General features: G+C 39.4%; 3 protein-coding genes across 9 annotated transcripts; 1 reads left to right on the forward strand and 2 right to left on the reverse strand.

Annotated features, from left to right (window-relative positions):
• Positions 1–5800: 5800 nt before the first annotated feature.
• On the forward strand, positions 5801–9136 carry MS3_00010910 (uncharacterized protein; the record flags this gene model as incomplete). Of its 3 annotated transcripts, none has more annotated exons than XM_051219323.1 (7): positions 5801–5917; positions 5954–6145; positions 6184–6258; positions 6304–6508; positions 6547–6716; positions 6754–6837; positions 8961–9136. In XM_051219323.1, coding segments are annotated over 7 exons (885 nt in total), but the record flags the coding sequence as incomplete, so codon positions are not given. The 3 variants fall into 3 exon arrangements, with proteins under 3 accessions (XP_051066347.1, XP_051066346.1, XP_035587522.2); XM_051219322.1 differs by lacking the exon at positions 8961–9136 and adding an exon at positions 7500–7785; XM_035733295.2 differs by having other exon boundaries at positions 5810–5917; positions 8902–9136.
• A 556-nt stretch (positions 9137–9692) lies between these two features.
• On the reverse strand, positions 9693–17273 carry ZMAT2_1 (zinc finger, matrin-type 2; the record flags this gene model as incomplete). Of its 3 annotated transcripts, XM_051215812.1 has the most annotated exons (6): positions 17141–17273; positions 16803–17108; positions 10447–10491; positions 10262–10411; positions 10015–10223; positions 9693–9983 (listed from the first exon to the last, which is right to left on the reverse strand). In XM_051215812.1, exons 3-6 carry the CDS (start codon positions 10456–10458, stop codon positions 9773–9775), a joined length of 582 nt encoding a protein of 193 aa, XP_051066348.1. In that variant the 5' UTR covers positions 10459–10491; positions 16803–17108; positions 17141–17273. The 3 variants fall into 3 exon arrangements, with proteins under 3 accessions (XP_051066348.1, XP_051066349.1, XP_012799288.2); XM_051215813.1 differs by having other exon boundaries at positions 10262–10491; positions 16940–17108; XM_012943834.2 differs by having other exon boundaries at positions 9773–9983; positions 10447–17104.
• Positions 17274–45909: 28636 nt separating this feature from the next.
• Positions 45910–54207, reverse strand: ZC3H3_1 (Zinc finger CCCH domain-containing protein 3; the record flags this gene model as incomplete). Of its 3 annotated transcripts, XM_051215814.1 has the most annotated exons (5): positions 54039–54207; positions 53512–54001; positions 53341–53478; positions 47315–47516; positions 45910–46485 (listed from the first exon to the last, which is right to left on the reverse strand). In XM_051215814.1, exons 2-5 carry the CDS (start codon positions 53553–53555, stop codon positions 46225–46227), a joined length of 645 nt encoding a protein of 214 aa, XP_051066350.1. In that variant the 5' UTR covers positions 53556–54001; positions 54039–54207. The 3 variants fall into 3 exon arrangements, with proteins under 3 accessions (XP_051066350.1, XP_051066351.1, XP_012801535.2); XM_012946081.3 differs by having other exon boundaries at positions 46225–46485; positions 53512–54207; XM_051215815.1 differs by lacking the exon at positions 47315–47516 and having other exon boundaries at positions 53512–54207.
• Positions 54208–63794: the final 9587 nt, after the last annotated feature.

The following is a 63794-nucleotide window of genomic DNA, read 5'->3' on the forward strand; positions in this document are numbered from 1 at the left end:
GTGGATGAATAAAGAACTGTATAAATGGACGTCGTTCAAAAAGAAGCTGGGAGTATAGGATTGCGTGAAGTATTAATATATAGTACTGAAAACAGTATTCTGATACACAAATGGCCATCTCCCTTTTTGTCGAAGCATAATAAACTAGCAACAATATCATTGGTTCGTGACATCACCGTAAGTTAAAAAATTGTTTCGCCCTACAAAAATGGGTGGATCGAAGTTATCTCCCCACCAAAATGTTGGTTGGTCAGTAGCGCTACCCTCCCTCCTTTTGTGATGATACGCTCTCTCACGTTCGTGCTTTATATAATAGTAATAATATATTTCTACATGTGCAGGTACACACCGTTTTTACAGGCATGATCTATAAATTACAACATTTGTTGGTTTGCAAAATGCTTCACAACTTATTAAGTTTATAGTTGTTATAAAGTGAAATCGTAGAGCGATTGCTGTAAGCTATGACCTTGAGAGGACGCGTGCGTCAAGTTTGCTCCAAACGTCAGAAGTTTCATAGCTGTGCTCTCAGAGCAAAATTCTGAAGGAGAAAAAAAGAGAAACAGAAGAGCAGCAAGGCACTTGGATATGAACGCCAAACGTTGCTTAACATTGTGTAGTAGAACGGACAGAGGTATAATAAATTAGAATAAATTCATATTATGTCTTGTTAGAGTGAAGTGAAGTCAGAGGCTCCATATTAGAGAATGTACTAATAAAGAACAATGAGTTGTGATGTTTAACAAGTTGGAGTAAGCTCACATGAAGGAAAGGAAGTCAAGGTTGGTACAAGGGAAGCGGTTTATTAGAAGGGTATGTATATAGAGGGTGTAGTGTTAAGAATACTAGTGACTGTATCTTTTATTGTCTTTTTTCTTTTCTTTTTTTTTGTCCATCCGATGTCAGCCACGCAATCCTAGTGTAAAAGTCCGAGTCAGCATGTTATAGGTTGTCTTAGTAGAATAGCTAATCCAGCATAATATTGGAAACATGAGTCTGAGTGGTGAGCGTTGGAAGACAATCTATATCTCAGATTGACTGTCTTATTCTCAATTATAAAGAGCCTGGTACATACAAAATGCTCTGTCCCCACAAACACGGATGGATTGAAGTTATCGCCCTCACCATCAATACTGCTTTATTTTAAGCTCCTTGTTGTAATACGCTGTCTCTACTAGCCCCATGTTACAAGTAAATCAGATGTCTAAAGATTTTGTATTGTGGGTTAGAAATCCATTTAGTATATCACACTGCTATGAAGATAACTAATAGTAAAGACAATATTTTGAGAAATATTTAGAGAATGTTATTTATTTTTGAGAGACAGTACACCAGAAAGACGCAGTTTGATGAAAATAAGTGGGGTAATTTTATGGTAGATGATTCCAATATATAGTCATTATCGTTTCATCACTTAGGTAATCTGTCACATACTGGGAACCAGGTGTAATTTAAAACCATAAGACATTACAAGCCTATCTGGTGTGCACTTATATTGAGATGTGTCTCGTCAGCGAATATCACTGAAGGTATAGTAAAACTGCTTAATTTCTTTACAGAAATTGAAAAACACTTTCAATTTCTCACTTTAACTGGTCAGGAGAGCTCCCAAACATCAGAGTTTTCCAGTGCACAAGTTATCCGTGAACGGACTTATACGGTTGAGAAGAATCCCTCGAACTTTTTGACAATGCTTCAGACAGTATATTTGCCGAAGGATCTCCCTCCTCTTAGACTAGTACAATGACTCATAAAGCCTATCGGCGACACCGCTTCTGTTAGTTTTAAAATTTTTGCACTACTTCTATTGGATTCAAACGTCAGCGTTTGAAGGTGGAGACAACGAAGACACTGAGTTATGTCTTAACAAAATACACGACCGAATTAATAAAAATCAGAGCCAGGGATGACCTCGCAACGACGAAGTGCGTTGAAAATCCGAGCCAACGGAATCACGGCAACGATCATTATGCCATCCACCAACAAGCTAAAGATTACACATAATGTATTTTTTGGACGTTTTGTGGGAAGCTTTAATCATACATAGATATTGAAACAATGATTTATTTACAAACGATATATAAAAAGACATATCTAAAAAATCCACCTTTTTTCTTTACACAGGGAAATTTTAAGGTGCAATCAACTCGGAAGACTAGGAAAAAGGCCTATACAATGTCTTACATCCAGTAGTCGTCCAGATCTTCTGGGAACCAAGAAGTTCTTCCAATGCGCGTCATTTTCAGACGCTTGCCTGACGTTTTGTCGTAGTCTTTAAGTATCCAGGATTGCTTCACAGCAGCGGAATTTCTTTTTGCAAGCAGCTCTCGGCCAGTCGAAGATTATTTTATCTTTAACTTCGTTTTCATTAATCGTGTAGTACTTGGTTTTGGCTACGGAGAACAATATAGGGTTCTTTATGTGCAGCTTCATAGAGTGGGCATAGTGAGTTGCGACCTAGTAAGACGGTTTCACTGAGGCTTGGGGAGTCATGAACGATAACATCAACTGAGTGCGATCGGGTGGGAGCAGGTCTGACTGAACGCTTTGCGTTTGTAGGTGTGTTCATGTATGAGTGATGGTCCACATTCATTGAAGGAGATTAAGGATCAACGAACTCTCCTGGAAGTCAGAGTGTCCCTCCGTAAATGAGTTGTACTTTGGTGTATACAACGTCAGTTTTTACTGCATTGTGAATACCGAGTAATATGCGTGGAAGAGCGTTAGTCAACTGTAATATGTTTGCAGCTGCGAGTGAAGATTTTAACTGACTGTGAAAGCGTTTTGCCAATCAGTTTTCTTATGGGTGTTAGGTGTTGGTTCAATATTGTATGGATGCTGGTGGTGTGATGTAACAACGAGAAGACCAGACTCCAACTGTCGTCCATAGTGTGAAGTGAGGGTTGAAGGGGAGACGACATTTTCTACTCATCGTTCGACGAAGGCGCGAGCCACTGTTGCAGCATTCATCATATGAGACGATCCACAAACGTTAGGGACAGGAATATTCGTTTGATTCCGATAAGCACCCTACCAAATCGAAATGAAAGTGGTCGACACGAGCGCCAGTCGCTGCGGAAGAAAATGCGTGGCATTTGTCGTGTCTAAACACCTAAAATTTCTAGCAACCCAAACAGGAGTGTGGCCATTCCATCACGTCTATATTTATAACAGGCCGAAAAAACCTCCCGCTAAGAGCTTGATGGCCGCTTGAACACATGAATGAGTAAGCTTGTACAACGTATTAAAGACGTTGCGTCGATAATGTTCCACTATCTATTCTGATCCGTTTGATTCGTACTTTCAGTGCCGTCGAAAACAACTCGTGCTGAAGATTGGTGTTTTCATTTAGACAAGGTGTCTACTACTACACTGTTCACTCTAGAAACATGTCGTATATCAGGAGTAAGTTGCGAACTTCACTGGAATTGTAGAAACTCTCGAGGAGAATACTTGTCTGAAGATGAGCTAAGAGAAAAATTAGATAGTTTATGGTCTGTGAACTGCGTGAACCTTCGGTCACACAAGGTGTTCGAAGTGCCGTACGACACAACTAGTATTTTCATTTCTACATAATGAACTTAGAAGGTGAAGGTAATGTATTGATTTTTGAAAAGGCCTGAGTAAACGTTCGGCGTCCAGCATAAATAACATTTTGCTTATGGTAGTACGACGAAGTTTCCAATCAAGACTTAATGTGAGAGGGTTTTTGTACATACAATATGCTTCTTCATAGTATGTTGATTCGCAGAACATTAGTGTACACAGTTTCTACTACAGTGTGTTTAGAGTGGTAGAATATATGATGATTGTTTGTGTAAGTCAACACGAAATGTCATAATTATAGTAGGAAATCAGCTAGTGAATTTACAGATATCGCCTTGAATAAACTTAAATTTATATAGCGCGTATTTAGAGTAGCTATTGGTTCAATACGATATAAACACTAGAAAAAACTATGCTAAATACAAGGCATTGAAAGTTTACTTTTCGGATTTCTTAAAACTCTGGGCTGATTCACTAAAGGTCCAAAACGAATCCAAGGTAAATCCATAGAATTGACTGGACGAATGATTGTTAATTTCTGGTATTCGTGTTTTCTGTTTGACTATGGGTTTGGGTGATCAGCAATGATATAGGAGTAGTTGTAACAACTTGGGTTGATTAGTTAAGAGTTGTCCTGAAACATCTTAGTGTCTGTTAAAACGATAAACCTCAAGCATTCATTGACCTCCTTATTTTTTATACGCATGATACTTCCTATTATCTTACATCGAATTTTGGAAAAAACTTTGTGTGTTTGAATAGGTAACCTCCTGCTCCACTATGTGCTATCCCACGATCCAAATAAACACCTATCTACTACTAGTCTGGTTTCTTCTATCACGAGAACGAGGGATAACCGCTGGCCCAAAATAGTCACATCAGAACGATAAAAAGACAGTAAGATGTATTGAGAATCGCTGACCTGTCCAGTCTTACTTAGACTAAGTGCATACATCACGTGTCGATAAAAGTTCATATTACCTTGCAGCTATAATAACAGGTGGTTGGTATTCCCACTGACATATCATACAGGAGCATTTGTAAGCAACTAGTAATTTTTGAAGTACCATGGTAGCTGATTATAATCGGTTTTTGGTATAGATAGATGTGGTGAGTCAAATTTAAGTACAAATCAATATTGAGATAAGAAAGTGAATGTTCGCTGTGATTGACAGACTCATTTAATAAGAACTAGCTTCCAAATACATAGAGAAAGCTAATGATTGGAGTTGACTGAGTTAATTAAAGTATAGATCACCACTGCAGATCACCAAAGTGATCAGTTTATATAATTTTGGTTAACTATGGTTGGGTGGGAGTGGTGCGATCTCTTAGCTCATGTCAAAGTTACTCCTTGCGGTTAATACTTAACCTCGGTTATTCTATTGTAATAGTCAGGTGAACCGAATTTCTAGGTGACTGGTGAGTATAAATAGCCTCCACAAAAAACAGCTTATGTTGATGGAAACAGGTCGCAGAAGTAGAAAGAGAAGCCATTATCACATCGTCTGTCCATGGCGTGTAGTTCACTAAATCGTATACGTCATTATTTAACCCGAATTATGTTTGATGGACTGTCTAACTTTAGTGATATGTCGACTGACGTAGAAGAGGTTCAACGTGATTTTTTAAATGTTCGGTAACGTTTCACTGCATTTCGGGTCTCTCAGCCGGATCAAAACAAGAAATATTAAATCCCTTCACTACACACAGTATTCTATCGCATGTTCAGGTTCCAAAAATGTCATGCCGGTTAGATAAACAAATCAAGAGAGACCATTGAGAGATTCATTGGAAACCCCGAATTATTCATCACAGTTATCAAGACAGTGCAGAATGATCAGACGTATACCTGCTAAAAAGTACAGGATATAATGTAACATATGTGAAATATTTTCATATCATATCACAGTTTCGACAATCAGGATTTTCAAACTTCCCACTGTAGTAGGTTGGATTTATTAATTTAAGTGAACCTCCACTTTTCACCCAGCCATCCAAATATTCTTTTCATCTTTCTCTTTTCCAGATTCTCTGACATACAGTCCTTTACCAGTCCATCAGACACACAACCCATCTTCAGATTAGATAAACATTTAAACTTGGATGCCACCGTGATGTATGATGAATTTGAAAAAAGAAACTTAATAATCTTCTCAGGCTTTGCTTACTTACTGTTTGGACAGGCATTTTCCAGCTTTGAAATAAGACGTTTGTTCCTTAAATTCTCCCGAAGTTTGTTTCTTCACTCTGATTATCAAGGTTGTCGTACTATAAACAATGCGAAGTTCTAACTGAGATTACAATGTACCGGTGTCTTTCCGGTAGAGCATCGTCACTCATTCTGTTTGTCCTGAACGGACTTTCCATAGTAACACTCGTATCTTAAACCTTAGCTGATTTTTAGCTGTTTGGGATTGCTTTAATATCCCTTGGGATTGTATGTATCGTTGACCATGGAAATATGTCTGAAGTTGTTGGAACCTCACTCTATTCGTCTGGAGTGTACATAGTCATCTTCTTAGGACTTGTTATTACAATCGTAGCTCTATGTGGTTACATCGCAGCTGATAGAGAAAATATCTGCCTGATTGTGTCAGTAGGATTTGCATATAATCAAATTTCGAACATTTGTAGTATATATTCATTTTATGCTTACTCGCATTACTCTTGTTGATATCAGGAATAATAGTTTTGTCCTTTAGAAGTTCAGTGAGTGAACTTTAAAACTTTACAGTCACGTATTTTACAATTTAGCTTGGTGAATCGGCTAGAAGTGTGATGGTAGATTCGTTAAGGAATCACTATGGACGATATGGGATTATAACTGATGCATGGGACTTGGTACAGAGGCACCTACGTTGCTGTGGAGTGGATAACATTGGATGGGGTGTGTATAACGGATCGTGGTGGGACATGATTGTAAACTCGGATTTATACGAAACGAACACTAAATTGTCAGGTATATAAAGACTACTTCGTGATTGACATATGATAAAGAATCAAGTTTGTTTTACTTGTTTGTTCCAGAATCTTGTTGTGTCAAGAAACTTGATGGGTTGACTGGTTGGCCAACTGAAGTATACAGGGATAGGAGACGCTGCCAGACGTGGCAGTACGGACCACCAAATAAAAGCAGTGGACCTCACAACGACGCTATTTACTATGCAGTAATTTTTTTATAGTTAGTATGTTAATTTTGTTTAGGGATGCTTTGAAAGTTTGAAAAGTTATATCAATAATTATGCTAAGGCTGTTGGCCTCTTGGCACTGATCGCGTGCATTATCTTGGTAAGTTAAATTTTCTCTTAAATCAATCTGTGTACAACCGAAGTATTAGTTATGGAGTTGTAATTATAAATCAGGTGCCGATTAGATAGTAAGACTTAAATACACCAACCCAGTAAAAATTTGATAAAATACGCACGTATTTGCACCTTACGGAAATTGTATGGACACTAGTTCAGCGATTATATGACTGAAAATTAACGAAAATGACGATCCAAACGATGGTGGACAATATATAAGTCAAGGAACTGGTGAGAACCAAATACTAGTAAACACTGCCAAAATTTTTTAACGGGCCTTCATGTGAAGTTTTTTGACTAAAATATTCTTAAATCCATTAAGTATCTAGACAGCCAGCTCGAAATACCAATCGCAAAAAAGCACTTTAGTCGTATAGGTTGACTAATCTCAAGACTTTTGGAGATTTATCGGATGAGTAATCGCCAATCCAAATAAAGTTCCAAACATCACATCTGACAGTAAAGGAATTTTTGTATTTTTAAAATCGCAAGCTACCGTATATGACCATGAACTAGCTAACTCGAGGAAAGAACAAACTCAAAAACTAGATATGCTGTTACTTCTACAGATTTAATTACGAACTCATTATCCTAGGTATACTCTAAGACATGTATATATGCTGAAATTTTACATTCCTTTCATAGAAAATAAACTCTTCGGTTATCGTTGAAGTCTTTTGCATTCGACAAATGGCGGATTTCACCTGTTAGCTCACTGGTCGGACATAGTCTTTGTGTTCACAATACCACAACTTACTAATATTTTCTAAATGTACTGTCTCATTTCTTTGAAATCACCAAACATAAACCTTGGTACATTTCACCGGGAATGTCGAAAGCAATCAAAGTCTACCCCAATTCTTGTACTTTTATCAAGTAATTCTAAACACATAAGTTTGATTCTAATAGGAAAATTGCTGTTGTAACCGAATTAATTTTTACTTTTTCTCAACTAACAAACTCCTATCTCGTAATATTTGAAGTGCCACAGAAAATTACACTAGTTGCAACCAAACAAGTAAACATTTCTGTGCTTAGCTCAGAGCACAGTTTATGAATTGACGTTATTAGTACTACCCAGATTCTAAGTTCTTAAACGCTGATTAAATCAAAATAAGTCAACTGTAGTAATCGTCAGATTTCTTATGAATGGTTTATGACTATTAAAGTCACGGACATCGATGACCAAAATCTATTCAATAAAAAATTATGACTGAGATGGAAGGTTGTTATAATCTGAAAAACTAGTATTTACATAAACATGCATATATCATATTATATAAATGTATTGAACTGATTTCGACTAAATTCACATTATAACCGATCTGCAAAATAACATATTTCTTAATCGATATAATAACTGGTAAGATTTGATGTGCAGAAAAGTCTAAGATCAAACGTCTGTATGACCACTATCACTTTTACCAAAATTTGGAAAAATGGTTATACCGGGCTATTTTTCAGTCTAAACGTTCTATCACTTTACGAACTCATTTGATTGTAAGTGAATGGTAATCGCATGAAACAAAACATTTCAAAAGGCTCTAAGAATGGGACTAGCACACTTTAGAGTCGTTATTTGTTGTTAGTTCCATAGTACTTTAGTTTACGGACAAGCAAAGGTGCTTGGATGTTAGATGGAAATTTGTAACTCATATGTGAAGGAGTCCTAGTAACTCATTTCTATCTAAAGTTTGTGCTGGTGGTGTTAATTGGAAAGATAGTGAGAGCTTCACAAAGAACCACTCAGCTCATAGAGCGCAACTCCGTCGAAAATTGCTTGGTTATACCCTTTGATTTAAATTGATATGTGCCAGCGATTTTAGGTTAAACAGGTTGTCTCTGAGCAAATAAATTATTCTATTGAAACTGACTTTGTGGCGTAGATATTACCTCCGTGTGTCATCCTTTTGTCAATCTATATTATTTTGTACTAATTCAATAATAATGTAGTAGTTTTTGGCGTTGCTTACGACCTATCATCTTAGATACGGTTTTCGCAACCAATGTATATAATAAAAATTTCTGATTGAATTCCAAAATCCAGATAAGCGCTTTGATCTGTGCATTATTTTTGTTCCGTGATGCTAAACTCAATGCTCAAAGAAAACAAAGAACAAAAAACTGGAGGAATCAGACACAATATAAGTAGATCAATTATATGGTTGACTGGAATACGTTGAAGCAACAGTGAAGCTGTGATTATATATTGCTGGGAAGGATAATAATCATATATAATTTATTTTATTACTAAAAAGTAAAGTATATTTATTTTCTAAAAATTACCCTTTTTATCTATTATATCTTCCAAAAATTAACCTCCGAAAATTTGTGAGAACTCCACTTGGTTCAATGAGACCATAATATAAAACAAGGGAAGGAGATGAACTTTTGTCCATTTATGAGAACTGGGGTATGGAGATTGTAGTAATTTTACTAGTTGAATTCATGAGTCGATCTAAGCTAGACCACCATTGAAAACTTGGTAGCACTGGACGGCCACTTTTTCCTGGCAGTGCACATCTATTATCTTGCATGAGGGACTAGAACCCACGACCTTCGATCTCGCGTGCGAACAATTAACCTTTAGACCACTGAGCCGGAAGCCAATGACGTTAGTGTCTAGCTCCAATCGATCTATGATCGTGGGCAGTCATCCATCCACTATAAATTTAGCTAAAACTAGAAATGATTCCGTTCAAAATAACACTTCGTAAGGTTCATAAGACAACATCTTTGAAAGCGGTTCGACTGCAGTAAAGTGTGTCGCAAGCTTTAAGATGTCCGGATCCATAACGATGTTATAAATCCTGAGGAAAAAGTTAAACAAAAAAACCATTTAGAAGTATAAAATTTATCGTTCACTTAAATATAATACACAATTACAGGAACTGATTATTTACAAATGTGTACAACGGTCACTTTGATCTCTTACCAAAACCACCAAATCCCATAGCTGCTGCGACGTCGGAATCTTCAAACTGTTCATCATTTCTACGCTTTTTCTCTTTGCGTTTTTCTTGTTTATAAGCCCTAAATTTCTCTTCTTCCTCGGCAATTTGTTTCATTCTTTCATCTAAACTGTACTCTTCCGCCTTTTCTTCGGATTTTTGCTTGTGAAGCTGAAACCTATGGCAGAGTTATAATACCACAGTAATACCTTTCTTTAACTTCTTCTAAAGTTGACCTCTTAATCCTCATTGACATTCCCATATTCCTTTGATGTTTTTTACCGTTTATATGGTCCAAATAGTTAATTGAATCTTTCACAACACAGTCACAAACTTCACAGTAGTAGCCTGCTTGTGAAGATCCTGGTCCGGTTTTTGCAATAACTTGAGATTTGTTCAGGTTAGATTCCAGGTCAATCTGTATGATATAATTTTTATAGTTTTAGGAAGACCTACTGTATAATCACGAGCTTTTAAGTACTCCTTTTTCATAGTTTCCTTTTCTTTTCGAGCATTTCGCATAGCTTCTAACTCATTGCTAAGTTTATCACTCGCCAATTTCTCAAAATGAGCTTTGTCCCATTTTCTCCTGTGGTCAACAGGATTCTAAAAAGGAAGTCTTTTCCACTCATCATACTTACGGTACCGGCCATTTTAACAACAAAATACTTGACTATCGAAATGCTCTGAAAGGAAAGCTTCATTTAATAAATGCCGAGATTGGAATTGATAGTTTCAAATAAATATATTTTTGTGATAACCCAATGATTAGAGAAATGTATCTTTGAAGTTTCGTGACTTGAAGTAAGTCAAATTGTGAGCATGACTTACATCTAAGAACATGAAAATTTTAGGGTAGCACTTAACTCCATTGATCGACAAGGTTTTATGACAGTGTCATACCAAATTACATTAACCGAGTACAGGCTTTCTACTTGAACACAAGTGGTCATAAACATTTCTTTAAAGGCAACGCTCTCATCTTGTGACTTTGCAGGAATAAATATATCGGGAGACTAACTTGTCGAGTTGGAATATACAGATGATAGTCCAATTCGGTGAAGACGCTGAGATAATATAGAGTCTTCTGACCGTCTTGAACAACCGTGCTAACATTTACGGTATACGTTTCACTCCACCCAAATGTCGCTTCAGGACGTATTTATTTATCTAAACACATAAAGATTGATACAAGGAAGCACCCTGTACCTATATTCACACTAGGTAGTGAGCAGTTAAAATTAGTCAAGAAGTTCGTGTATCTAGATAGCTGTGTAAGTCCTGGTGGTGGCGCCAGTGATGAGATTAATTCACGTATGATCAAAGCCAGAGCATTTTATGCCAACCTCGGCCATCTTTGTTGCCTCCATAATGCTAATATCTGTAGAAGGTCGAATCTACAATACGTCGGTGAGAGTAGTCTTGTTCTATGTTTATAAAACCTGATCTCTTCAAGTTGAGCATGTCAAGCGACTCTCTTCGGTCGATCATGGTTTCTCTGAAGGGTTACTATCGTTTAATGGAAACACCATGCTAATAATGTGGAGGTTCGGGAACATGTGTTCAGCAACAGTGACGATAATTCAATTAGTGTCACCATATTGAAATACCGACTGCAGTGGCTTGTACATGAGGTAGGGATGTAGTCCCAGCAAATTCCACATTGTGAATTGTTTTCCGTCGCTGAATAATTTGAAAAGCAGAGAGGTAGTGTATGACATGGTGTCGTGATCATTTTAACATGCGTCAGTCTAATTGTTAATGACTTCGTAGACTGATGCCATGGTTTGGTCGTCCCTGGCTTTTTACCAGCCTACTAAAACACCAGAAAACATTGCCCTCGTGGTAAGCGGTAGTTGACACATGTAATACAGGTCCCAGCCACCTCAGCTGATGAAGATTCACAATAAAACCAACCAATTTCTCATTCCTAGCGAGTTCTCTACTCCTAACCTAGGCAATCTTTACTCTCTAGTCCAAATATATAAGACCGATTCTTCGAGTACTCTCAGTTATTGTAACTAGACGGTCTGTGTTCTTACTTGTAAACTGGAATGATCAGAGATCAAAACCAGTCGGATGGGATTACTCACAGTCCACAGATTCTAGCTAAGATCTCAGTTAATCAAACTGCTAAAACTGGACTACCATCCGTAAAAGTCTCAGGGCTTAGTCCATCAGACCCGGCTGATCTCCCTATCTTTTGATTACTTAATCTTTTCAAACTCACTGAGTAGGACGACTTACATCAGTTTGCGATTCAGGTTACTTGAAGATAGTGGGTAACTGAAGTGTGATCGAAGGCTAGTTGAACTGTCCCCTAAGGTGTTCTCCACATTGATCCAATCTCATGGATTGAGAGTGAGTAATATTCCTGTCTTTTCCCGAGGTAGTTTCACTAATAGCCACATTTTTAATACCGGTTTCCTCGATAACTGAGTAGTTGTCTGTTGCTACTTGTGGCCGCAGATTTTCCGTCTCTTTTGCTTTTGTTACCCACCATTGTTCACGATCACTGTGTAGGCTTTTAGTCAGCCTACGTCTGGGCTGTCTCAGCCCCTCATTGTGTTCGGAGCCAGATAGGATGAGATTCTTAGCATCTATCGGTTCTGTAGACGTCGCTGAAATCGGCTGGTTGTCCCTAACATTTTTGTTTAAGTTTCTGGTAGTTATCACTGCCGCTTCCACAGCATTTCGTTTATCGTATCAAGCTATCTCGTGGTGGATATGATTTTGACGGTTGACTAGCAGTTGTCCCTGAAATATATTCTTGAATTTTCCAGGACTAAGTAGAACGCTTAGGAGTTTTCCTGCTGCCACTGTTTTACGTTCAGTAATACCCTCAAGTGTCCTGGTACGGTCAAGGGTGTGGAAAGTCCGCTCTCCCTCTCGAAATACTCTCACATGGCCATGCGTATACAGCCACTGCCGGGGAAATCTTATTCGCTAAATACAAGTGGGCCGCACAATGACAGTGAGGTTATGAAGAGACAGAGGAGGGTGGATATACCAATAAGACCACAAGTTAATAGGAATCGGTAAGTGAAAGTGAAATAATAATAATAACAACGGAAGCAGTTCAATTAGAAGAAATACAACCAGAAAGAATTCTTTCAACTAGAAAGTTACGTTCACATTTATGAGGAAAGCAATAGAGAGTTACAGCAGAATCGTTACTGCCTTCTATTCTGAGCCATGTCTGATAACGTCTGAAGCCACTGTGTTGCATCATCTCTGGGGCAACCACAGCAGAAATTTACATAGGTAAATGGGATGTTCGGACAATGTGGGAGATTGGGAGGACCAACTAAGTAGCTGTGGAAAGGAGGAGATAAAATTTGGTGGTCCTTAGAATCAGTGAAACCCATTGGATCCAAAATTGGACAGAAAAGATTAGATTCGGGAGATGTGCTGTTGTACTCTGTTCACGAAGAAAATGCTTGCCACACACAAGACGTTGCTCTGATTTCGTCCAAAGAAGCGCGAAAAGTACATGTAGGATGGGAATCTCATGGATTCAGGCTCATCAAAGCATCTTCGAAAGTAAAGCAGGGGATCACACTCGATGTCATCCACTGCTATGCACCCACCAATGATAGCAATGAAGACAATAAAGGACAGTTTTATGGGAGGCTGTAGTTGATCGTAGAGAAGTGCGCAGGAGAAGACCTAACGCTCCTAATGGGAGGCCAAAACGCCAGAGTCGGAATGGACAACACAGGGTATGAAGATATCAAGGGACTACAAAGGCTTGGAGAAAGGAACGAGAATGGCGACAGATTTGCAAATATATGTACGTTCGACAAAATGCTAATAGTTGATACCATATTCTCCAACAGACGCATACACAAAGCCACATGGGTCTCACCGGATGGCACTACAGAGAACCGTATCGATCGTGTTTGCACCACCAAAACAATCGGAAGATCAGTGAGATGCGTAAGAACAAAGAGAGGAGCTGACAAAGTTTCAGATCACCAACTAAGGGTGGCCAGGATAAAACTCACACTAAAGAAGCACTAGATAACTAGAGAAACAGAATTAGGACGGTTTCTTATAGTCTCCCTTCGAGATACTAAAAACTCGACAAATTCAAAATAACTCACAGCTACAACTTCCATATCCTACATGACCTACACAACGAAGAGGAAACTACCACATAGAACAACTGGAAATACGTTACAGAAGCAATAACTTCAGCGTCTCAAGAGGTCTTGCGTCCCAAGAAGCATCGTTGGACAGAAGCTAACAAGAGAGTAGAGAGGAACATTAGAGCTGATAAGCAGAAATATTTGGGAAACATAGCAATAGCAGAGGAAAATGATGCAAAAGTAGGAAATATGAGACAACTATATGATGCAACAAGAAAACTAGCGGGGAAATATTGTGAACCAGAGAAGCCAGTCAAGGACAAAGAAGGCAAGTCAATCACTGAGATTCAAGAACAGAGGAACAGATGGGTAGAACATTTCGAGGGACTCTTGAATTGGCCAGCAGAGTGTTGCTGAACAGGATGGAAGACTCAGTAGATGCCCAACTTCCAGATTAACAGACCGGATTTCGTAACGATCGGTTGTTCATAGGCTGAATCACGAAAATACGGATCATCGTTAAACAATTCATTGAATGGAACTCGCCACCACACATCAACTTCCTTGAATATGAGAGAGCATTTAACGGTGTGGGTAGGAGGACCTTATGGAAACTTCCTCGACACCTTGGTGTACCTGGGCAAATCGTCAAAATCATCCGGGATTCACACGATGGACTACGCTGCAATGTCGTGCATGGATAACAACTGACAAATGCATTCCGAGTGGAGACCGGTGTCATACGAGGCTACTTACTCTCGTCTTTCCTTTTTCTTCTGGCGGTCGACTGAATTATATCATATATCAGGTTTAGCACAGAATACAATGGAGAGATTGGATGCGGCTAGACGATTCGGATTTCGCAGATGAACTATCTTTTCTACTTTATACACACAACAACAAATGCAAGTGAAGACACCCTTTGTAGCAGCAGCCACCGCAGTAATATACCTAAGCATACTACTAGGGAAAATCCAGAATCCAAATTACAACGCAGTGAGCACCAAGCAAATCAATCTTGATGTAGAAGCTCTGAAAAAGTTGTGGAGTCTATTGTACCTGGGTAATATCATTGATAAGCAAGGGGGATTTGATGTAAATACGAAGGAATTGAATGAAAAATCAAGGGCAACATTCCTACAATCGAGGGACATTTAAAACTCAAAACAAATGTCAGCCAACGTCAAAATCAGGACCTCCAATACGAGCATCAAGAGTTCTATCGTGAAGAAAACAACAACCTGCTGTAATAGATAAGAAAACCAGGTTCAAGCTGAAGAGGGAATTAGAATGAGGCATATCATAAAACTGCACCATAAGGCAATCCAAAACTTGGAATTCAGAAGGTAAAAGAAGAGAAATCAGACCAAGGAACACATTGCATGGAGTATCGCAGACAGATATCAGAAGAATGGATAGCAACTGGAAAGGACTGTCTAGGACATAGTCCGATGGAGAATCCTAGTGGGCGGCGAACACCCCTCTTCATGAGAGGTAACAGGCGTAAATAAGTAGAATGAGATGTGACATTTTCAGGGTTAACCTTTTATAAGATCTGCCTTCCATTATGAGAAAGCAGCATTGTTGCAGATGCTAAATGTCTGAGATAAACAATTTTCTGCCTCTACATCCCTCTACGACTTAACCATCTAACTTTAAGTTGCCGTTTCTGTCTTTGTGTTCTTCAACTGACCTCCTTGGCGTATGACCTAAAGGAACGTGTTTCAGTCAATACGGCTTGGTTGAATCATCACGACGGGTAAGCACGACCAACACGCCAAGACAGCAGCTACTTAAAAACAAATGTTTATAAACATTAGGTGACGTCTTAAGGTACATGGAGAGAGGGCCTGAAATAGTGACTAAGAGATAGGGCCGAAAATACTAAGTTGTGGTCAACACCCCTTAAATAAGTTGTGTGGAAGATAGTCGCACCTTTTGGACTGCAATGTTAATTTTCACGTATATGAGTATCTCTTTGAGACTTAATGGACACCTACGAAAAAAGACAGATGCTTTCGGGTTACAATTCGAGGATAGCAAGGTCGAAAAATTTCTGGGTAAGAATTATCTACATACTCAAAGAAATACAAAGAGGGTGTGTCAGACCCTTTCAGGCCAGATACAATACATTCGTTAGAGGAAATCTAGCTCTTTGTATAACTGGTTAACATTTCAATTTACCAAAAGTGTGTGTTCTGAAATTTTTAAAGATATCAAGGAGTTAACTCATTCATCTACTACTAACCTGGATACTTGTTTCTCTGTAGAAACTTGATAGTTGGATTATATACTTCAGTCTAAAAACATCTAATTTGTCGAAAGTTAAGTATCCTCGCTGATCCAGTTTCACGGTTTGAAGTGAATACATAAATATTATTTGTCATTACGTTTTTGGCAAAATATTCAAAAATCTGTGTTTGACAGTGTAAGCTCGTTATCCTGTTTACAAGAAACTAGTTTAATGTGGACGATATCTCGTCACTCTTTAATTAAACATTCATATGTAATATTTTCACGTTGATAAGTGAAAATCTTAACTGTTTTAACCAACGGAAAATTTCACTTTTATTTACTATACGATCTACTGACTTGAACCATGACGAAGCTGATTTTCAACAAATATATTTGTTCAGGAATGTATGGAGACATAAAACGAGTGAACACATAACTGTTTACCATGTCAGCGTAGCGAAAATTACCGACACACCACAACATCTGCAGTTCCATAACCCGCCTAACTATCATTTCTAGTAAGTGCTTATTCATCTATGAAACAGTTTAGACTATAACATCCCTACAGTGCGTCGTTTTACCAGGCTCTGAAACCCACATTTCTACAAGTAACCTATTATATTAAGAGATACATAAAGCGAAAACGACTAATTCTCACTAAAAATTCATACTGGTTCTTTCTCTCCTGATTTTTTTTCATGCAGTCACTATTTGTGTTACTGTTTCGGTGTGGTTCTTTTGTTATTTGGTCCTCAGGTTTACCATCAATAATTAGTGACAGGAAAATTGTATAACTCAGCATACGTACCTAGACTTTCGTTGAGATATGTGAGAAACACGTCAGAGTTTCAAATATTTCAAATACGTATATCAGCGAGATCAAACTTTCATTAGAGTTACGTAGTAATCAGTAGTTTTAATTTTCCGCAACATGTCTTACTGATACGAATCAATCACCAAACAGTTGGAATAACTGTCTGTGAAAAATAAGCATGCACTACTGACTTACCTGAGAGTGTCACTATGAACGTACTGCTGCAAAATAATCACGACTAACACTATACGAACACTGTTACGCAAGCGTCAAATCCTTACCAACGTAGAACTGTCCGAATTCAAATGGTTCAAATGGTTGTGGACGGAATAGAAGAAGCTTTCGCTTAACAGGCTTCCGTGTCTAGTAGCAGGGGATCACCAAATCCTCCAGGCAGGAACCTAGGTATGTTAACAATAAAAGAGGAAAAGAGATTGGTAAATCATAATGTGATGCTGTTCTTGGTCCTTAAGAATAGGTCAAGTTGCCTCTTGAAGGACTCCTGAGAAGTCGCTTGGACTAGCTCGGCTGGCAGCGAATTCCAGCTTTTGACAACTCTTAAGGAGTAGAAATTGTGTCTACGTTCCGTCTTGCTATGTTGTGTTTCCAGTTTCTGGGTGTTACCCCTTAGGTTGTTATTCGAACTAAGCTTAAGTAGGTGTTTAAGAGGATGTCCAGAAGTGTTAAGAATACTATAAGCCATTAATAAATCACCTCTAAGACGCCTATATTCTAGTGGGTAAAGGTCTAGTGAACGGAGGCGTTCTTCGTAAGGCTTAGATTTGAGTCCTCGAACTGATTTCGTGGCTCGCCGCTGGATACGCTCCAAAGTGACCTTGTCCTTTTGGAGTGAGGGGGGGAGTACTATGTTTCCGTACTCTAAATGGGGACGGATGAAACTATTGAAGATTGTGTGGAAAGTTCTTCCGTCAAACTGGCCAAAAATGTGCCTCAACGTTACCAGTGCAAGGTTTGCTCGGAAGACATTTTTGTCACAGTTGGCGTAAGACTTCAAATCATGGGGCACCAGGACTCCTAAATCTTTTTCGACTTGGGATACTACTAGAGAGGAGTTTCCTAAGTTGTAACTGTAGTTTGCAACATGTCGCAGATGGACTACTTTACACTTTGAAGTGTTAAAGGTAAGTCCGTTATCGTCTGCCCAACTTTGAAGTCGAGTCAGATCCTCCTGAAGTGCCTGTGTATCGTCTTGGTTGCGTATCTCTCTCCAAAGTTTCACGTCGTCGGCAAAAAGTAATAAATCTGACGTTACCTGTTGAGGAAGATCATTTATGTAGATCAAGAAGAGAAGAGGCCCTAGTACTGAGCCCTGGGGGACCCCACTAGGACATTCCATAGCCTGAGATAAAGTGAAATTAACCCTAACCTTAAAGTGTCGATTTTTTAGGTATGAAGTAAGCCAATCGATTAGGGGTGGTTTGATACCTAGTCGTCTGAGCTTATTGATAAGACACAAGTGGTTAACCTTATCAAAAGCTTTTGAGAAATCAAGGTAAATGACATCAAACTTTCCCTTGCAATCTAGGATGCTTGTCCATCTGTCCACCGCAGTCAGCAGGTTGGTTATACAAGAGTAACCCTTCCTGAAACCATGCTGTTGGGGCGAGAAGAAATTTAAGGACAGTAGATAGTCGTATACACCATCACATATCAGGGACTCCATGAGCTTTGAAGGTAATGACAGAAGAGCCACCGGCCGATAACTTGAAGTTTCGCTGCGTCGACCACCTTTGAAAATTGGTGTGATGTGAGCCAACTTCCAATTTTCCGGTAATTTGCCTCGGCTAAGCGAGTGAGAAAACATCACGCTAAGCGGCGTTGCCAGGATTGAGTCTGCCTCCCTCAGTATGGCAGGATGAACCGTATCCGGGCCAGGAGAAGTGTCTAGTCTCATGTGCTGCAATTTCCGGAACACCAAGTCGGCGCTTAGGTCCACTTCAGAAAGTCCTGTGGAATTGCAGATGAAACTGTCGTCAGTAAAGTTGATGTCAGCCGGTTGAAATGTTTGAGAGTAATGTGCCGCCAGAAGGTCAGCGGTGTCGCCATCGTTGTTGGTCGGGCCGTTAAGACCTACCAGTTGAGAAACTCCTGTTTTGGCTTGACGAAGAGAGGCTGCATAACGGAATAAGCTTCTAGGGTTAGAGGCGAATTTGTCCATAAGCTTTGTTTGGTACTGAAGCCTGTCTTCTCTTATAGCCTTCGTGCATATGTTCCTGATATGTTTATATTGCCTATACGCTCCATCGTTATTAGTTCGTTTGTATTCCGCCCAGCAGTGCCTTTTGCGGCTTAGCAGGCGAAGGGTACGGTTCTTGATTACTGTAGGTGGCTTGCAGCTTTTGGGAACTGTTTGAGGAACTGAATGGTCTGTAGCACATAAGAGCGTGTGCAGTAAGAAGTCCCAATGACCATCCACATCGAGTTGAGGGTGAACATCCCAAACCACCTGTTGTAGATAGTCATGTAGAGCTGGGATATTCAGCCGTTTAAAATTCCAACGCAAATTATTGTTGGGATACCTTAGCTTAGTTTTGATGACAAAACTGAAGGCTATGACGGCATGATCGCTCTTTCCCAGAGGAGCCAGGATTGAGAGGTTGTCGACTAGGAATTCTTCGTTAGTGAATACACAGTCTAAGCGCGATGGTGTCTGACTGTTTCTCCAACGAGTTGCCGACCTCACGTTTTCATATAAGCCCAAGTCATCGATGAGGTTGTAGAACCGAGCTTCAATTGAGTTGTCGCCTCCAGTGTACGTGTGTTCCGCGAAGTTGACTCTAGGGAGATTAAAGTCCCCTAGAATCAGGATGTGTGTGAAACCGAGACGGATAGAGCGGGATAGTCCTTCCAGCATACGACTATCGTACTCGATGTCAGCAGTTGGCTTTCTGTAAATGACTCCGACTAGACACCTCAAAGTACTAGACAATCTTACAGAGCACCATATGGATTCCTCAAGATTGTTAAACTCGAGGTTGTGAACTTGGTGCACCTCCAAGCAAGAGCTTATGTATATGGCTACTCCGCCCCCAATTCCTGTTTTTCTGTCGTTGCGGAACAAAGTCATCCCAGGTAATGCTAACTCTTGGTCCGAGAACTGAGAAGATATCCAGGTTTCAGATAATCCTATCAGATGGGCCTTATTAGCGTTGCTAAGTTCACGTAGTTCATCCAGTTTGTTTGGTAGACTCGCGGCGTTCATATATAAGCAGTTTATGCTTTCAATTTGGAACGCGTGAGCTTCGTCCTGTTTTTCTGTATGAACCTTATGTGAATGGACAGGTAGCCCACCTATATGAGGTTTGCCGAGGTGGTAGGCCCTGTCCTTTACACGTTTTTTTATCATTTAGACAGTCCACAAGTGGAATGGTCAACTCCAACTTGCCTTTGTTCTTGGTCCTAGCTTCGTATGACCTATCCGGGTGCATGTGGATTCCAGGTGGCAATCGACGTCTATTAGCACGAAATGCTTCCAGAACTGCAGCCGCCATGTGGGAAGATGGGAAGGTTATCTTCATTAGACGGGGTCTGGGGTCACTGTCCTTCTTGGCTAGTCTCGTCACATGCTGAGTCAGTATGTGTTTGAGCCTCAAGGACTGTTTGATGAATTTCCATTCCCTGATGTCAGAATTTGATTGATTAGGGTCTGCATTTTCCGGTATACCTTGCACAATTATGTTTCTTCCGCGGAAAAACTTCTCGCGAGATTTTTTAGGGATGTTTCGTATGATATTGCGCTCAGAGTACGGTATGTCGGGCAATATTCTTACGTTACCATCTGATTTCAGCAAGTGACTTGCTAGCAAGACGTCCTCTACGTCGGTAGCATTCTTAAATGTTACTCGGAGAAGCCTCGGGTGATTTAGATGCTTAGAATCCTTTCCTCGAGTGAGCCGGGTGACCGTTAAAGGCTCTATTCTAGGAAGTTCAAGCTTCTTGTTCAATTCACCCCAGAGCATCCTGTCGTTTTTGTCCTGCAGACTGAGAGGAAGGTCAGGATTGTCAACGAGGTTCATGATAATGAGAGAATCGTCACGAACTGTTGTTAATTTACCAGGTTTCACGATGGGTTCAGGTTTAATAACTTGTGTATTCTCTATTTATTTATTCAAATATTATTGGGATAAAAAACCAAACGCGCCTTAAAATTTCTCCTTTGAAAGCTGTGGATGTGGATGACTTGAAGAAAGTTAGGTTCTTCAACCATGTAGGAGTTCTAAGATATATCGAACATATATGTAGTGCCAGTGAAATGTGACTAAGCCGTAGTCAAATCATCCGTTAGCTAGGCTTATGAATGATGAACAGTTATGTGATCCTTGTCAACACCAGGGACAAACAACGCACAACAGTTAATTGCACACCATGGACTGACCCATTCATCAGTGGTTGTCCTCTGTCACTTGTACCTACTCTTGCTAATATATTTCTGTTATAACGTCGTTTGTTCTGTATGTTTGTCAACGTGGCCACAGCACCTGGATAAGACGAAAAGTTGTTCCATTAAGAGTACTGACTGTGGGGCGTGTCTGTTACATTTGTTGGCCCCTAATGACTCGAAACAGATCATCTTCGATGGTGATCTATACTGGAGAACAAGACATAGAATAATACACTCTATTATTATAATCCCGATTATTGAGTTCTATACTTATTCTTTTCCATTTCTATGGTCTTTTGAGTTCGTCAATTACCGTGAACATATTCTTCTTTATGTTACTGTTGATTGGTATTTAAGCTTAACGGATTAGTTCAATCGATATCTGTCACAAATCAACTAGGATTGTAATCGGGTATCATAGTTCTATAACATTCATTCGCGACATGTGAATTTTTCTGTGTAATATGCCTGCTAAAATATCAAATATTCGTATGTATAGCCATAGAGCAGCGCAATTACATATATTTCAGTATCTTATGTAAGCAAGACACGATCCGCCATTAATTATAAATCCGTCTTCCTGTTTATTTACTCTGAACTAATTTCGGTCATAACCAATCCGCTAGAACTTTTTACTTGACCACTGCTTACTTAATATTCTATTTCTGAGTTCCATGATAAAACAAAGGAAACGAGTACCACAAATTTACAGTGTTTTAACTATAAAACTCCTACAACCTTAGTTTTTGTCTAGATAGTTTGTCAGACAATGTTATGTATTTGCCCAAATTATCTCTGAATATACACAGATTCGGTCGACAACATCATGCTAAATCAAGAACTAAATCAGAAAAATCGCGTATATACTCCACATTCAAACCATTACCTGCTTACTTACTTACTCACGCCTGTTACTCCTAATGGAGCATAGGCCTCCAGCACTCTCCAGCCCACTCTGTCCTGAGCCTTCCCTTCCAGTCCTATCCTATTTTTGTTCATTTTCCTCATGTCTATCCCTATTTCCCGGCATAATGTATTCTTTGGTCTTCCTCTTTTCTTTTGGCCCTGAGGATTCCACGTGAGGGCTTGCCTTGTGACGCAGTTGGGTGCTTTCCTCAATGTGGTGCCTATCCACTTCCAGCGCTTCTTCCTAATTTCTTCCTCCGCTGGGATCTGGTTTGTTCTCTCCCACAGTACGTTGTTGCTTATAGTGTCCGGCCATCGGACCCGAAATATTTTGCGTAGACAACTGTTAATAAACACCTATATCTTCTGGATGATGGCTTTCGTAGTTCTCCAGGTTTCTGCCCCATACAGTAGAACTGTCTTGACATTTGTATTGAAAATCCTGACCTTTGTGTTGGTTGACAGTTGTTTTGAGTTCCAGATGTTCCTGAGTTGTAAATATGCTGTTCTTGCTTTTCCGATCCGTGCTTTCACATCTGCATACGATCCACCACCGTGTTCATCCATGATGATGCACAAATACGTAACAGTTCTTACATCTTCCAAATCTTCTCCGTCAATTGTGACTGGATTGGTGAATGCTGTGTTGTATCGGAGAATCTTGCTTTTCCCTTTGTTTATGTTGAGACCTACTGCTTCTGAGGCTGCTGTTACATTTAAACTAATAATTCTTTCCACTTATTATCATTTTGTTTTTTTTGCTTTTATAAAACTGTATTAACAATGTAATTATAAAAATACCTATATCAATCTGTTATCTTAAAAATTTGTATGGTAAATTATCTTTATGCCTTATCAATATTCATACTCATAGAATTGTTTGATAATTAATTTATTCGTCTATTGTTGATTATGATTTAATAATATGCTTATTTCGTGTTTTAGATCAATGATATTTCAATGGTTGTATGAGTCAACAAGTAATTTACAAGATATTAAGTTATACGATAGCAACTAGACTGGTTTTTCTTAAAGACTTATAAATAACAGGGAACATAAAATGAAGTCATTAATTGGTGATGCCATTAGTACTACTACTAGTTGTAATAACAACAGCGGGAATAATGGTAAAATTGAATAGAAAAACACATAAAGTATCAAAGTGAGTTAGGCTTGTTTATTATATCAGTAAGTGAACAATCAAGGGTGTTGGTGAAGGCTATAAATAAAACAAAAAAAAGTAGGATGAAAAACAAAACTAGTTAAAATAAGGGCAGAGGGATGAAAACCAAAGCTGAAAATGTAAGAGTCTAATAAGTGACTGAAAGCAATAGTGGATAATTTCCTTTTTTCTCTCTAACTAAATATAACCATTTTATATATGTAAATATACATTAACATTGATCACCCCTTACATTGATTGTCTTCCCTCTCTCTTTCCTTTCCCACTTCGAAGTAAAGAAAGAAAGTCAGGAAAAAACCTACTTCCTTATGGAATTCTTTCATTCTCGTTGCCGTTTTATTTGTTTTTATTTCACGGTTAATTTATGAGTTCTAGGTCAAATAGTCAAGTAGTCAGTTGGTATTGTCTTCCACAAACTGCTTCTTCTATAATTGTAAAATGATAATAAAGTAATTTTGATTTGACTTTTAAAGTAAAATACTTATCATTCCTAGTGAACTAAAGACTAAATTAATAAGTTGATTTAAAAATACTAGCACTTCTTTTGCATATTGTTTATCCTGTCAGATAATTATATTTATAATATGAAGAGAATGAGTAGATTAGTCACACTGTCCATAACAAAAATTAACTAATACAGATTATATATATATTTCTTTTCCATAGACTTACTCAAAGTTTACAACTTTTTCAGTGATTTCTTCTTTACTGAAATAACCATCAAAACACATTGTTATATGACACGCGTAATAAGGTCAATAGGGCATGATATTGTCATAAAAGATTTTCGACTTTTATTATCCTTAATTTATTTATTTATTTATTCCATCGTTTTATTTGTATATAAACAAACTAGTCTCATGATTATATGCAGCTGTTTGAGTCAGGGAATAATAATAATAACAATAACAGCAATAAAAAGGCACATCCGATCGATTTCATTGTGTATTTGTAGGAAAATAAGTAGTTTGAATATGTATTGGAATAATTATTAGGAATTGTTCGTTTGTTTTAGTTTAAATGATTTGTAGTGATTCATTGAATTCTAAGGTTACTTCTTCAACTCTAATGAACATCACCCTACTTTTATTCATTTCGTCTTCATATACATCCATGATTCATTTTGATTTTCCTGTGCATCTTTAAGTCTTAGATCATCATGCAACCTACTTTTGATTCATGAAATCTTCAAGCACTTTATGGTGTAACTTCTTTTTATCCCTCTATAGACTATTTAGTAGATTGTTATAAATAGTTTTGTTGCACCTTTAATAAATGATATCATCGGATAGAAATATTTCTTGGCTGAATTATATGTGTTCAGTTCTTTTTATTATTTTCAGTCAAAGTCATTGAAAATCGAAGAGTAATAGACAAACTATGGTTTGCTTCAAATTTTCATTTCTTGGAAGTGAGCAAAACTCAGGCGAGTCTCAAAACTGCAATAAATTATTTCGTGATTTGTTAATGATCCCTAATAAAATTTCCTAATCGCCCTCAAAAAGACTAGTCATAAATCCTGGTTTCCGCCATATTATGGTCAAAGTCATTCGTATTTATTCTTCATAGATCAATCTACTGAAAAAAGACACGTCGCGTGTATAAGCGAGGATATTGAGGAAACTATATACAGCTATTTAATTGTTCCTCCAAATCTCCCACATTGTCCGAACATCCCATTTACCTATGTAAATTTCTGCTGTGGTTGCCCCAGAGATGATGCAACACAGTGGCTTCAGACGTTATCAGACATGGCTCAGAATAGAAGGCAGTAACGATTCTGCTGTAACTCTCTATTGCTTTCCTCATAAATGTGAACGTAACTTTCTAGTTGAAAGAATTCTTTCTGGTTGTATTTCTTCTAATTGAACTGCTTCCGTTGTTATTATTATTATTTCACTTTCACTTACCGATTCCTATTAACTTGTGGTCTTATTGGTATATCCACCCTCCTCTGTCTCTTCATAACCTCACTGTCATTGTGCGGCCCACTTGTATTTAGCGAATAAGATTTCCCCGGCAGTGGCTGTATACGCATGGCCATGTGAGAGTATTTCGAGAGGGAGAGCGGACTTTCCACACCCTTGACCGTACCAGGACACTTGAGGGTATTACTGAACGTAAAACAGTGGCAGCAGGAAAACTCCTAAGCGTTCTACTTAGTCCTGGAAAATTCAAGAATATATTTCAGGGACAACTGCTAGTCAACCGTCAAAATCATATCCACCACGAGATAGCTTGATACGATAAACGAAATGCTGTGGAAGCGGCAGTGATAACTACCAGAAACTTAAACAAAAATGTTAGGGACAACCAGCCGATTTCAGCGACGTCTACAGAACCGATAGATGCTAAGAATCTCATCCTATCTGGCTCCGAACACAATGAGGGGCTGAGACAGCCCAGACGTAGGCTGACTAAAAGCCTACACAGTGATCGTGAACAATGGTGGGTAACAAAAGCAAAAGAGACGGAAAATCTGCGGCCACAAGTAGCAACAGACAACTACTCAGTTATCGAGGAAACCGGTATTAAAAATGTGGCTATTAGTGAAACTACCTCGGGAAAAGACAGGAATATTACTCACTCTCAATCCATGAGATTGGATCAATGTGGAGAACACCTTAGGGGACAGTTCAACTAGCCTTCGATCACACTTCAGTTACCCACTATCTTCAAGTAACCTGAATCGCAAACTGATGTAAGTCGTCCTACTCAGTGAGTTTGAAAAGATTAAGTAATCAAAAGATAGGGAGATCAGCCGGGTCTGATGGACTAAGCCCTGAGACTTTTACGGATGGTAGTCCAGTTTTAGCAGTTTGATTAACTGAGATCTTAGCTAGAATCTGTGGACTGTGAGTAATCCCATCCGACTGGTTTTGATCTCTGATCATTCCAGTTTACAAGTAAGAACACAGACCGTCTAGTTACAATAACTGAGAGTACTCGAAGAATCGGTCTTATATATTTGGACTAGAGAGTAAAGATTGCCTAGGTTAGGAGTAGAGAACTCGCTAGGAATGAGAAATTGGTTGGTTTTATTGTGAATCTTCATCAGCTGAGGTGGCTGGGACCTGTATTACATGTGTCAACTACCGCTTACCACGAGGGCGATGTTTTCTGGTGTTTTAGTAGGCTGGTAAAAAGCCAGGGACGACCAAACCATGGCATCAGTCTACGAAGTCATTAACAATTAGACTGACGCATGTTAAAATGATCACGACACCATGTCATACACTACCTCTCTGCTTTTCAAATTATTCAGCGACGGAAAACAATTCACAATGTGGAATTTGCTGGGACTACATCCCTACCTCATGTACAAGCCACTGCAGTCGGTATTTCAATATGGTGACACTAATTGAATTATCGTCACTGTTGCTGAACACATGTTCCCGAACCTCCACATTATTAGCATGGTGTTTCCATTAAACGATAGTAACCCTTCAGAGAAACCATGATCGACCGAAGAGAGTCGCTTGACATGCTCAACTTGAAGAGATCAGGTTTTATAAACATAGAACAAGACTACTCTCACCGACGTATTGTAGATTCGACCTTCTACAGATATTAGCATTATGGAGGCAACAAAGATGGCCGAGGTTGGCATAAAATGCTCTGGCTTTGATCATACGTGAATTAATCTCATCACTGGCGCCACCACCAGGACTTACACAGCTATCTAGATACACGAACTTCTTGACTAATTTTAACTGCTCACTACCTAGTGTGAATATAGGTACAGGGTGCTTCCTTGTATCAATCTTTATGTGTTTAGATAAATAAATACGTCCTGAAGCGACATTTGGGTGGAGTGAAACGTATACCGTAAATGTTAGCACGGTTGTTCAAGACGGTCAGAAGACTCTATATTATCTCAGCGTCTTCACCGAATTGGACTATCATCTGTATATTCCAACTCGACAAGTTAGTCTCCCGATATATTTATTCCTGCAAAGTCACAAGATGAGAGCGTTGCCTTTAAAGAAATGTTTATGACCACTTGTGTTCAAGTAGAAAGCCTGTACTCGGTTAATGTAATTTGGTATGACACTGTCATAAAACCTTGTCGATCAATGGAGTTAAGTGCTACCCTAAAATTTTCATGTTCTTAGATGTAAGTCATGCTCACAATTTGACTTACTTCAAGTCACGAAACTTCAAAGATACATTTCTCTAATCATTGGGTTATCACAAAAATATATTTATTTGAAACTATCAATTCCAATCTCGGCATTTATTAAATGAAGCTTTCCTTTCAGAGCATTTCGATAGTCAAGTATTTTGTTGTTAAAATGGCCGGTACCGTAAGTATGATGAGTGGAAAAGACTTCCTTTTTAGAATCCTGTTGACCACAGAAGAAAATGGGACAAAGCTCATTTTGATAAATTTGCGACGGAGAAGGCGGGATGAATGAATTGAATTAGCGTTTTACAGCCAGTCAAATGTCACTAAGCATTAGCCAAATCATCTGTCAACTGTGTTAATGAATATTGAACAGATCATCGATCCCTGCCAAGTTCAGGTACAATAAGCGCGCATTAGTTAATCGTACGTCATGGACTGGCCAGTGCGGTGCTGGCCTTGCTCTCTTTTATATCTACTTTAACTAATATATTTCTATAATAACGTCCTCTGTGTTGTACAGTCCTCAAAGCATCTGTGGTACCTTGATACGTCAATGGGGTAGTCCATGTAAGGTGCTGAACACGAGGTGTGACTTCGACGTTAGCTGGTTCATCACACCATTCTTGTCTAATACAAAATGCCTCCAATCATTCGACATAAATCATCTACGCTGGTGACCTACGTTGAGAATGGTCGGACGGCATGGCTCGGTCTTGCAAGTGTGGTCAATCTACACAACCTGCTTTTACTCATATTAAATATAGTGTTCTATCTCCGGCCTGGATGTGTTCGCCACCATACATACACGCATTGCACGAGATGGCACCAATGGCGTAATGAGAAAGACTGGATCCAATAGTATTATTTAATAATAATCCAGGCCAAAATCCAACGTAATGTAGGAAGGCTCAAAAAGACGTTATAACACTATTATAGTCTTGAATCAAAGGCCGTGGCCAATAAAGCAGAACAGACAGCGTTTTATATTATTAACCAACGCGGTAGAATATTCGTATATAAGTATCCAAGCAGTCATAATCGTTTTTTAACAAGTGATACAGAAAACAATAGATATTGGATAAAAATGTGGTTACATATAAAGTGTGACAAATTAGAGAAAAAATGCGGTTTTTATTTTGTGGTTACAAAAATCACTGAATATACGTCACCTTACTATCCTCATCTGAACAAACATCCAACTGTGCAAGATTCAACTCCATAGCGACGCCAATATGATAACTGCAAGTATTCAAATTAATGTGCTAACTAGGAATCCCCGAAATTGTGTAATATACAACAAGTAGAACTAGATGAGCACAAATGAACTTATTATATTTGTAATTAGTAATCAGCGGGCAACCAAGTGCGAAAGAAACATTTTTTGTACAAATACAACAGGATGTCATTCACAGGTTACTATTATTCGATCACAGATGCCTTCGAAACATTGCCCGTGTATTTTGGGACCATAGGCTAAATAATTCCTGGGTTAGGAGTAGAGTACTGTGTAAGAACGTAAATAGATTGATGAGGTAATAAGTATTTGTCAAGTGAAACTTTTAGTGATGGAAATGCAATAGATCTGGTTCTCTGTCTGTTTAAAATTTTGAACTGTTTAGTTTACCTGCTCATATCAATAATAAAAATATACACGCCCTAAATTTTACTCATATTAGGCGTTTATTTTCATATTGTATTAACGTCGTCAGTTGACTGAAGATAAACAATGTTAAGTTGTATGTTTCACCGGTAGAACCACCTTACTACTTTTGTTGAGTCAACAATGATCACAAGACAGGTATGGCCACTGAACGTTCACTGAGGAAATGCTCTTGATGGATCCATGATTTGCAGACTGCTTTAATAATATTCTTCATTGTTAATGTAATGTACGCAAGTAAAATACACATAAGTTGATTTCGTAATTATTTCAACGTGCACACACTGCTGGGAACACGATTATTAGAAGGAAAACTGAGCATAAAGTATTTATCCTCCATCATTTATGAATTATTTACCATTCAACATACTATTCTTTGTTACACACTTTTGTATCTGATTATTATGAATATGATTAAATATTTTAAATGCTTGAACAATCACCTTTCAGCTACTTGTTTTGCGAAGACTGTTTTACAAAAACTTACCGGCGTTTATCGGTAATAAATATTCCGTATCATCATAATAAATGTGATATAACTATTGATGATCGTGATAAACATGAATTCAGTAGGAAAGTGTAATATTTCTAGGGAATTTGTTATTGAAAAACTATAAAAGTTTATGAAGCTATTTAACCGTCAAATTCCCGGAAGTTATGCACATGCTATCAAAAACGAGAAATTTTTGGGTGAATTTGTCCTTAAAATAGTTTGAAAAGGTAACATTCAAATTCAGATCTTATCATTCTGGAAACTAACTAATGATCTCAACAGACTGTGCGTCATCAGTAAAAACTAAGAAAATAATACATTTTCATGAGTAAACAATACAAGATATTAAATAAGTGTTCACTATAACCATTATTAAAATATAATTTTTCCTGAACAAAGTGACAAGTATAGTAGGACAATGAAGACACAAACTTCAGTGAAGGGATGCTTTTTTATTGAAGTTATTATCACGTTGTACAATCTTGTTATTATATGAAAATATGTTTCTAGTATTAGTTACACGAGTACAAATTAATAAACAATAAACGTGAAGAGATATAGAAAGCCAATAAACTTGGGTAACATAATGTAAGTGTAAAATATTGTGTCTGCAAAAGAAGCCCAACAAAATTAATAGGTCTGCAATGTACTCTAAAGTGAATGTGTATTCAGCATGTTAAGTGCCTTACAGTGAGATAAATACATCTCTCATTCCTTTATGACTCGCTACGTGTAGTCACATTTATATTCAATAACTATCTCAATCCTATCCATCAGTGGAGATATTCAAACAGCCAAAAATATTTTTGTGACCCTAAATCTGACTCCAGTTAGATCGTTTCTGATTGTTATCGAAATATATATGCAGCCAATCCTCACATATAATTATAGACCGAATTCGAGCTAGTGAATAACGTAATTAAATGATTCAAACACGAGAATGGATTACGAATATGTGCATTAAATATGACTGTAGCGTGGCGTCGAGTCGCGGTAGACTATGAACACCGCTACAGAGAAACACGTGCCAAAGAAATCAGAAGGCGAAGGTTGAATGTAACCAGATTTATTCGGTTGGTGGTCTCGTGGTATCGAACGAATACCGAGATCGTGCCAAGAAATGGTACAAGCGAGAGCAGGAGAATGGAGTACGTGCGAACAGTACCAAAAACCGCGGAACAATGATGGAAGGTAATGGAAGCACAAAAATGGCTGCAATTAGCACAGCTAAACAAAAGCACATTAAAACAAGCACTGGTACAGTTGGTTATAACAATAATTGTCTTCATTAAACCAGTCATGTTCTCGTGATAAAAGTGAGTCACTACAGGAGCTCCCAGCTAGAAAGGGTTTGCACTTTCGATAAACAGCGGTTTAAATCGTGGGACTGATCGACTGACGAGCGATCGTAGGACGTAAGAATTGGCGAACAGGAAAGCGATCATTGATCCTCGAGTTGCCAACGAAATTCTTTTTCGGAGAACGGTACCAGGGGCGATGTGCTGTATTTGTTACTCGAGTTGGCATACCACACCAGAGTGGTTTGTATCCAGAATCTGAAGATTGCGTTCGTAGGAATGCGAACCAGAAACGCTGCAGACGTAGGACGAAACCACGTTGAACCGAGGAACCGGAAGCGACCATAACGACCAAGTTCGAGACCAAGCGAATGCCGAACATTCGAAACGAAAATATCGACTGAGTGCGTTGACAAGAGCGTGGGTGATCAGACCAGCTTTTGCCATAGTTGACTGAAGTCGACGGAACCAAACGGGGATGGTCGAAGGGGTGGGTTCAGGAAACAAAATGAAAATCAAAACGAGAAGGGTGTAGCATGCGTGTAGTATAGGAATAATCCTACACCTTATCGGTTGTTCACTGTGCGACTAGTCGCGGAAACGTACGGGCAACCGTACTCGGCGACCGGAACGTGAGACGGTGGTCTCGTTCGTATTTCTTGGACCTGCAATCTCATCTGAAGTCAAGGGCGGCGTGGTCTGCTGATCTGGACGTGAGACTGTCGTCTCGTCCGTAGACGGTGCAGGTGACGCGTGCTGTTGACTGGGACGTGAGAATGAGGTCTCAGGTGCATCTAGCGTGGGATCTGAAGATGGCTTGAGGATCTCGCCAGTAGGTTTGATGGGTCTGGCATTGAATCTCAGGTTATCGGATAAGGCACTGTCATCGACGTGTGCTGGTTTGAGACAATCAATGCTGACGATCTCGATGCGGCCGCGTCGATCAACCTTGAAGGTCCTTTCGTGATGAGCGATCACATGAAGAATTCCCCGGGCTGACGCAATGTCGGGCCGCATACAAGTTCAGCGGCGGAACATTGGATATCTGCCTTCAAGCTCGTTCTGATGCCTAAGAGGACGAGCGGTAAGGTTTCGTACCAGTTAACGTTTTCGTGTGCTCGAAGAGCACTTTTAAGTTGACGGTGAAACCTTTCAACTAAACCATTAGAAGCTGGATGGTAGGCGGTAGTGCGTATGCGTTCCGTACCAAGCAGCCGAGTAAGTGAGGAGAATAGTGCGGACTCAAATTGTTGTCCTCGGTCAGTCGTGACAGTCGAGGGACAACCATATGGAGTTATCCATCGTTCTACGAAGCGGTGAGCAACTCTCTCCTCCGTGATAGACGTGATTTGTATAGCTTTGGGCCATCTGGTGAAACGGTTGATGCACGTGAGTATATGATCATACTGGTGCGATGGTGGCAGTGGTCCTACAATGTCTAAGTGAACGTGATCGAAGCGAGCATCAGGCGTAGCGAATGTGCCAAGGGGGCGGCTACGTGCCTGTGTACTTTTGATCGTTGATATTGTAAGCATTGCTTCGCCCACATACGAACATCTTTATTCATGGACGGCCAGACGTATCGTGCAGCGATGAGACGTAATGTAGCTGCGATACCTGGATGAGACAATCCATGCAGGGCATCGAATACGAGACGGCGATAAGCAGAGGGTACGGTGGGTCGAGGAAAACCGGTAGAAGTATCGCATAGGATGGTGTGAGAAGTCGTGGCTAGAGGTACTTCCTGATACTGAAGGGACGTAGAGTGTGATGCTTTTGTGCAACTGAGATCGTCTGCTTGGGCGGCGGCCATAGCAGGAAGATCGAGCACCGGCAGAGTAACTGCATTCGTTTGGATTCGTGATAGAGCATCGGCAACACAGTTCGACTTGCCTTTGATGTGACGAGGGTCTGCCGTGAACTGGGAGATATAGTCCAAATGTCTGCACTCTCGTACTGAGTAGCGGTCAGACTTGGTTTGCAAAGCATACGTTAAGGGCTTATGGTCGGTGAATAAGATGAATTGACGTCTTTCTACTGCGTGCTGGAAATGTTTGATAGCGCAGTAGGCTGCTAGCAGCTCGCGACCAAAAGCGCTATATCTCGTCTCCGTGGGAGTAAGGCGTCGTGAGAAAAACTCGAGGGGTTGTCAACTGCCGGAGGTGTTTTGTTGCATGACGGCTCCTATAGCGACATCGGATGCATCAACCGCTATACTAAGCGTGGCTGATGGATCGGGATGGGCGAGAAGAGTGGCTTGCGCAAGAGCTGTTTTGATCTCTGTGAATGCAGTACGTGCAGAATCATTCATTTCTAATATGCGCGGGTTGCCGCGAAGTAAGTCGGTTAGTGGTCGTAACCGTTCTGCCGCGTGTGGGATGAAACGACGGTAGAAGTTAATCAAACCGAGAAACGCCTTCAGTTCCTTGAGTGAGGACGGCACGTTATACTCCTTCATTGCCTGCACTTTGTCCTCGCAAGGTAGAATACCCTCTTGCTTGATAATGTGACCCAGAAATATTATTTCTCGTTTACCCAACTCGCACTTGTCTGGGTTAACTACTATTCCATTATCCGAAAGGCGTTGGAATAATAGCGTAAGATGTTGATAATGTTCATCTACGTTTGATGATGCGATTAGCAGGTCATCAATATAGACGTGAACAAAATCTAGGTCTCGTACAATGCTATCGATAAACCTTTGAAAAGTTTGAGCAGCATTCCGTAACCCAAAAGGCATTCGTAGGAACTCAAACAAACCGAAAGGAGTCGTGAGAGCAGTTTTTCAATATCTTCATGAGCGACTGGGAGCTGATGATATGCTCGTACCAGATCGATCTTCGAAAAGATAGTCGTGCCCTTGAGCGATGCCGTGATGCCGTATATGTGGGGGATGGGGTAGCTATCAAAGCGCGTGACTACGTTTAGAGCTCGGTAGTCGCCGCATGGTCTCCAACTAACCCCATCTTTTTTTGCGCACCATGTGAAGAGGAGAGGCCCATGGACTGTGAGAAGGACGAATAATACCAGTAGCTAGTAAATTGTCAAACTCACGTTTAGCGAAAGCTAATTTGTCCGGTGCCAGTCGGCGAGGTCGTGCCGTGACAGGCGGTCCGCGGGTGACTATGTGGTGTACCACACGATTGGTCACCGATGGAACCTCCTCGAGTGGTTTAGTGAGTACGGGGAATCTCTCGAATAAAGCGTGGAATTTATCGTCACGCGAGTGAAAAGTGTCGAGGATTCGGTACTCATTCATGGGGGCTTAGCAGCCCATGAATTTACTGTTCGACGAAGTATCGATTAGCTGCAGCCTACGTGAATCGACAAGCAGTTCACAGTGCTGTAGGAAGTCGATGCCTAGTATGGCTGTGGAAACATCAGCAATGATGAAAGTCCAAAGATACCGTCGTCGGTTGCCCAGGTTGACCGCGAGTTGTCGTGTACCGTAGATAGGAATGACTGAGCCATTCGTAGCGCGTGGTCGAAGCACTGTGGCTTGTGACTTGCTGCTACCTCGTGGTATGACAGAAACTTGGGCCCCAGTGTCTGCTAGGAACCTGGCGTTTGTGCGATAATCGTGCACATCGAATAAGTGGCCAACCTGGGGAGAAAGGCCGGCGGGTACGGCGGATTTTACTCGCCGGCGTTGGCGTTTCCCGCCTTGTATGAGCATGGTGCTCGACAACGGCGAGCGCTAGACCCGAAGGACCTATGGAACCAGCACCAACTGTCACTCGCTTCCGAAGTCGCCCTTCGGCGTGGTTTTGAGGATGCCCTTTTAGGGCGAGTGGTGACGGGTTTGCGAGAACTTGAGCAAGCCCGGGGGACGTAGGGTTGAGGTTCGTTACAACGGTCTGGAAAATTAAGACGTGTGTGAATACACCCGTCCCTGTCGTCATGAGCTGGGGAGTGACCGGCGTCCATGTCTACTTTAGGACGTGCCGTTGAAGCAACTACATAGCCGTCCCTGTTATTAGTCCTCGCTAAAAGTTTCTGCTATGAGGGCTACCTGGTTAAGCGGTGCGTCCTCAAGCGGTGGATGTGAGCTGGTAATGACTCGGGCCACAATTCCTTAACTACTTCCGAGTCAGATGCTGTTGGTCCTTCAAGAGATTGCAGGCGCGTGAGGTGGTGGCTTGGTTTAGCATCACCCGGAGGGTGACGCGCTAACAATGTCCTCAATCGTTCCTCCCTCGATAGGAGGAAGTGTCGGAGGATTGCCTCTTTGAGGCGATCATAAACGTTAGGCACGTTGGAATTGAGGACGACCTCACATACAGCAACTAAATGGTCTTCAGGTAGTGATTCGAGAGCGAAGGCGTACTTTTGCCCTTGGCTCGTAATGCGACGAGTCTCGAACTGAGACTCTAATGCACCAAACCAAACCCCTGGGTCGTGGGGAATGAATGATACAGGTCGAAAGTGAATGGCCTGTGCGTCTGAGTCAATGACATTAATACTATTCTTGTCGCTATCCGTCATGTCGAGTATATTATATATTAAAAAATAATATGGAAATATAAGGCAGACGTGGATAAATAAACGATAGACTCACCGAATTGGCTTCTTTGGAAGATTTGACCAGAGGTTGGAGCGTGTTCCAAAATTTGGCTAACCAGTTGTAGCGTAGCGTCGAGTCGCGGTAGACTATGAACACCGCTACAGAGAAACACGTGCCAAAGAAATCAGAAGGCGAAGGTTGAATGTAACCAGATTTATTCGGTTGGTGGTCTCGTGGTATCGAACGAATACCGAGATCGTGCCAAGAAATGGTACAAGCGAGAGCAGGAGAATGGAGTACGTGCGAACAGTACCAAAAACCGCGGAACAATGATGGAAGGTAATGGAAGCACAAAAATGGCTGCAATTAGCACAGCTAAACAAAAGCACATTAAAACAAGCACTGGTACAGTTGGTTATAACAATAATTGTCTTCATTAAACCAGTCATGTTCTCGTGATAAAAGTGAGTCACTACACGACCATCAATCCAGACATGAGATAGAAGAAAGAGAAGAGAAGAGAGTGAGGTAAACAGACTCGCGGAAGAGAAATTCGGTAATAAGGAGCACTATAATTACTAAACGAACTAGAAATCCCTGAAATAGCGCAATTTAAGCCAGACAGAATTGGGTGAGCACAAACAAACGTATTGTATTTAGAATTCGAAATCAGACAAACCGCGTACAAAGACATCATTCATTCATGCAAACACTACAACCGACAGAGCTGAAATTGGAATCTAAGTTCCTGTAATCGACTAACCGTCTTCTCCTTAGGTTAATTGTATGTCTGTCACTGTTTATTGAGTACAGACTCTGTATGATCTAAAATATGCTCATTAGTAGTATATTTATAGTTAAACAAAAATACGTTATAGATATGATGAGTGATATAAGAGATGCACACACACATACTTATATAAAAACAGTCAAGGTTGATAAATGAATGATTAACAAGGTTAAGATTCGACTCAAAACGAATGAATAAATTGGTCTGTCCGAAAGCTAGAATAATCTGTGTGGGCTTGACATAGCAACCGACACTACAATAAACACGATTGTTTATTTGCATCAATTGTGAATAGACAACAATAATCAACTGGTTGTTACCCGCGTTATACTTTTTGGTGTTTAAATATATACTACCTACTTCGTTCCGTTTCCTGCTGTTGGTGACAACTAGTGATTGAAGAGTATAATTGTCTAGTTCAGATACGCCTAGTATTATGCAAACCATGACCGTAGTGTATGTAGCAGCTGAATTGAGAAAACTACGTATAGATCACGCACACATTGATGCCAGTCTTACAGAATGGCTTACAAGTGCATCAGATAAATGGGGTTCATCAGCACAATGTGTTACTGATTATTCAGTCAACCAAAATAGTAAATTGTTATCATGTGATTGTTGTTGGATAACACGATCGTATTGATTAGCATTTATTTTTGCGGCATGCAGTGTGTGTCTAGTTTAGCTAAATTAAATTCAAGTTTCATATTCAGTTCACCTGAAGCATATTAACGTACTTAATACATTTGTATAATTCCTAGTAATTCTAAGTTGTTTATTTTAGTCTTTATTTTTGAAAATTGTTACAGAATAAAGGAATTTCAGTACTGAAATTGATCTTAAATTAGAAGAAATTCTTGACTAAAATAATAGAAATGATATGGAGCTTCTTTACTTCATAATAATTACTTCACATAATTTGTTGTACATATTTTCATGAATAAGCAACTAACAATGTTTTTAAAATAACTAAAAGTGAACGGAAGATTTATAATAGACACTTTGACTCCATATGCTAAATTTGAACTAGAAACTCAAAACGCGAAGATATTTAAGTGACAAACATATGAAGGTCAATGATCTAAATTACTGTGGTAATTAGGAGTATTTGAATTATAGTACAAAATAAGAATCCTAGAAATAACCCAATTTAACCAAGAAGTACTAGATGAGCACGAACGAACGTATTGTATTTGGAATTTGATATCAAGCAGTCAACAAGTACAAAGGAATTATTTATTCATACTAACACTACAATTACTCAAGATTATTTAGGGAAAATTTTCAATTGTAAAAACACTCCAGTTTGTCTGATACATATCAATGAACTATAAATAGAGGCTGACTGAAATGATTAAATATCTTCATACTAACGCTAATGCGAAATACATAATAACAGATAATCATGAAGATGAGAAAAAATTAAGCTGTTTCGGCTTACTGTAAAACTCAAAAACATCCAAAACATAGGAGTTAATAATATATTTCTGAATATGCTATTGCTTTCAGACCAAAGTATTCAAATACATTCTAGTTGGAATTGTATCTAAAGAACATTTACATTGCAAAACTTAATAAGAAGTACAATACACAACAACGTCACACAATAACCATAAGTAAATAAGATATTTTACTAGCTCTAATTAGAAAACTTTTGTGAAGAAAGTACGTTAACGTTATAGGGAAGCGTGTTGTGGACCTCTACGAGAACCTAATCAAGGTATAATGATACGCAAAGCAAATAATAATATACCAAAACAAATATTAATAATTGGCTGTCGCCAATAAGAAAATGGTAGAAAAATAACACTAAGAACAAAGTTGTATAGTAGGTGATACGATGGTAACAACAGTTGCTTAATGAATGTTACATGGAAGTTGCTCCTATATTGACCATTACAAATAGAGTTCACTCGATTATCAAATATTCCTTCTGCAAAATTAGTACCGATGGCGTGCAACGAAGTTAAATCCAATGGCTTTAATAGGAAATATATATGGCTAGTATTTTCACCTAGTAGAGACTAGCTCAAAATGATAGTACGACACGATTATACTCTTCAATCACAAGCCGTGGCTAACATATCAGAAAATAGAACGACGTAGTGTGGTATTTGCATGAATTATTGATTCGTTTGTACTTGATGACTGCCTAATGTCGAATTCTAAATACAATGCGTTCATCTTTGCTCATCTAGTACTTCTTGGTTGAATCGTGCTTTTTCTGAGATTCCTGGTTTATATAATAATTCAAATACTTTTAATTATCACATTGGCGTCGCGATAGAGCTCGTGATGGAAAAATTGGACATGCATTCAGATTTTGATGCTTTTAATATGACATGGAAAGGTTCAAAATCTGGACTATGACCAAGGAAGATGTTGAGGATGTTAATATTCTGGCTAGTTTCCTTACATTCATCGGAAAAGAAGCCTACAGCTTGTTAAAAACTTTGACATTCTCAGAAAAACTTATTTTACTTTCTTATGTAACTCTCAAGGAATTATTACTAGACCATGTTAAGTGTACAGATTTCGAACGCTGTAATGGAGCAAAATCCCCTGGAATGATTCGTCAGGATATCCAGAATACCACTACATTACTACGTCATCCCAATCCAATGGGTACTCAAGGTTATGCAGATAACAATTCATTGAGGAGTCGTGATGCAGGTCACGAAGATGAGCACAAGTTTGGTAGATGTTTGTCCTGTGGTGAATTTCACTCATGTAATTCATGCGTACTTCGTGATGCTAAATGCTTTAAATGTGGTGAGATTAGACACATACATGCAGTTTGTAATACTGCTGTTCATTTCACTGTAAGTAATGCTAAACTTTGTAGTTCCTATTCTATTAAGTTGAATTTTTCGAATGAATCATAGTCTAGTCACATTCATGGTATTATTTTACCAGATGTACGATTTTCTCATGAATCACGTATTTCTAATGAAATTATTTACAAATATGTGGAAGATATATCGAGTAAAGAAATCCTGATCAGAACTCTGCTATTTTTCAGATGTGGTTTGTCCCAATGATTCATTTACTTCTAGTGAAATCCTAATTAAATGTGAGGAACTAGTTCTAAATGAGTTGAAATCTGATCACAGTCCTTGTAGTATCGCATCAGATGTTATTTGTAATTTTCTAAATGAAATTCTTAATAAATTTAAGGAAAATATTTCAGAAGAATCGAATCCTGATGTCATCAAATGTTATTTGTCTTCACAATGGATTTATCTCTAGTGATATTCCTATTGAATGTGACAAATATGTTCCGAATGAGTCGAATTACAGACACATTTCTAATGTTATTGTATCTGATGTTGGGTATTCTCACAACCAATTTATGTCGAGTAGAATCCGTAGTCAGTGTTATGATGAATCAGAGTGAATAGCAAGTTTTCCTGAAGCATTCAGAGAACCGGTTTGCCCAGATATGAAGTTTGCACAGGCAAAATATTCGAGTCGAGTCCAAGATTATCCTAATAAGTATGAGGCAAATGCATATTTTCCATTTGATTGTTTTGCGGGTGAATCAAGCCTAGATAAGTCACATGTGTTAATTACAGATGTCAATGCATATTTATCTGATAACTCGAACAATGACCTTGTGTATTCTAACGTGAAAAGCAAAAGGAATATGAATCGTATTTTTTTATGCAAGTCAGTCACATGATGGAACGCCTCAAATTATATGTTAGAGTGTATCCCCGAATACTCATATATAATGGTCGAAGTGTGAGATTTAAGATTATAAAAATTTGTCATAACATTGTGACGTAGGGATTCAACATTATTTCGTGGAAGAGGATAGAATGGCAAGCCCCTGAACGCCCTGGTACGGCCGAGAGTGGGGAGAGTCCGCTCTCCCTCTCGAAATACTCTCACACGGCCACGCGTATACAGCCTCTGCCAGAGAAGTCCTACTCATTGCCTTCTCACACCACGGGTGTTGTTTACGAAAATGAGAGGACGAAAAGCGAATGTCCAGCGCTTTAACCGGATTCCAAACCAATGGTGCACATGGGCTCCAGTATCCTGCGGGAACAAATGGCGTATGAACCAATCGTTGGTCACCGGCTACCATGGGATTGCATCTCCTTACGATGCCCCACTGCCTTGTGGGTTAGACCTTTAGGTCAAAGGCTCGGGTGTGGCCCCCTAAGATAACCACCTGCTTCGGTTTGGGCACCCGGGCAGTATCACAGCCCACACACAAATGATGAACTCTTTATGTCTATGGAAATTATTTTTCTCGCTTCGAAAACAATCAATTGATTCAAATTATTATCATTACAATTATTGTCATTATTAATATTATTATTATATTATTATTATTATTTTCCACATTATTCACCCTCTTTTATACTTATACAGCGGCTCGTCTTTGGTGGAAATTCGACTGTATCTAAACGTTTTCGAGTCACTGCCTGGTTGAAAATTGTATGCTACCACCAAATACGAATACTGAAACAGTTTTTCTGAAACCACGTGCACCATTCAAACTGGCTGCCTTCAACGTTCGCACATTTATGCAGGTCGGGCAACAGATAGGGCTGGCTATGTCTTTGGAAAGTCTTAATATTGATGTTTGTTGTCTATCCGAGACCCGTATTCAAGACTCTAGCGAAGTACTACCAATTCGATCTCCATCTGTCGCTTCGAAAAGCTTGTTTTACGTGCGCTTATCCGGGGACCCTGTGGCATCTTCGTCTGGTCTTGCTGGCAATGGTGTCGCACTAAGCGCTAGAGCTGAGGCAGCACTAATCGATTGGATCCCCATTAACAGTCGGTTATGTGCTGTTAGATTGGAAAGTTCCATCAAAGTGAGAAGAAATCGGCGTGAGAAACGATGTCTTTTCGTCATCTCCGCCTATGCCCCGACAGATTGCAGCCCGGATGCAATCAAGGATGAGTTTCACCACCAGTTATCTGTTCTTCTCCAGAAAGTGCGTTCGACAGATATTGTAGTACTAGCCGGAGACTTGAATGCTCAGGTCGGGCGTCTAGGCACAGAAGATAGTCGTTTAGGTGGCCGATGGGGACTTGTTGGTCGCAGGTCAGATAACGGGGACCGTCTACTGCAACTGTGCACAGACCACAACCTGTTTCTGGCTAGCACTAGCTTTCGGCACAGTCATCGCCGATGTGCCACCTGGCGTCCTCCCTCTGCATCTCAAGCCTGGACTCAGATTGATCAAATCGCGATCATCTACCGCTGGCGTGGTTGTGTACAAGACTGCCGCTCCTTTTGGAGTACCTATCTGGACTCTGGCCATGCCTTGGTCTGCGCCAATCTTACCTTACTTTTCAGTGGCCAACGAAGTGACCGCCACCAACGGATTGATGTTAGCAAGCTGGTTGCAACTTCTGTTGCAAGTAAGTATCGAACCGAGCTAGCCTCTAGGCTAGCTACCACTCCACCGAAAAGTATAGATGAGCATTGGTTGCCATTGCATGACGCCATGAAAATGGCGGGAACAGTCAGTTGTGGGTTTGCGAAACGTCCCGCTTATCAGCACTGGGTTTCTTCTGGTTCCTTACAACTCATTGAAGCCCGTCGGTATACTCAGGGTGACCGTGAGTTTGACCACAAACGAAGGATGTTACGTAAGGAAATTGGGCAAAGTTTGCGTAAGGACCGAGAAGCCTGGTGGTCGAAGCGTGCTAATGAGCTGGAAGCAGCAGCTGCATCTGGTAACTACCAGAAGCTCTTCCAGCTCATCCGAGCCACTGGCAGCAAGAAGTCTGGTGTGAGTGAAACAATCTGTGAGGATGATGGGATGCCAATCACTAACATCCATCGACGTCTTGGACGATCGGCAGAATTTTTCGAAGGGCAGTTCAACTGGCCTGCTGCTCCGGCAACATCGGTCAGACTGTCCTGCCCTCCATGACTGGTGACGACTGATCCACCAAATGAGGAGGAAGTCCGCAAGGAACTCCAACTCTTGAAGCGTTACAAATCACCTGGCCCAGATGACTTACCTCCGGCTCTTTTTAAAGATGGTGGTGACATTTTGACTAAGGAATTGACGACGTTGTTTACAAAGGTTTGGGAACTAGAAAGTGTACCAACGTCATGGAATGAGTCGATAGTTGTCCCTATATTTAAAAAGGGTTCAAGTCGTTCCTGTAGCAACTATCGGGGGATAAGTCTACTTCCGATTGCGTCCAAGCTATTGGCTTCCGTCATTCTTCGTAGGTTGTTAAAAACCCGAGAAAGATTGACTCGCGAGGAGCAGGCTGGGTTTCGTTCTGGTCGAGGATGTATCGATCATATCTTCACCCTCCACCAAATGTTAGAACACCGCCATACTTATCAAAGGCCAACAATCATAGTGTTTCTTGACATTAGGGCTGCCTTCGATTCGTTGGATAGGACTGTTCTATGGGATTGTCTATTGAAGAAGGGTGTACCTGAGAAGTTTATTAACATCCTAAAAGCCCTATATACAAACACCTCAGGCAGAGTGAGGGTATACAACCACCTCTCTCCATTGTTCCATTCGAGCAGTGGGGTTAGGTAGGGTTGCCCAATCTCACCATTCCTCTTCAACTTTGCCATCGATGACATTCTGGAAACAGCTCTGATGAATGTAAGTAATGGTGGTGTGGATCTGTTGCCTGGAGAAAGACTTCTCGACCTTGAGTATGCGGACGATATTGTCTTACTGTGCGATAATGCCCAAGGCATGCAATCCGCACTTAATCAGTTGGCAATCAGTGTCCGTAGGTATGGTATGTGCTTTGCACCTTCGAAGTGCAAATTACTTCTACAAGACTGGCAGGATTCTAATCCTGTACTCACCCTGGTGAGCAGATAGAAGTAGTCGAGAAGTTCGTGTATCTAGGTAGCTGCATAAGTAATGGTGTGAGTGATGAGATCGACTCATGTATAGTGAAAGCCAGAGCGGCTTATGCCAATCTGGGCCACCTTTGGCGCCTTCGTGATGTTAGTCTGGCTGTAAAAGGTCGGATCTACAACGCGTCGGTGAGAGCAGTCTTGCTCTATGCTTGTGAAACTTGGCCTCTCCGAGTTGAGGACGTTAGACGACTCTCTGTGTTCGATCATCGCTGTCTCCGAAGGATTGCTGACATCCAGTGGCAACACCATGTCAGTAATGCAGAGGTTCGGCATCGTGTGTTCGGGTACAGAGATGATAATGCAATCGATGACACCATCTTGAAACACCGACTTCGGTGGCTTGAACATGTTCTCCGAATGTCGTCCCAGAGAATTCCACGTCGTGCATTATTTGCCGACTCTGGGACTGGTTGGAAGAAGCGGAGAGGTGGTCAGTGCATGACATGGTGTCGTGGTATGAAAGAAAGCTGCGAAGGACTGGCTTCTGTCGGTCCTTCATGACTCCCTGGTTGAGGTCCGAGAGATGGTGCTACACAGTGACTAGAGACGTTATCAGATATGGCTCAGAATAGAAGCCAGTGGCGATCCTGCTGTAACCTTCTTTTACTTTCTTCATAAAAAGTGGTTGTGTCTCCCTTAACTGAAAGATTTCTTCTGATTGTACCTTTTCGTTCCCTCGTTACTACCACACTACCTTACACCAATCTCTTCGTTATTGTTCTCTTTTACTTTTGCGCTCCTTAGTTTTTTTTTCTACTTCTCTTCGAATTCTCATTGTTTTGTGTGGCGCATATATATTGGCGCTCTCTTGTACCAATATTCATGTGTTCAAATAAATAAATAGAATGGCAAAGTCTATGATTCAAATTCTAGATATTAGTGGTTTCACTACACAACCGACATGGTGATTGTATATAAAGGCAGTACCCAGGTGAGTCTGTTCCAATTTCGATTGTTAATTTTAATACTAATGAGCATATTTTAGATCATACAGAGTCTGTACTCAATAAACAGTGACAGACATACAATTAACCTAAGGAGAAGACGGTTAGTCGATTACAGGAACTTAGATTCCAATTTCAGCTCTGTCGGTTGTAGTGTTTGCATGAATGAATGATGTCTTTGTACGCGGTTTGTCTGATTTCGAATTCTAAATACAATACGTTTGTTTGTGCTCACCCAATTCTGTCTGGCTTAAATTGCGCTATTTCAGGGATTCCTAGTTCGTTTAGCAATTCAAATTATCTGACATAGGTAGGATTTATTTAAACACTAAAGAATATAACGCGAGTACCAACCAGTTGATTGTTGTCTATTCACAACCGATGCAAATATATAACAGTGTATGTATGTTGGCTGTTTGAATCTTTTCACTGATGTTTAGGATTGAGATAGTTATTGAATAGAAATGTGATTACACATAATTAGTTATCAAGAAGTAAGATATATAGTCTTTTTATTGTAGTTATACCAATACTTTATTTACCTGTTCCTATATACGTTTTCTTCCTGTAGGGCATACGAATGCATCTTTTTTCACTAAAAATACAAACTAAGGATATTTCAACTAATAATCAAAAACTTAACAATCTCCGCAACCCCTAAACTGATAATTGGTAATATCTTTTTATTGTTAATGTTTTTTGACCAAACTATATCTAACACCACTTAGTCATTGACACGGTTTCCAGGTCTATGTAAGAATTACTCAGTATTTACACTTTATCGATTGTCCGTACTAAAACACGAATATTTTATCGGACTGTTTTCTTTTTTAATGAGTAATGATTAAAACAGGAAGTAGTAATAATTTTGGGTTTCATCGAGTTTTATGCTCAATTCGTTTCTGCAATGGAACTTACACGTAATCCCGAGTATTCATGTTTGTACTTTAAATCTTAGCAATAAATTAACATACCGGTCCTAAAGAACAGTCGCAGTTCGAAAAAATAATGTTGGGTACTCTGGTAGAATCTGAACCACCTAGTTTTCTTCCATATATTTCGTTTGTGGTCAGCAGTGGAATCCAGAGATCACTAAGGTATGAATTCTGATATTTTGAGGATCTCAATGCACTGAACAATAGCTAACAGCTGCAAATCTAAGATCGGTATTACGCACTGTGGCAAGTAAAATGATTTCTGATCACGATTGGAAAATTGTGCACAAGTGACTCAACGAACCAACTGTTACTGTTAAAACTGATAAATGCTCAAGTTAATGTTACTTTTATTAATCGATGTGCATCTATATCTTGATTGAAAAATTAGGTTCTTTAAGCACAACAAAATATTTTATCTGATGTAAGATAAAAAGTTATAACAGTTATTTCTTAACATAATGGATAGGCTCAGTCAGAAGTGTTTTTAATGATTATCACAGTAGGGTTGGTAGTAAAAACACATAAGAATACTCCGTCAGCGGTTTCTGTATCTTACTATGACGAAAAATGACATTTCTTATATTGTCCCCTTCAGACGTAATACATTTGTTCAGACAGCGATTTCTAACAACAAAATCTGAACACTTCTAACTTTAACGTAACAAAACTGGGTATACTGACCATTCGACACCGAACCACCAAAAGACTCATTTCCTCCTTTTCTAAATACTAAAGAGTGAACTGATATTTATCAGTTCAGATTATCCTTTAAATAATGTTTTGTTCGTGTTCATCCCTTGTGTCTATGTTATCATGGATTTTACTACAAAAACCATATACATCTTGATTATACCAATAAAATTTTATTATAATTATTATTATGAATGGCAAGAAATGCATTTAATAAAAACTGATAAACTTTCCAAAACGACGAGATTTAATGACAGTAGTATATACTGTGTCACTAGTGAGTGACCTTGAGATGGAGATGCAAGTAGAACATATGCGTACAAACATAAAATACCTAATAAAAAATATGAGAAAAGCTGTTTCAAAATAATCTGGAATCTGGAATTACACAACCTGCGTACAGGTACTAAAATCACATAATTATGTATATTATCAAATGCAAACAAACGAAAGTTTGGTAGCAATAGTTCAGGAACAATCCGCATCTCCACCTGTCATGGAATCGTCATTGTCTGAGATCAGAGGAATGAATTCCGGAGGAGGATATACGTTGCGTAGTGAACCAGCTGGGGCAGCAACAGGACCAAAATCATTATGATCACAAGTATCTTCTAGTTTAGTAATTAAAGTTCTACAGGCATTTTTAGAAACAGTTGTTAATTTGGATAATTTCTGATGACCAGACTTGTTCGAAAATGACTTTTGCACCCATATATGGCGCTTAATACACTAAAACGATACAAAAAACATATTGTCTAATGAAATATACATAAATTGTGAGAAACACTTTTGAACTTGGTAGAAAGACTCAGTAAGGTATTTTTAGCTACTATTACTGTAATGTTAGTCATAAAGGAACAAGAATATTCAGTAAAATATCTGAAGAAAATGAAATTAGTTTGCTCTCATAATTGTAAATAATGGTGGGCTCTTGTCAAGCAGATGAAAATGAATACTTCCAATTTTCACGTTGTGACAGACTCATTCGACTTTGAAACAATTATTGTTTTGGCGTGAACATTTCGACAAACCAAAGGTAGGAGAACATAGCTCCAACGCTGCATTTACACTTCTCGGAAGTAAGACAAAAATCAACCAAGAAGTCTTTTATAACAATATCTGTAGAAAAAGCTTGTTTCGATGTTCAAAACGAACTATTTTACGAACCATGTGAAGTCGGCTATATGGAACAAATTATGACAGTTTCCTCCAGGACGGAAAAGGCATCAGGTGGTATATATATGTACGATTGTATAGCTTGATAGTAAATTCGTTGGAAAGAGATACCTTCGTTGAACTTTGTGTTTTTAATGCCTAAATGGGAATAACTTCACTATACAGTACCTACAAACAGTTCAAGGCATGAACAACTCCATTCACTCCGCTTTTGTTTCCAGCGACCTAAATTTGTTAATGCAATGCCAACACAGATGCATTTTTTCAGTAAGTAATATTATTGCTTAGAAGATGTAAGTAGCTGAATACAATATACGAAATACATAAATTCATATTAGTCCGTTAAGATTGATGTTTCTGCTTTACTGGAAAATGAACATACCAAGCGACCTAGCGGGCAACGACCACGAGAGAAATCCGAACATACAGCTGTCTTTGGAGGGTGCCTTACATGCAAATAAGGACAGTGAAGGCGTCCGCACTTTCCGGATTCATAGTAAGTACATTGTGGCAGTCTACACGGATCTAACACATGAGCAAGTGGACAAGACTCGCTTCCCAGAGAACAGCTTTGTTGTAAAAACCTGTAGGACGAAAAAGTTGCTTAGGCAATAAAGTACGTTTTAGATACCAATAATAAAATAGTACTAAAATTACAAAAGGAATACTTAAAACGTTTCGACAGCAACGCAAGCCATCACCTTAGTTTGAAAAACTTATTGAGAATGGGATATCGTGATGTGCTGTGTGGACGAGGATGATGTGATGGAAATAGAAATGAATGACTATATGGATGGTTGAAAAAGAACAACTCAAAGAAACTAGGGAGTAATTTTTATTCTGGTGTACTTCTGGTATAATTTTAGAATAGAGCAGTCACTATCCGAGAAGTCGTGAGACGTTAATGGGTTTTATCTCAATAAAATTATGTACCATAACACATTGCAACTTTACGAACTAACCTCATATCCCAAACTTTAGGTCATTAACTAAACTATCAAATAATTTTTGGTAGGAGACTCCTGGAACAAACAAAAAGTGTGACTAGAAAAAGTTGGTGCTGCAAAGTAACTCATCAAACAAAAAACCTATTTCGCCAATTTTTTTGAGTAGTAATACCCAGATCAACACCCATGACTCAGATACACTCAGATGAAAGTAGTACGTAAAATATCTGACGTAAAAGCATCCTCATCATTGTTAATAATTTCAGTAATGTACGTTAAGATTTTCAACTAATGACTCTAAACATTTTATATAGCCACATAAGCTAATGCTGTATGACAGTTACCATTTCATTCGACCAAAATCTTTGCTTGGTCAGCATCTTAAGTTTCTATTATTAACTCATCAGTTAGGTGCGGATTCGGAAACTTGATTCTGAGACACACAGGAATGATGATGCTACCCAGTTGAATATGCCGAAATAAGTGGGACGGAGTTCGAACCAGTCGGACGCATTAAAAACTCAGATACAGTTCCTTAACCTTAGTGATCGGACAGAAATTAGGGCTTTCAACGTGATATAGTCATCGTTAATGTAGGGAATACCTCTAATTAGCACACATTTAGTCACTGAATATTAACACGGCTGAAAATCTATTACAATGGCACGGATACATTTGCCCAACCTATTTCGAATAACGTAGACTAATATATTTTCTCCTCATCTTTTAACTAAACCTATGTCAAATGAGAAACTAAGATATTTGGTTTTGCAATTTCTGTACAATCTAACTCCCGACCGTTGTTGCTACCTTGACGTGGTGGTCGGGCTTGCCTATCGTGATGAAGCAACCGAGCTATACTGGCTCGAACAACTGTTCCTCAAGGTCCTACCATGTCAGACAGGTCAGTTGATGAGCGGTAAGACTAAAAGCAACAAACCCAAGGTCCGAAGGCGAAGTCGTACTGCTGACTGTACAGAGGTGTGACAGCAGTAAGGTGTTTCCTTCAGACAACCAGCATGACAGCGATGCTGCCTTCCCACAAAGAGGGGTGGGGTTAGAAAAGGTCGACCCTAAAAATGCACACCTCGCCTTATCCCACGGATATCCTTCTCTGGCGGTAAGGTCCCAAAAAGTACGGAGCTAACACAAAAATTACTCATAAAAAAGTCGTGTGTGACCGACCTCAAGCAGTTGTCCCTTGGGTACTGCGGTCACGCTCCCAGGTCACTAAGACCACCTCTAATCCAATTTCCTTTTCAGGTACCTCCAGAACAACCCTCCCACAGTGTGGGCAACCGGGAAGTGATAACCGCCCTCATACCTCTAACAACACTCAAGACCACTGTATTCCTAATCAACCTCCCTCTTCAATTCCTATTATTCCTCCTAAGTCGACTTTCACCTCTAAACTTCCTTTTTCGGCTTCCTCCTCAAATGTCACCATAGCCAACGATTCTAGTGCTCAAAACACTGTCCTAGGTCTACTGAAACCTCGCTCCAAACTACACATTGGAGCCTTCAATGTACGCAATCTATGTCAAATCGGTCAGCAGGCTTCCTTGGCTAAAACCCTAGAATCTCGTACCATTGATGTATGCTGTGTCTCCGAAACACGCATACAGGATTCCAGTGTGGTCATTCACTTGACCTCACCTCGGCAAAACGGAGAGCCAACCAGATACACCCTCCGTGTATCTGGTGACTCGACGGCCAGCTCTCGTGGACTGGCAGGAGTAGGCATAGCACCAAGCATGAGGTCGGAACAAGCACTGTGAGAGTGGATCCCCGTTAACAGTCGTTTATGTGCTGTTCGGCTAAACGGCTCAGTAAGAACTCGGAAGGATAGGGAGACACGTCGTTGCCTTTTTGTCGTTTCTGCCTACGCTCCCACCGACTGCAGCTCAGATGAAGTGAAAGATGAATTTTACAGAAAGCTATCTGAACTTCTTCAGAAAGCTAAACGTTCAGACATAGTACTCGTAGCAGGTGACTTTAATGCCCAGATAGGTAGTTTAAACCAAACAGAAAGGCATTTAGGTGGGTATTTCAGTATTCCGGCTCAGCGAACAGATAATGGTGGTCGTCTGCTGCAACTGTGCTCAGATAATCGTTTATTTTTAGAAAACACTAATTTTAAGCATAAGGAGAGACATCGTCTAACATGGCGACCCCCTACACCAAACCAACGATGGACTCAAATAGACCATATTGCCATCAGTCATCGTTGGAGAGGGTCGGTAGAAGATTGTCGCTCATTCTGGAGTACCTGCTTGGACTCCGACCACGCCCTAATACGGGCACGCATCTGCTTGCGCCTCACTGGACGCAAAAAAGCCTCGGTAAAAAGACCCATTAGAACTGAATTGAGTAGCGAGAAAACCAAAAGTAGGTTCCAGGAACAACTGAGGTCACACTTAGGTAGTTCTGAAAACGAGGTTGACCCAGATGTTGCTTGGAAAGCTATACAAACAGCTGTGGAAACAGCAGTGACATCTATCAGTGATTTAAACCACAGGGTTACAAAGAACCAATGGATTTCCTCAAGGTCTATTGCACTGATGAATTCTCGTAAACTCATTCCATCAGGCTCTGAACACGATGAAGAGCGACAACAAATCAGATCTAGTCTAACCAAAAGTCTAAGGAACGACCGTGAGCAGTGGTAGGCAACGAAAGCAAAAGAGATGGAAAAGGCGGCGGCTATAGGGAACACAAGACAGCTCTACAGACTAATAAAAGAAACTGGAATTAATAAGTCAAGTGTAAGTCAGACTATTTCGGAAAAAGACGACACCCTCATCTGCTCTCAGTCCAGACGTTTAGAACGATGGGCGGAACATTTCAGAGAACAGTTCAGCTGGCCTTCAGCTACTCTACAACTACCCTCCATTCCCAGACAGTGTGAATGGAACATTGAAGCAGGTCCCCCAACTCTAGCAGAAGTTCAAAAGGCTATAGTTAATCTGAAACGAGGAAAGGCAGCTGGTCCAGATGGATTGGCTCTAGGGGTCTTTAAGGATGTTGGTCCAATTTTGGCGACTAGGTTGACTAATATTTTGGATAAAATCTGGGAGTTAGACGTAATCCCATCTGACTGGTCACAATCACTTATCGTCCAAATATATAAGAAAGGGTCAAAATCATCCTGTGACAACCATAGAGGGATTAGTTTAACTAATATAGTATCTAAAATACTAGCCTCGATAATTATCAGACTCATGAACTGCAAACACGAGAGAATCAAGCTGGCTTCAGACCTGGTCGTGGCTGCATCGACCACATATTCACCACTCGTCAGGTCCTAGAACATAGACATACTTACCGGCGTCCGACAATTGTGGTCTTTCTTGACTTAAAAGCAGAATTGGACTCGGTAGACCGCGAGATTCTGTGGCAGTGTCTGTCATTGAAAGGCGTACCTCAGAAGTACATAAGCCTTGTGAAGGCTCTTTACTCGAACACTACCAGTCGAGTCAGAGCTTATGGCGAACTGTCATCTACTTTTGTAACCTCAAGTGGTGTCCGTCAAGGCTGTCCACTTTCTCCATTTTTGTTCAACTTCATCATAGACCTACTGATGGAAATAACATTCTCGTCGACTGAATTCTCGGGTATTGATCTCCTTCCAGGAGGTCCACTTATCGACTTAGAATACGCAGATGACGTCGTCCTGTTTGGTGAAGACGCTGATAAAATGAAGAGTCTTTTGGTAGCACTGAGCAACAATGCCAAAATGTTTGGAATGCGCTTCTCTCCCTCTAAATGCAAGTTGTTGCTTCAGGACTGGTCTGCATCAACACCTAAACTAAGGATAGAGAGTGAAGTAGTCGAACGCGTTGACAACTTCACTTATCTTGGAAGTCTGATCAGCCCTAATGGGTTGGCGTCTGACGAAATCTCAGCACGGATTTGAAAAGCCCGATTGGCTTTTGCCAACTTACGTCACCTATGGCGAAGGCGAGATATCCGTCTATCAATAAAAGGACGAGTATACTGCGCGGCAGTCCGTTCTGTTTTAATTTATGGCAGCGAAACATGGCCTTTAAGAGTAGAAGACACTCGTAAGCTATTAGTATTCGACCACAGATGCCTTAGAAATATTGCTGGCGTCTGCTGGGCCCACCGGGTAAGTAATAGTGAGGTTAGACGCAGGATATTAGGGAATGATGGTAAATTAATCGATGAGGTTGTGAATCTTTACCGACTGAGATGGTTGGGCCACGTGTTACGTATGCCTGAACACCGATTACCAAGACGTGCAATGCTAACCGGTGTTGGAGATGGTTGGAAGAAAGTTAGGGGCGGCCAAACCAAAACGTGGCATCAGTGCTTGAAGTCACTAACTTGTAGTCTGAGCGATGTTGGTAGATGCAGACTACTTGGTTGGGGTCCGCGTGACTATCGTAACCAATGGTTGGAGACTCTTGGTGACACGGCTCAGAATCGATCACAATGGCGTCGGTGTATAGACTCTCTATCTTCCCTTAAACTAAGAGATTAAAATTGCTTCATATCTTTCTTTCTACGAACTGATTCTTTCTTCCTGTACTATTGCAATCTTTTTTTTTCTATGTTACCACCTCTGAATTAACTACATCTATGAATCCGGTGTCCATCTTGTTGTGTTAATGAGGTATGGCAACTTGGACCGATACATATATGTGCCTGGTCCTACGTTGTAGCTGACTGACTGACTGTACAATCTAACTCCAGTCCCACTTGGTATGAATCTTTGTCTACTATTCTTAGAAGCAAGATCTCGCACCCATCGATTGAGATAAATAGAATTTTAGCGCAGTGAACTAACTCTGATTATTTTATGCTCGGCATGAATTATTTCAATCGCAAAATTTAGAATATTTCTGCTGCAGGTGGTAGGAAACATCATTGTTGATACTATGCACAATTCAGATACTAAACTTATGTAGATATTCACATCCCTATTTAGATAGCAAATACACTAATCTCCATTTAATATAACCATGATGTCCATGCATTAAGTCGCCTAAAATCGTCCCATTAACAAATAAAGCCAGTTCTATTAACACATCCATAACAAAAATAAGTAGGAATGTTAGTACGTCTCACTTAGAAAGTTCTCTTCAGATTTTAATTGCAGAATTACTAAATCATTAAATTCTGACAAATATATAAAGCGATGAGAAACTATACTGAAAGTCAGTTTTCCAAAAATGAACATCAATACCTTAGTGGTCTCTAAGTACCAAGTTTATCGACTCGCTAGTCACTAACTTTCCAACCTGTCCCATCCCTTAACTCGATATGGTTTCAAAGCTCTGTTGTGAAGTAGTTCATGCTCAAAATAAGAACCATTATTACTAACACACAATAAGAATTATATTGTGACTTCGCCAAACTTGTCCCTAAAATACTACTCAGTCAGCTTTCATTTACAAGCCAAAACATGGACCAATAGAATTAACGAAGTGCAACCTACCTTGGGCAGATACGTAGATAATTTTCATCATGAGAGTAAGAGCACTGCTGCGCAGAGCAAAATCCAGTCCTGCAGTAACTTTGACAAACCATACGGCGACGGAACTTCAAACTGTGCACAGCCTTCTGGACAATTTTCCTGAAGTATTATCAATACGAATAGCAGACATACTTGTACTGATATGCAGATGGACGAGGTATATTGTGCCGGTTCATTTTCTTAATGGAAAACTTCGTGACAAGCTGTGAGTTATTTTTAGATGCAAGCCCCGAACTAGCTGAACTACCAGGCTTGACATACCTAAACCGACTTGTTTTAGTATACAATACATTGCTACTGCTAGGTGGCAAACGAACATTATTTTCCCGAACCCGACTTATCACACCACTAGAAATTTCACTACTAAATAATTTATCCTGATGCTGTGAGAAGTCAGGAACGGGGGTCGAAAATTGATTACCGTTCCTGTGATCGCTTTTCCTAATATAATTGTAGGGTCTATCTTTGCCAATCTTTGTGTTGTATGTCTGACTCCCGTTAAATCTAGAATAAATGCTAGAGGGACTGTGTTTAAATACATGTGCACTAGTTAAGCTAGAACATGTGTATTTATCCCACTTAAGAGAGCTGGATAACGGGCGCCAAGACAATGATGAATTGACTCTGACATACTTATATCTATTTTGACAATTCGATACCTTTAGTTTGTTTGACTGGCCTGCAAACCACTTCAAAGACCTACGATGTGTGTCCATAATTTGCGCAGAAACGTTAAATGACCCGCCACTATTCGAGTGATTCAAGAGTTTCAAATGGTTCGAATGGTTGTGAAAGGAACAGTAGAAGCTTTTGCTTAATGGGCTTCCGTGTCTAGTAGAAGTGACTCACCACTACCTCCAGTCAGGAATCTAGGTATATTAACGATAATAGAGGAAAAAGGAAATCGGTAAATCATATTAAGATACTATCATTAGTCCTTAATAATATGCCAAGTTTCCTCTTAAAGGACTCCTGGGAAGTCTCGTGGACTAGCTCAGCCGGTAGAGAATTCCAGCATATGACCACTCTTAAGGAGTAGAAGTTGTGTCTACAGTCCGTTCTGCTGTGTTGTGTCTGTAGTGACCTACTTTTAGCAGGAGAACGCGATTGGTGTAATGGAAACAATTATTAATAAAACCAATTGCACCAGGGATTTGTTATATCCGAGCAAAGATTAAATCACGAGGAGCTTTTGAGACATATTAATTGACTAATATTATCTATACATTTTTATGGTATAACTATTCAATAATTAGATTACGTATATTTATATTCCTCTTATTATAAGCTCTTTTTTACCTATAATTTATTATTGTACGACTTACGGTTCTTAAGCTATGTTCAGTTTATTGACTACTGCCTCCCATGTTCACAGTCACTTTTTGGCTTTATTGTGTACAAATGTTATTTCCTATTTTATGGTGCGCTGCGGTCTGTTTGGTTGATATATAAACCCAGTATGTCTGAAATGAATGATTCGATTCGATTTGCATATTGGAAACTGGTATTTGGTGTTGTGGATTCAAATGGACGGGCTAGGTGGACATAGGACCAATAAGGACGCTAGACTGCCCATACCAGTCAAACGTCATTGGTTTTGACACAGTGTGAAGATAGTATAAGTCGTATTTTGATTGGTGGATAAACCACGTGATAAAAGCCGGACTTAATGTCTAACAGGATTGTTTTACCTTACTTATTTGTTTAACTGTACCAAAATACAAACAGTCTTCCGGTGATTGTGACTTTGAACGAACTTACGCTTGCTGAACAGTTCCACTTGTACTCCATTGGCACGATCTCGGTACTCTTTCGATACCACGAGATCTCCGACAAAGACATCTTGACTACAGCCATCAACTGCGTTCTGATATTTGGCCTACGGGGGATCTTATCGGTTAACTAGCACGTAGTCTTCCTGTAGTGGTGATCATGGTCAAACGCAACTCAACGCCACACTACATGTCTCTAGCTTCTGAGTGTTACCCCTCAGGTTTGTGTTGGAGTTAAACTTAAGTGGGTGTTTAAGGTGATGTCCAGAAGTGTTGAGGATACTGTAAGCCATTAGAAGGTCACCTCTAAACCTCCTATACTCTAATGGTTAAAGGTCTGGTGATTTGAGACGCTTCATAAAGAAGGCTTCTGAAGAGTAAGAAATTCACTCAGGAGTGAAAACAGCAAGTGTTTCAACGGGTTTTCATGGTCGTTTAGCATAGTAGCTAGGTCTCACTGCACCTCATGTTGAATGCTTCACCTGACTGTAGTCAGCTTCCTAGTCCCAAGTTCGTCTGTCACTGGATCCATTTATATACACTGTTCCTCCTAACAATCACTTTTTCATTCATTGTTTATCCTCCAACCATCCTAACTTAGGTGTTCTGATGGCACTTTCATTTAATTCTGTTCTATTTAAAGAGCTCTTAGCTTCGCTTCAGCCTAGACCAAATCTAGCAACAATACGAGACCTTCACTTTCTTCACTATAAGCAAACGAGAACAACAGACGAAAGGCTTTTGTTAGTGCTGAAAAGTCTGGTCATTTTCCTATATTTTTAGTGAGTAAATTGATCATCTTAGTGGGTCTATTACAAAAAAATTTCCATTTAAAATCTTGATCTTTGCAGTACTCAACACTTTGTTTGTAAGGTTTGTGTGTTACACCTGGATTTTTCTTGTAAGACTTACATTGTATCGTATTTTGTAGACTAAAGCAATAAATAATCGATAAAATGAATAGCTGTACATGTCTTGGACAATGACAATGGTTATTTTAGTCCTACTGAATGCACTTTCAGCTCAGTGCAACCGATCAGGTGTCCGCACTATATCATGTTTGTGGACCTCGTGTAGTGCATGTCTAAAGATCCAGGTGGCTTAGAAATCGTGTACTTCATAGCCTTAACTTGTAATTCAAGTATATTATGAGATCATGTCAGCATTGACTTCAATGACTATTGATCTCTGTGCCACTGTTTGTTTCAGACTCTATGTTGAGTATGACTGACTGAAAAGATCTAGACAGTAGCATTTTCAACTACTGCGTATCCGATTCCGTAATAAAAATGTGTACAATAATAATTTTGGTCCATCAGGGTGCTTGGTATCTGTGTGGTTGCGCCACAGGATTGAGCTGTACTATTCAGATTGTAGCGTTAAAGCCTATACGGTGTCTGGTTCCCCTGATAAACGGGGTTCAGCTGCACTGTTTGGGTTTTCACGTGAAAGCCTGGATGGTGTCTGGTTCTTCTGAAAACCAATCTAAAATTACCCTGGCCCACAAGGGTATATTATATAACTATATAACAATGATAATTTATTCTCAAGTAACATATTACACCAGTTTGCCGACAAGATAGTTATGTTCGAATCGTCACAAGACTTACTGTAATGAGTTGTTCAGTTTGACCGATATGTTGCAAGAAACAGCAGTCATGGGAACGAGGTAATAAAGTTAACTGTATAGGAGTATGATTAGCGGTAGCAAAACTAGAATGGATAATCTAACAACTGGCGCGTTTCATAGCAGCTGCATTACGACGAAAACTGGATGTCGATAAATAAACCAAACGAGTTCCGCAACTAGTCAAAGTGGAAAAATATTCTGGTATCCAGTTGAAAATTGTGGCAAATTACTCCGTATCCTTGTTGTAATTCTACAGAAGACATAATATGCTATAGGTCTGTCTAATATATTAGAGGTATTAATTAGTCGTATGCTCTATAGGCGTGTATTTAATGGTGCATGACTACGATGCTGAAAAAGAAGACGGAACAGAAAACGTTAAGCGGTACATCTTATGATGTTTATGTCTGGTAAGTCCACGTCATTTGTGGAGAATATTTTAGGGTTTTAAAGGATCGTTTCGCGAACCAACCAGAGGAAACAACCCGAAATTCTGGCAACAAATAGATGAATGACTATACGAATTGAGTCCTAAAAGACTAAAAGCAGTTTGATATCATATAGATATTTGAAATGTTGTGAGGAAAATGCCGTGTTTTTATATCAAAACTACTTAGTTTTTCATTATAAGTCACCGCGAGTGAACCTTTGTTTCATCATTGCAATAATTTATTTTCAAATAACAGTCTCTATCCTTCCTGGTATTGTGGATTACAAGTCATACTCTGGTGTCTCTGTGAGATCTGGGTGTTATCGCGGTTGTTTTTAATCGTCGGAAGTAAACGGCTACACCAAGTTAGTCACTAAAACTTTGTTTTCTTTCAGTTGAAACACCCCTTATAATCCTTTCAAAGGCACGTTACTGGATTAAAAGGCGTAATGGCTGTATTACCAGTAAAATGAATTCTCGATAAAAAACAAATTTTATGTAGTTGTATGTATCAGGCTCTTTATGATTGAGAATAAGTCAGTCAATCTGTGATATAGATTGTCTTCATACGCTCATCACTCAGACTAATGGTTCCAATTTTATTCTGGATCTGCTATTATACTAAGACAACCTATAACATGCCAACTCGGACTTTGACACTAGAATTGTTTGGCTGGCATCGGATGGACAATAAGGAGAAGAAAGAAAAAATTAGACAACAAAAGGTATAGTTATTAGTACTCTTAACACTTCACTCCCTTTATTCACACTCTCTTCTAATAAACCGCTTTCCTTGTACCAACCTTGACTTTCCTTCCTTCATGTGAGTTTACTCCAACTTGTTAAACATCATAACTCATTGTTCTTTATAACTACATTCTCTTATATGGAGCCTCTGACTTCATTTCACTCTAACAATAGATAATATGAATTTAATCTAATTTATTATACCTCTGTCTGTTCTACTACAAAATATTAAGCAACATTTGGCTTTCATATCCAAGTGCCTTGCTACTCTTCTGTTTCTCTTATTTTTTGTTCAGAATCTTGCTCTGAGGGAACAGCTATGGAACATTTGACGTCTGGAACAAACTTGACGTACGTGCCTCTTCAAGGTCATGGTTTACAACAAGCACTCTACGAGTCTGCTTTAGAACAACTATAAACCTAGTAAGTTGGGAAGGATGCTGTGAGCCAACAAATGCTGTAATTTATAGATCATGCCTGTAAAAATGGCGTGTACCTGCTCATGTAGAAATATATCATTGTTATTATTGTTAGTTTTTGTGACGGAACGTATTGTTTTGGAAGCGTCGCAGTAGGACAAGGTTGAACTGCATCGCTTGTAGTAATCAATTATATCACCAATTTTCCATATGAAGCACGACTTCGCCGTTAATCTAATACTCAGAGTAACTATAAAATTGATGAACTATATGTAGTCTCAGATGACCATGATTGTGCTCTCCCTTTCTATGACTACATTAAACCTATATTACCACCCAAAGTTTCCATGCTGTAATCAAATGTTTTATCATCGGTGCCGAGCTGTAACTCCGCCTGTAGCTCTTCTAGAGTTACTGCCGGTTACAAGCCCGGGTAAATGAGGAGCGTTGGTCATGGGGTTAGCGTCCCCATCCTGCAGAAAACTAACTCGCTAAAAAACGCTTACCAGAAAAATAATTCTGAGCTGTATGTAAGGGACTTTAAACTTTAATCAGATGCATAGCATTCAGTTAAGTGAATTTCAGATTTAATGAGATTCGAAGATTCGTAGTATTTTTGTCCTTCATTACGCAAAATTATAATAAGAGCACACTGGACATCCAGTTTACAAACATAAATCTGTGATCGCTATTACTGTCAACTCATATACACCATTGTAGTAAATGTTTAATATTTATGCAAATAACTATGCAGTGCGAACTCTATTTAGGGAATTTCAATACATTTTCACAGTGATTTATGTCGAGGCAAGTGGTCAGTTTGCAAATCCTGCTCATTTTGGATTGATATACAACCGGTGGCATATTTTATTTTCTGTTGGTGATATGGGGATTGTTACCAATAACGCTTCAACTATTAAAGTGATCTTTTGAACTTAGCACATCGGACAGAAAAACGTGTGTCTCATATTAGCCAAACCTGATTTGTGACGTTTTAGCAGAGGGTGTGAATATATCATAGTTAGCAATCGTTTTAAATAACAGCGGGCAATTTTCAAGACGAGGTTGACTAACTTTAGCTTTGTAACGTTGAAATTTAAACATTTATTCCATCAAGCTGGATTTAGAATTATTTGTATGCCTGATCAGGAAATACCATGAAATCATGCGCCACGCAAATTTGCTCTTAACTGGAAAACTTGATATTCTGAAGAAACTACATGTATTTCCCTGTGAGTTAGCTGGAATTTAGTACGCTAATCTTCACTAATGAAATACACAAATTCTGGTCTCTTGTGCTAGGTTTAGTACTCAGATTAGTTCCATAGAATACCAACTAATTAATCACTTTTGAAGTTAATCAAAATGTAATGCATTCAAAAAGATGGTTTGTTGTCTTCTTTTCGAAAAGTTCCATGACTTTGGCCTTCAAATGCAGGCACCAATGAAATGTATGTAGTACATATATCGAGCGTGCTTTATGCGGCAACACTGTTCAGGTGGTGACCGGATTGGTGCAAGGTGTCCACAAGAGATTTCCGGACAGGCAGAACTTCGTATAAAACGATTAAGATTGCATCAGTGTAGTATCTACAGAATATACTACTAGCTTGTCACGTAAGGTCAGTCGATACGTGAGTGACTAGATTCAAAAAAGGCTAAGCGAACATAGAACAAATTCATCTTGCACTTGCAATATGAAATGATTGGAGACAAAACTGTCACGAATACTTACACTCATTAGCGATGCCAGTCTATATTTCCGTACTGATGGAAAGATGAAGCAGTCGACATTTAGAATTATATTATTGTTCAGTAATATTACCATTATAATAATAGTCGTAATCCCAAAATAGTAGATTCGTCGTGATGTGACTACTCAATTTATAAGGTCTTACGTGAAAGTCACACCATTGTTTATACTAACTCGTCCAATCGTGACCACCATAAATATGACATCCAGCATTTATGAAAAATATATTTCAGCTGGGAAGGAAGTAACAAATTTGGTACAACAAGCAAGGAGTTACGAATGTTAAATGTTGAATGTAAGTCTTCCAATTAATTGCAAGCTCAGATTCAAAGATTGTGTGATCAGAAAGCAATGCCACTACAGACATTCAATAAATATTTTACCATACATAATCTTCATCAAATTGTCTAGGGTCGTCAGACGTTATCATATGTTATGGTTGCTATATAAATGTCAACTTTGATTATACTCTGTCCTCATTCTCTCTTTGCCAACTCGTTTTTGTATGCGCATTATTTTATACGACTTGGTAATATCCAGTAGATAGTTCTTTCCATAATCATTTCTGCATGTATGCTGTAATGCAAGTTTATCGTGTAGTATTAAACATAATTTGCATATACTTATAAAATTCACTGTATTTTTCGTTGCAATTACTTCCTATCAATCCCTGAAACAGTCTTGCTCTATTCTGTACAGTTGTCAAATCCTTGTTTTATCGGACAGCCCCCATATTTGTTTGCTTTTGGTTCGCTTTTTGCCTGATGCGAAACTGTTATCAAGATCTGACACAGATAGTAGCTGTCATTTGAACTATCGTATGTCATAATTACTCCTTATGTAATCACTACAGTAATCCTTTTTTCTTTCGGACTTACAGACGCCGCAAGGGCCACAAATACATTACAAGTTGATGTTCGCAACTGATTTGCGTCTGTTTTTCAATAAAGAACCGCTTCGCAGACAATTCGCTGTTTTGTGCACCCTGGTTTTATACGTATATTAATCTTAAACAGACAGTGACTTTTAACATACCAGAATTGATGCAACTGAGTTGTCTATAACAACACTTATTACGGTGTATCGTGATGGTCAATAATTCAAAAAAGCATGATTTATTTATGATCCACCATAGTTTAGAGGCATCCACAGGCTTGGCGAGTTATTTGTTTGCCTAAAATATAAGTTAAAAACGGACATTGGACCTTATGGGAGAGATGGAGAAACTTTAAACACAAGGGAAGTTCCAAGTCTGAATGTGGAGAAAATAAGACCATGATAGTCTATGGTTAGTGAGGGAAGAGAAACCGTGGGTTCCATCCTTTACTTATACACATATGGATAGCAACGGAAGTGCGATATATTTGTGATTGATCAGCAGTTCCTTAAGATAGGTGTATATATCCAGCAGTTACAAAAATTTGCTTGAGAGTTTGGTAGGCATCGATGAAAATCTAGATCCGAATTGCTTGTGTATATTTTAGTCGTCCTCAAAGCGCTTTAAGACCTATTTCTGCGATATGGAGCAGTTTAGGCCGTCTAATGTAAAGTTTTTGTATTTACATGCCTAATATACACATTTCATTGTAGATGCTCCGACAATTTCGTGTTTTTTCGCCCAAACTTCATGGTTTTGAAATCTTTGCTTTTCACATTTATCGGCTTAGCCAAACATCAACATAATGAAGCGATACTTTTAACCAACCTTACTTGTGAGTATTTTCAAACTTCCGACTAATTTGGTACATCGAGACGCTAAAATACTTTAAGTATGATATAAGACGAGATTATACACTGATACTTACTAGTCGATTTCTCAGTCATAATAAATAGTTTGAATAGCGTTTGTGAGTCTGAATTATTTGACTATATTACGAATCACGTTACAGAAATATTCATTAATTTAGTTCACTTATAAAAATTGGCCTACAATGTTTCGTTCTTGATAATTAGTAAAACTTTCATCTATATCGTTGTCACGTTAGCATTTCAGTGAGGGATAACAATACTTTAATGCGGTGACTATGATAATTAGGAATATTTGAACTATAATACCAACTAAGAATCCCAGAAATAACGCATTTGGATCAAGATGTACTAGATAAGCATAAACGAATGTACTATATCTGGAATTCGAAATTAAACGTTCAACATGTACAAAGGAATCATTAGTTCATTCAAACACCACATCCGTCACAGCTTAAATTGGAGTCAAGGTGTCTGTTATCAATTGTTTTTCTCCTTCCCAAGTTCATCCTGTATGTGTCAGACAGTGTATCGGATAAGGACTCTGTAATATCGAAAATTTACTCACTACTATTAGAATTAATAACCGAAATCGGAACAGACTCACCTCGTTCCTGGAATTGTATTTGATCAACATGTCGGTTATGTGTACTTAAGTCACTGATATCTAGAATTCGCATCATAGATTTCCCGGCAATCTTCAGCACAATCCCCGTGGATGGTCGAAGATAATTTCCACGATAATATGTAACATCCGCAGACTACAAACATTTCATATTCGACCGAAGAATTCTTCCTTTTAATAGCTTTGATGGAGTCTGTTTCGTCACCGAATGTCTGGCATTTCTATACTGCAGTAGAAGGGTATCCACTCCCCTTTCTAGCTCACTAAATGTTGAGGCGGCTGTAGAATCAATAGCAGTCTTCAATGTCCTGGTAAAATTTCCTGCCTGACCATTAGATCAAGGATGTCTGGGAGCAGTAAACAGATGTTTGCACCCTACACCATTCAACCAGGTGGTGAGAGCCATCATCGGTCACTAACACCATGGGAACCCCTTCTTGACTAAACACCTTTCTTAATGCTTGAATTGTGAAATCAGAATTTGGTGAAGTTGTGAAAAAAACTTCAGGCCACTTTGAAAAGGAATCAATAACTACAAGTGCATAGTATTTACCAAGAAACGGACCACAATGGTCTGCACGAATTCTCTGCCAGTCCTCAGACGATACTGGCCATGGCGTCCGCTTCGAAGGATGAGTTTTCAACTGATGACATTTCTCACAATTGTTTGCCGTACGACATATATCTGCATTTATCTCTGGCCATCAGCATGTGAGCCTTGTCAAGGACTTCATTTTCTCAACACCTAAGTGACCACTATGAAGATCTTCAAGAACAGATTTACGCAATGAATGAGGAATGACAACACGATCATTTAAACACAGAATATCATCAGGAGTAGTGGATGGCTCATCACGCTTCGAAAAATAAGCGGGAAATCCACGTTTTAAATTAGCGTTCCAGCCTTTCCGCATAGCACTGAGTATACTTCCAAAATATCTACGAGATTCTCCAATGAGATCTGGACGTCTCACTGGTAAAGGTTGCACTAACAAACAGTCTGAGGTATTGACAGGTCAATCTTGTAATGACTGTCGAGAAATGTGGTCAACATGTTGAATTTGTTTGGCACTTCTGTGCTGAACCGTGTAGTCATATGCACTCAAAGCAATACTCCATCGCTGAACCATAGCTGCTGAGGAACGTGCTAAGGATTTTTCGGGATGATAAATAAACTTTAAAGCTCCATGATCAGTAACAATAGTGAATTTCTTTCCGAATAAATATTTATGAAGTCTTTTAACAGCCCAAAACACAGCTAACGCTCCTCGCTGAGGCTGTGAACAACCTTGT

This window comes from Schistosoma haematobium, chromosome 4 (genome assembly GCF_000699445.3).
Source record: "Schistosoma haematobium chromosome 4, whole genome shotgun sequence".
Lineage (NCBI taxonomy): Eukaryota > Metazoa > Platyhelminthes > Trematoda > Strigeidida > Schistosomatidae > Schistosoma > Schistosoma haematobium.